This window comes from Musca autumnalis, unplaced genomic scaffold, assembly GCF_047663935.1.
Source record: "Musca autumnalis isolate F117 unplaced genomic scaffold, ASM4766393v1 scaffold_4, whole genome shotgun sequence".
Classification (NCBI taxonomy): domain Eukaryota; kingdom Metazoa; phylum Arthropoda; class Insecta; order Diptera; family Muscidae; genus Musca; species Musca autumnalis.
The window spans coordinates 125,967,355-126,039,443 of NW_027411977.1; the positions used below are offsets into that span (position 1 = coordinate 125,967,355).

A 72,089-nucleotide genomic window follows, 5' to 3' on the forward strand; every position below is an offset into this window, starting at 1 on the left:
GTTTTCAAAAAGAGAAATAATGTTGAAAAGAGATTACAAGAGAGAAACATTTTCGATTACACTATCCATCGGTAGTCTATAAAATAGTCAATATATTACACACCGCATTACCTGTAACTAGTAATTTGACATGATAGGCAGGGACGCCATTTTCCAGTGAGAAAAGCAAGCTATAGGTTATTTTATTTGTCATTTTTGGGTGTAAAGTAACCAGAATCAATGAGTAACTAGTTACATGCCTATGTAAAAGTAGACAATTGCTATTTATTGAACAACTGGGAATATATAAAAGGCAATGTGTGTATGTTGGTATGTTTGTTTGTTTGTATGTTTGTATGTTCCGAATAGACTCAAAAACGGCTGAATAGATTTTCTTGAAAATTTCAGATAATGTACTGGGACCACCGGTGGTGAAAATAGGCTATATATTTTTTTGAATGGTCGTCGCGGAAGTGAAATATCGCGTTCATCCCAAATTATTCAAAAATGTATTATTTCAGATAATATACCTAATTTTAGTAAGCGTGACTACAAAACCGCTAAAACACTGGCTTCAATATGTGGGATAACGCGGTCAACGCCATATTTTGGAATACAGTGAAATCCCGATGACTTGAGATGTCACTGTATAGAAATTCCGAAAAATCGATTGGGAAATCTTATGAAATTTTGTATGTGGAGTTTTTAGGTCTGAGAATAGGTCGTAATCTATTTTTTTTTTATCCCGCTAAGTGTAGTGACCGGTGGTCCTCCCCACAATTTTTTTAAGAAAACCGCGAAATTCAAGATACGTTTTAATATATTGTTTACAAATTGTTTGCAATGCTATGGTAATTACAGTCTTGACCCTGAATGGTCGTCGCGGAAGTGAAAATCGCGGTCATCCCAAAATTTTCAAAAATATATTATTTCAATTAATTAGAACTGTCGTAAGCTGTAATGTTTACAGATTGTTTTCCCTGAACGATCGCGGTCATCACAAAGTTTTCAAAAATGTATTAATTCAATTAATATACATAATTTTAGTAAGCGTGACACAAAAATGATATAAACACTAGCTTGAACAAGTGGGATAGCGCGGTCGTGAGCTATTTTAATACGGCTAAGTGTAGTGACCGGAGGTTCTCCTTCAAAATTTTTTTTTTTTAAATCTGAAGTCCATGATATTTTTGAACGTATTGTTTACAGATTGTTTGCAATACTACTGTAATTACTGTCTTGACCCTGAATGGTCTTCGCGGAAGTGAAATATCGCGGTCATCACAAAATTTGCAAACATTTATTATTTCAGATAATATACATAATTTTGTAAGCGTGCCTAAAAAACGCTATAAACGCTGAACACTAAACAATAAGTGGGACAGCGCGATTAACTATACCACAATGTGGAAAAGGGTATTATAAGTTTGTTTTGGTAAAAATTCATGTAACACCGCGAAATATTCGTCGGAGACCCCCAATATGGTATACTAATCTTTATATCTCGACGAGATAAAGCGATTTTGAGATGTGTGTCCGTCCGTCAGTCCGTCCGTCCGTCTGTCCATTATAAATTGTAAACACGCTCCAGGCCGCAATTATGGACCGATCGTCACGAAATTTTGTATGGAGGTCGGCTTTAGATCAGAATAGATCCCTATTCTTATTGGTGATGATCGCGAAATATTTAGCGGGTGAAATGGACCAAAAACATAATATTTATCCAATTTTCTAGCGGCTCTGTAGGTCTCAAAAATAGTCCGATCAACGCGTAATTTTAAATAAGGTAAGAGTATATCACAAAGGAGAAGCTTGCAATTTGAGATTGCGATCGGATAATATTTAGAGGGTTAAATGGACCAAAACTTTTGTGTGAAAATTGTGAAAATTTTTAATATACAGCTTATATCTTAATTCCTGGAAGTGACATTCCGGACAAGTGAGATATATTTGAAAGTGGAACGCTTGACCTTTCAATTGATGCCAATTATGTTGGTGTGCATGATCAGATAACAGAGTTGCATCCTAATATATTCCGTTATTTGTTTGTAGTGTAATAATAAACTCGCTAAAAGTCGCAATTATACATCAATATTCACGAAATTTTGCACCGGGTAAGAGTATAAGTCGAAAAAAATGCCTACAATTTTGAATGATGATCTTATATTCTTTAGCGGGTCAAATGGACCATTACTTTTGTATGAAAAATATAAAATTTTATTTATGGTCGATATTGTAATTCCTTGAGGACATATATATTTCGCAAAGTAGCCTACATATGGGAAAAAACTACTGACCTTTCCTCTGATGTAAATTGCAATAAAGTGTTTGCTAGATAACGGGCCTACTGCCTAATATATAATGGGTTCTGTGTAGAGAACCACATTTTTATCCCATGCTACATATTGTCTCTCCGAAAGTTTATGTAACAAATGCCAAAATTCATATCTCGACGAGATAAAGCGATTTAGCGATGTGTGTCCGTCCATTAAAAATTGTAAACAAGCTTAAGGCCGCAATTATGGACCGATTGTAACGAATTTTTTAAGGAGGTTGGGTTCGGGCCAGAATAGAAATGTTTGGTTTTGCTGATGATCGTGAAATGTTCAGGAATGAAATGGACCAAAACAAAATTATAACCAGTTTTGTAGCGGCTCTATAGGTCAAAATAATAACCCGCAAAATTTTAAACAAAGTTTGAGTTTATGATGATTGAGAAGCGTACAAACCAACGTGAAGATCAGATAACACTTAGCGGGTTAAATGGACTGAAACTTTTTTGTGAAATTGGTAAAAACTTCAATAACGTAGCGGTTAAACAACGGAAGTAGTAGTACTACATAAGTGGGCTTCATTACATTTTAGTTTGTGTGAACTAAATTTTCCTTTCCTGCTACAAAAATTTCTTTGTCATGCTAGGTAACTTTTTGGTTTTGGTCATAAGAATTATACATTACATCTCTGGTATTTGATAATTAAATTTTCACAATCATTGAAAAGAAGTTCCGTGGAGAGCGATTGTCCAGGGATAGTGGTATAGGGAATGCCATGGTCGGCTCCGTCCGACTATAGACTTTTCTTACTTGTTTTTGTTATGAATTATATAAATGTTGCCATACATATCCCGAAGGAACATACATTTCGCTGAGGGGTATTTTACCACTATTGCATATAGAGCGCGAAGAAAAAAGGCGTTACGTTCGATCGGGCTGAATGAGGTTAAATCCACCAAAAATAGCGAAAATCAGGCGCCACCGTTCTATGGGAAATATATCAAAACGAGGACGTATACTGAACAGTGGCTATATCTCTGAACTATCGAAAATCGGGAGGTACTGCTTTATGGGAGCTATATCAAAACGTGAACCTATTACTGTTACATACCGAGCGCAAATAAAAAGGCGTGTCTTTCGGTCGATACGAATATTTATGCTCTCCTCTTTAAAATATATTAAAACCAGATTTCAGCCATTTCGGTGTGATAATGATGTTAAATCCTCAAAAATAGCGAAAATCAGCCGGTACCGTTCTATGGGAGCTATATCAAAACGTGGACCTATACCAACAATTCTTTGCAGTAATAATTACGGCCCTAACCGAGACCAACAATCCAATATATAGTAATGTTAATTGACGTGCACCGAACATTATATGTGGGCCACAAAGTGCTTTAAATTGTCGATTTATGGTGAAGGGTATAATAAAAGAGATTTTATATCTTAAATTTGGGGGATACCATTACATGGAATTTATGTCAAAACATTGATTTATATTATAAAGTTTCTAGAGGGATGCCTAATTATGGGTGTATCAATACTGGATAGATAACTATAGTTTACACGGAGAACCCAAACAACGGGCCAGCAACGCGGACCGGGTCAGCTAGTACATTAATATAATAAAATATCTTATCGTTTTATGATTTCAGAATAAAAGTAAATTCTAAATCACTATAAGAATTACTTTTTTCTGTTTTTCCAAATTATGAATTGCCGTTGATGTACTCAAGGACTGATACCTAGCGATGAATTCAACATCCATTCTATGGGTCTGCTCTATTTTTACAATTTATTGTATAGGTATAGTTTCAAAATCAGAAAATCACCGAAAAGCAGGTAGAAGCAAGGCACATTTATAGAAGGTAGAAGCGACAATCAGCTGTATTTTTACTTTTTTTTTGTAAATTTGGTTTTCAAAATGTAATAGGGTCTACTCATGAAATTTGAAACTTCGAAATTTGCTACCATAAAATACTTCTTTCCGTCCTAACCGTGTAATAAAATGACAACGACAGTTCTGAATGCTTTATATATACTACATTTTGATACAAGTTTGTTCTATCATAAAGGATTTTCAAAATATATTTATGTTTTTCCTGGGAAAAATTTTAGAACGACCCTATTATTCAATATTTTCTTTTACATTTAATTTTCAATAACAACAGTGTTGTTAGTCGTTGTAATTCATGCATCTACCATATATAAATGTGCATTGGGTGGAGGTATTTGAATAAGTAACAATTCCCACTAAAACTATAAAGTACCTGATCGTTTTTATCTGAAATCATAAGAGGAAACCCCATCACCAAGCAGACCACATGCAACCAAATCTGTTTGGAACTCTCGGAAAACCATAATCAGCGAGATTGCTAATATTGTACAGGCAAGACCGTGAAGTAAGCGTGGAACGTTTATTTTCTGCTATGAAGTACATTTTATCTGATCAGCGCAACCGCATGTCAGCAATAAATCTTGAACATATATTAATGGTAAAAGTCAATAGGGATTTCAATTATGAACGTTGAGCTTTCTCCTGTCAAATTCTAAATTCTTTAGTATTTTATATAATCTGTTACATATGTTTTCACATGTGAAACTTTTATATATTCGTTAAGTTTTTATAAAATAAATACATGTTTTCATATTTACTAGTTAAATATAAATGTAGATACTTTTGTATTTTATTTATACGATATTCACTCTTATTTTTATGGTTGTATTTTTCCTCATACCATTCATATTTAATATTTCTTTATAAACACCACTCAGGTGTACACAACCTCTACTTGTTTTTTAGGGTACATAATGATGTACGCTACGTGGTTTTTTAATGTACACGCAACCTTTACTTGTTACTTTACAATGGTGGTTGCGTACCAAACATGTACGCTACGATTTTCGTTGGGTACATGTACATAAACACTAAAATATTTTTTAAAGTTTGTGTACATGTACGGTACCTTATTGAGTGTAACTTGTCATGCTAGGTACGGTACAAAACGTTATTGTACCGTACCTTAATATATGTTTTCGAATACTGGTACGAACATTGCTAAATCAACTCCAAATTGTCTGAAACTAATTTCGTCCAAACATACTTCGGGTCTAAACCCATTATTTCGATGAGGCACATTTTTGGTCGTATCAAAGTGTATATCAAATTTTTTTTCAAAATTTAACATAGCTGAAGTCAATGTTTACCCTTTTAGAACACGCGTCTTGTGATTGTATATTATACAAATCAAATATGTTTGGATAAAATTAAATGTTTTTGACGTGGTAAAAAATATTTGCCTTAAAAGATAATTTGCTTGGAAGCTGATTCTATATTCATGTTAAAATGAAGCCAACTTGAATTTTTTTGTTTTCTCTCGATTTGTGAGTAAACCACACTTCTCACGACTTACCTGTCAAAGCAAAAGTAGAAGCAGTCTAAATAAGGATAATCTCACTAATATATTACTTTCCAAAATTTGATCTGCTTCTACCATTAAATGATGCTGACATTTTGAAGCGAGATTTACAGTGTTTTTTTTTTAATTTTTTTTTTTGCGGAATGAAATTCCGCATTCCGCGATTTTTTTTAAATCATATTTTTCGGATATAATATTTACAATTGTCATTAGAATACATCGTACTCCGTTGTACATTTTAGTTTTTTACGTTCCGGATCCAAATCATTCCCCGTGAAAAACCATCTACTAAAACGCGAGTTACAAGAAATTCTAAAGAAGAAAATATTGTTTTTGGAAATATCGCGCATTTTATCGCGTTTTCTGCGGGTCGTTTCCACGCAATGGAAATACTAGTGCAGCATCTCAGTTTTGGCGGGAACAGAGATTTAAAAATTTCGCTGATAAGGGAGCTACATTCATTTTGTCCCAAAAAATAGTGTGTGATGCTACACCCACGGTTCTTGATTGATCACCATGAATAGATATATATCGATGTAGATTTTCATGGTGACACTAAAGCCGGATGCGGACAAAAATTGTATGAACTTTTCTCAAATTAGAGATATTTTTTAGATTAAACTTCGAAAAATATATACACCTAAAAGATATAATCTAGCTGTACATGAAAATCACATGCGGACAAAATGATTTTGATAATTACTCTATTTACACGTATTTTAAAATGCATATAAATTAAAATGGGTTATTTGACCTACACTAAAAGAAAAAGCTACGTAATATGAATGAAATCCTACGTTGTATCAATGAAATTTGTCATTGATTTTGAACCAACGTAGAGCTTCATTGAATAAATGAAAAAAATTTCATTGAGTTTCATTGAAGTAAAATGAACGAAATTGTTCATTAATGCAATGAAACTTTTTCGTTAATGCAATGAAACTTTTTCATTAATGCAATGAAACTCCTTCATTGATGCAACGAAACTTTTTCATTAAGGCAATGAAATACTTTCATTTTTGTAATGACACTTCTTCATTTATACAATGAAGCCTTACGTTGGTTCAAAATCAATGACAAATTTCATTGATACAACGTAGGATTTCATTCATGTTATGAAGTCATTTCATACTAACGTAATGAACAAAAATGAAGTCAATGCTAGATATGTTTATTTAATTTTATTGCAATTAGTTTTGACCATAAATACAACAAGTCATATTTAATACCTCAGGTATTAAGCACATTAATGATAGTATTGGGCGTTGTCATCTGTAAGTAAAATTGAAACAATAAACAAATTGCTAACAAATTGACTGGTTTTCTACTTGTCATCTGTAAGCAAAATTGAAAACCATAAAACAATTTTTAGTAATTTATCTGGTTTTCTTTCTAAACATTAACTCACCTTTAACTTTTGCCGTTGAACAGAAAACTATACAACAATACAACATTTTCTTTTTCTAAGTGAGAGATGCTTCGTTGGCCAATGGTAACAGTTTCTCCGCCATTCCACGCATCTTTAGATTTTCTATTGAATGCGTTAATTACAAGAAAAATATAAATGAAAACACCTGAACACCTAAAAAATAATATTTACATTTTCTTTTCATGTTAAACACATCACAGTTTTTAAAGTTGAAAACACCAGACGTAAAATAACTTTTTTTTCATCCACACTTGACTGTGGTTTAGCGCAAACTAAAACAATGTTCTTGAACATCGTTTGATGTAGCTAAGAAAGGGGTGGTTGTTTTGCCAACACGTGTTTTTTCTGCTTGTTTAATACTCACACACAACCACAAATGGAATTCAATGAACGACAATACAAACAATAACAAAGAACTGAGAAGAGAATTTTTTTTAATGTGGATGAATATTTATCTATACCAACGCCAATCGGCGACAGTAGCGAATTTTTGTACAGTTGATGACGTTTCTGCTAGTTTTGGCAAATATTCATGCATACATATTTATGTATGTGATTGTATACATATGTATGTAGCCAATATATAAATGTGTTCTTTTTTGATGATTGTCAAAAATTTAATTTGTTTAATAAAGACAAAATAATTAGAAGACAAATTTTATAACTTAACAGATTTACAAAGAATACAAAACACAAAAAGGAATTTCAAAAATGTTTCATTTATGTTAAGAAACTCTTTCATTTATATAATGAAACTCTTTCATTTATTTAATGAAACTGTTTCATTAATTTATATTTACATATTTCGCCATTTTTAAAAAGATGTTTGCGTACTAGGGGTTTTTGCCCATTCTATTTAATTTGAATTCAAAACATACATATTTTTCTTAAATTTATAGAAATTAAAAGTTTCATTGCATCAATGAAATCAGTTTCGTTAATACAATGAAACCAAAAATCATTGAATTTTAAATAATGTAAAGTTTCATTGCATGAATGAAACATTTCATTATATTAATGGAACGTTTCATAGCATCAATGAAAAATAATCAATGAAACCCGTTCAATGATACAACGAAGCATTTTTCTTTCAGTGTATATTTCCATTTCAGAAGCCTTGATATACATCCTCAGCAACCAAATTATCTTCCTCAATGGGAAAGCTTTAAAATGAATGTCTATAAAGCAAAATTCGTCTATTTTTTTGGGAGATTTAAGAAAAATGAAGGAAGTATTACTATAGACTTTTCCAATCTTTTCTACTACATACTCGTACATGTAAAAAATATTTTTTCAAACAAAAAAAAATATCCTTTTTTCTGAAATGGAATATGAAATAATTGACAATTGATATACCCTAGCCTAAAGGTTGAGGGTATAAAAATTGGGTAGCTCTATTGTAGCAAACAATTAAAACCAAAGATCCTAGAACACATAGTGTTAAATCGTCAGAATAACAAAAATCGTGCTAACAAAACGAATATGGCGTTGGTGTTAGTTAACTCAGGCAGTAATATAAATGAAGGATACATTAAAATGATGATGCTTTCTATGATTGTTGCGACGAAATGGAAAAATCGGAAATACCACGCTAACTTACGAGTAATGCATCAATCAAAATCGTCAACAATAATTGTTTGGTAGTAACAACAGGATTAAGGTTGAGTATGCATGTATCATCGAAAACTCGGCATATATCAAATTTTTGTAATTGTTTGCAGCGCCAAAAAGTACTTGGGAAAAACAAATATATTTGGTGGCAACCGAGTCAGAAATCCCGGACATGGCCTAGAAAAATACTGTAAAAATTAATACTGGCAACCGGTCGTCTATTCTCAACAACACACAAACTGAGAATGATAACAGCTACAATTATCTACTTCAGTCTTGCTCACCTCTTTATGTGTTCGTGACAACAAATCACACACCTTCTTTCTTAATTTTAGTATTCCATTGTTTAGCACGAATTAATGACTCTCCGACATCTAATGAAAAAATGTTTTAGAGAAAAACTGATCCAGTGAGATCAACAGCGGGAGCATTGGCTGGCGAGCACTGAAAGTTTCATTCTGAGAAACACATGTCTGATTTCATGTGTTAGGCACAGCGTGACCGTTGTGCCACGCCATGCAAGTTATGATACATTAAATAAATATTTTAAAATAAATATTGTTATCCCATTACATTCCCTCATATTCTATTTATAGCTATTCTTTATTTGCTTTTACTTAGTTTTAGTGTTCATTCTTATTATAATACTCTAATTACACTGGTCAACACGACTTTTGTTTCAACCGAAGTTGCGGTTGTTTCTAGATGAAATCGGCGAGTTATTTTCAAATCCGGTCTCGGTTTTTCTCCATCAGCTCTTGTTTTTGAGATATAGCTCAAAATCGGTTTTTACGAGTTCAACCCAGACTTTCGTTATTTTCGGATACAAACAAATATTTTTTGTGGGTTTTTCGACATTAATATATTAAGGAGATGTTGTACGCTCGATACAAATCGTTTTTGAAATAGTTATGGTGAGTATATATCAAAAAAAATAGAAAATATACGACGGACCTTGTAAAAATTGCATATTTTGAGTACTTTAAGCTGTAATTACGTCATCGGGGGAAGTCATAGGATCTTCATATGACAATGCGGATATGCTTAGGGTGTCTACTATATAGTCCAGTATTCAAATATATAATATAAAGTTCATAGCGCCCATGATTCGGCCATAACCTAAAAATCGTCATGAAGACTGCTAAAGGAAAATCATTTACCAGTGATATCATTACCACAGAAGCCATTTACTTTTCAATGGCATTCTTCATGATGGTTTTTAGGTTATGGCGGAATCATGGGCGCTATGAACTTTATATTATACATTTGAATATTGGATTATATAGTGAACACCCTAAGCATATCCGGAGTACCATATGAAGATCCTATGACTTCCCCTGATGACGTAATAACAGCTTAAAGTACTCAAAATATGCAATTTTTACAAGGTCCGTCGTATATTTTCTATATTTTTTGATATATACTCACCATAATTATTTCAAAAACGATTTGTGTCGAGCGTACAACATCTCCTTAATATATACACTCCACGTCAGTAGAATAGAACACCTACATTTTTGTTAATGTTCGCTTATTTATCCCAAAACGAATGAATCTTCGTTTTTAATTTTGTGGGGATTTAAAGTCTATGATGTTCCGTATCAAACACAGAAAAAATTATGTTTCTAGCTTTTCGCGAAATGATTTTCTGATCAATTTTCAGATAGTACTATGAAAAATAGACATTTATTTTTGGTCATCAGGATAGAACAGTCACTATATTTTCGCGAATTTTTGAGATATTAACGTCGAAATTTCTTTCAGTCGATAAAACAAGGCTTTCTAATCATTTTCCACCAAAAAAAAACCTAAAAATTATTTCGCGGAACCGAAATAACAGCGTTAAAGGGTTTAATTTGACAGATATTTGAAACATCTCGTAATATCAATAAAAGTCGCGTAGTTATGTCATATTTCTTCACAATAAGATAGAATATGACACAGACAAGCTCGACGGATACAATCGAGTGCTTCGGATGCTGATAAGATGGAACATTTTCAAAATAATTATGAAAAGCGTCAAAATTTCTCATAAAAACCATGACGTTTTGTTCAATAAAACGGTTTTTCCGCGAACAAGTCTGCCGTTCAACGGTTTGGAAATAGGCTCCAGATTTGAAGGAAGATAATCTGATACGAAAACAGCAGTTATTTTCATACATTGAGAGAAATTTTAGTACTTTTTAAAACAACATACGAAACCTAAAACCTCAATTTCTATGACTGTGTATTTCCGCGAAAACGGGTCTTTTACATTTGCGAGTTCAGTTAAAAAAACTACTAATTCGTAAAATCCGGTATGGAGAGCATAACCTGGTCCATTTATATTGGAGCATAACACTGTTGAGAACAGTCGCGGACACCGAAATAAGAACACATATAAAATTCAAAGTCCAAAGGGTGTGTTCAATTTGAAAATGAGCTAAAATTTCCCTCAGTGTATTAAAATAGCGGTTGTTTTTATATCAGATTATTTTCCTCTAAATGTGGAGCATATATCCAAACCTTTAAACGGCAGACTTGTTCGCGGAAACCCCGTTTTATTGATCAAAACATCATGGTTTTTATGAGAAATTTTGACGTTTTCATAATTATTTTGAAAATGTTTCATCTTATCAGCATCCGAAGCACTCGATTGTATCCGTCGAGCTTGTCTGTGTCATATTCTATCTTATTGTGAAGAAATATGACATAACTACGCGACTTTTATTGATATTCCGAGATGTTTCAAATATCTGTCAAATTAAACCCTTTAACGCTGTTATTTCGGTTCCGCGGAATAATTTTTAGGTTTTTTTTGCTGGAAAATGATTAGAAAGCCTTGTTTTATCGACTGAAAAAAATTTCGACGTTAATATCTCAAAAATTCGCGAAAATAAAGTGACTGTTCTATCCTGATGACCAAAAATAAATGTCTATTTTTCATAGTACTATCTGAAAATTGATCAGAAAATCATTTCGCGAAAAGCTAGAAACATAATTTTTTCCGTGTCTGATACGGAACATCTTAGACTTTAAATCCCCACAAGATTAAAAACACAGATTCATTCGTTTTGGGATAAATAAGCTAACATTAACAAAAACTTAGGTGTTCTATTCTACTGACGTGGAGTGTATATATATGTCGAAAAACCCATAAAAAATATTTGTTTGTATCCGAAAATAACGAAAGTCTGGGTAAAACTCGTAAAAACCGATTTTGAGCTATATCTCAAAAACAAGAGCTGATGGAGAAAACCCGGGACCGGATTTGAAAATAACTCGCCGATTTCATCTAGAAACAACTGCAACTTCGACTGAAACATTCAACTTTTTCAATTTTGTTGAGCAGTGTTATCCATTCTTCTTTATTCAAACATCTCATAATATTCAATTACTCTCATTTCCAATTTTTAGTACTAAACATCAGTTATAAATTTATGTATTCTTAGATTTAAGTTCAGTCTAATTGTAACTCTTAAATGATAATGTTGAATTTTGTCTTAAATAAAAATATTAAAATTGAAATAAAAAGTCTTTGACTTTACAATTACATAACTTGCACGCGCCTTTACGAAAAAGTTAACTACAACACTCTCAAAATAGCATTCTCTTCTTGTGCACCATTGCACTAAAGTATCAATTTTGACACTTTTTTCGGCTTTGATACTTTTGTTGTGTAAAATAGCACAAATGTTTGTATTAATTGTTGTTATTATTGTCGACGGACTGTTGTTCTCTTATCTAATACACAAATAACAGCTGGTTTGAAATAAGCGACATGTAGACAAAATACACTAGAGTCACATTTTACTTAAATATTTGTATTTAGTGTTTGTAAAATTCGCCGCCAATGGTGGCGCAAGTCGGGGTACTGGTGTATATGTATTGACTTCAGCAGCGTTAATTATGATAATCATTTTTGTACTTCCATGTACACGATCCTATGCTGAAAAATTGTGGTGGATACATTTTGTGACCACTACCTTTGTATGGGGGGTACACCACCCATGTTGAAAAATTAGGAGGGTTCACTGGGAATATGAAATGCAAAATTACAGCTAGTTTGGTAAAAGTTGTAGTTAAAATCCTCAAAACACCGAAATAGGGAGGTACAGTTATATGGGAGCTATAACTAAACATAAACATATATCGACATTTTTTAATGGAGAAGTTTCGTGACAACAGGGAACCTCAAATGGCAAATTACAGCTACTTCGGTTCAAGATTTTAATTAAAATCCTCAAAATAAAGAAAATCGGAAGGTGTCGTTATAGGCCATCTGTACCAAAATATGAACCTATGTTTGTTGACAATTCTTGGTGTAGAAGTTTTGTGACCACTGGGAATCTCAAATGTCAAAATACAGCTAGTGCGGTTAAAATACCAAAAATCGGGAGTTACCGTTATATGGGGGCAATATCAAAACATGGACTTATGTTGACAATTTTAAGTGGAGAAATTTCGTGACTTCGTGGAAATTAAAATGACAAATTACAGGTAGTTAGGTTAAAAATTGTTATGAACTCCTTACAATCCTTGTATGGGGGCCAAACCATGGACATATGTTGACAATTTTTGTATAAAAGTTTTGCGGTCACTGGGAGTTACAGCTAGTTCGGTTAAAAATTGTAGCAAAATCCTCAAAGTACCGAAATTCGGGAGATACCGTTTTATGGGGCCATACCATCACGTGGAACTTGACAATTTTTGTTGAACAAGTTGGTTGACAACTGGGAGCTTCAAATGTCCAATGACAGGTAGCCCCGTCAACAAATGTAGCCTAAATCCTCAATATAACGATAATCAGGTGATACCGTTATATGGGGGCTAAACCAAAACATAGAACTATGTTGAATATTTTTGTTGGAGAAGTTTTGTGAGCACTAAGAAATTCAAATGTCAAATTACAACTAGTTTAGTTAAAAAGTGCAGGTAAAATCTTAAAAAAAACTGAAAGCCGGGAGGTTCTGTTATATGAAGCCTATACCAAAACATGTTGATTTTTTTTGTTTTGTTATTGTTGAAGATTCAATAATATGATTGCTTAAGTCTGGTGTAGTCCTCCATTGGCCTAACTTCATCATTGCACTCCATTATAAAGAGTAATGTTTACAAAGCGATCAGTATATTTTAGAATTTGGAATCCCCAAGGTGTCAGAAAAAAAGGAAGACCGAAAAATTCGTAGAAAAGAAGTCTTGTGAAGAATTTAGAATCCACCGGAAAATTATGGAGCAAACTAAAAGCAATAGCAAATGACAGAACACCCTGGAGGATGTTTGTAGAGGCCTATGAGAAGGCTATGTTCCTCAAGGAGTTAAACTGAAAAGAAGAAGAATAAGAAGCAGTTTAAAGTCTGTTCGAGGAACCTTTGGCATTTTTACCACAGCTACTCTTTGTGGTCCTGTTTACAGTGATATTATGATTTTCATGGACAAGTCCATGCTTCTTGGACCATGACAAGAATTCTAAATTATACGATGTCCATCTGAAATCAGTGATGGGCACTATCTATCCATAGAAATGCCTCCCAAAATAAGATCCATTTCCAGAATGGACAATGCGGTCCATTCCTTCAGATACCTCCTCTGCAAAAATACATAAATTTCGGGGGAAACGATTTTGGTTGTGTATTCGGTATTCGATATATAAAAATTGCACATCACGCAGGCTGAGGTTGTATCTCTGTCGGCAAAGCCGACTGATAGTTTTAGAGGCTTCGTGTACTTCCGACATAAAATTTGTGCAACAAGTTCTTCTTGCGGGCCTGTTACGAAGACGCAATTTTTTGAGGGCAAGTCAATTCTTCCTGGGATAATGGTCCATTATTTCTTACAGACTCGGATTATGTCCGAATACTGACTACATCGGGCCACTCTTTCGGGTTCCTGCCACACAAAGTTTGAAACGAGTGCAGTTTAAGGACTTGTCTGGGATAGTTTTTTAATTTTTGGCAACATATTGCGTATGCGGCCCTAGTTACGACGGTACAATTTTTTCCGGGGGCATATCTCTACTTCCTGAGAAATTTGTTTACTTCATTTCTTCAGGTCCGAGACTGAGGGTATATCTCTGTCGGTACAGTTGACTGAGACTTTCTTACTTGTTTTATTTGTTCCCAATATGTATTAAATCGATATAGCGATTGTTGTGTGGACTTCGCTAGATATAATTTTTCCAATATAATCTCTTCAGGTAATATAGCTTGATTCTTTAAATTAATTCAAAACTGGTTCTTCTTTGCGACCCCATTAGGCCTAATCTAATCTAGGTTTTGAATTAATAAATATATTATCAAATAACAGAAATCTGTTTATATATTTCAACCCTTTTTATAAAAAGGTCTTATTTATACTTAATAACCACTTAATAATTTACAAACAATAATGTATTACAATACTATTTACAATATATAACATATGTATAAATATTTCTGTTTTTTTTTTATTATTTATAACTTCCTAAGAACATGCAAGCACTTTTCCAACATTCATCTGAACACTGACTGTCACCACTATTTACAGATAAAGGCAACAGTCATAATTTACTTTTTCTCTTTTTTGACTTGACATTCTTTTGTTTTTTCACCTCATTGACATCATCTAGATCATCTCTTAGTGACCAGGTCTCTACCATTGGAGGTCTGTGACGATTGATAAATTGACACAGTACAGCAGCCACCGGTTGGGGATTATTCAAGTGGACGTGGTGGGTACCCTCAATCTCGTGCAACTCAAAATGAGGATTATTACACTTCAAAATTTCAATGACCTCCGCACTTTGTTCATCAATATAATTCGACTGGGCACCTTTGATAACACAATAGGGTACATTATGTATTCGTCGTGCCAATTCCGCAGCAAATGGAGGTGATGTTGTGAATTCAAAATAATATTTAACTCGACCATCACGGGAAAAATAATACTTATCAGGATATTTTGTTGACTTGGTAATATTACGTTCTAAAATATGCGGACAATTCTCCAAGGTCACCGAGCGTTGCGTACCCTCGTACATTATTTGCAACAGTTGTTCCCGTGTATACGATGGCGGTTCCATTTGATTAGCCAACTGTAAGCGATCGTCTTCTACCAGATATTTTTCAATATTGTTGCGTATAATTTCAATTTGAGCACTGGGCCGTCTATATCTGGTTCGTACAATATCGATGCTGATCAACATATCCAATCGATCGGAATAGAGTGAGGCAAAAATAAATGATATCATGGAGCTCATTGAATGTGCCAAAAGTGACACCTTTTGCCATTGATATTCCTCCATAATTCGTAGGATAACACAAACATAATCAACGGCATGGTAGACAATACCTCGTGGCAGTTTGGGAGATAAACCATGACCGGGAAGATCGATGCAAAGTATGCCAATATGATTCGGTAGCAGCGGTATTAAGGTATTCCATGTGCCCATATTATCAAGCCAGCCGTGTAGTGCCAATATCGGTCTTACTTTACGATTACCATACCAACGTCCAACCACATAGCCCCACGGCATGGGAATTCGTAGATCCATAAACTGTAAAAGATATAAATGTAATAAATAAAACAAAATTATAAAGAATCGACATAAACGAAAAAAATTAAATACAGTATTACAATAACTTCAGTATAAGTCTTAGTTTCGAACGATTGCCAGAGAATCCACTCCACAGCCGGTATGTCTGATGAGCTACCTAAACCAGCAGCCAAACAGGTCACATAATTTGAAGGTTGTCTGGGTTCGAGTCTTCGATCATAAAGCTCAACTCCAAAAAAAATTAATTAAATTTTTTTTTAAAATGATCTTCGCTTTAAAGGCAACATTTTCAAAACTAAATAAATCAGCTTCAGCTAGGCTGGAGTTTGAACCCACGTCCTCGAAAACATGTGAGGGGTGTTATCATGACGTGTTGGCATTCAAAGTCAGCTCATAACTTCCGAAGGCTGCACTAAAAAGCGTTTGTCATGGAAGCCATGCAGGTTGAATGGGAAAATGGAACATAGAACGGTACCTTCAGATTTCCGGTATTTTGAAGTTTGTGGAATCAATATTCCACCGAAATTGCTAAAATTTGGTATTTTGTCTTCATTTGGGGTATAAAACTTTCCATATGAAATTTGTCGGTATAGGTCCACGCCATCATATAGCCTCCATATTGTTATACCTCCCGGTTTTCGGTATTTTGAAGATTGTGGTCTCAATATTACTCCGAAATGGCTGAAATTGGGTACTTAGGCTGCGTTGGGAGTATAAAACTTTCTATATTAAATTTGTCTGCGTACGTCTATGCCTTCATATAGCCACTATAGAATGGTACCTCCGAATTTCCGGTATTTTGAAGTGTGTGGCATCAATATTCTAACGAAATTGTTCAAATTTGGTAATTAGTCTTCATGTGGGGTACAAAACTTTCCATATGAAAGTTGCCGGTATAGGTCCACGCCTTCATATAACCGCCGATTATCGGTATTTTGCAGGTTGTGGCCTCAATATTCCTCCGAAATGGCTGAAATTTTGCACTTAGTCTTCGTTGGGGCTATTCAACTTTCCCTTTTTAAATTTGTTTGTATAGGTCCACGCCTTCATATAGCCCCATAGGAGGGTACATCACAATTTTCGATATTTTGAAATTTTGAACCTTTCTGACTGAAATTCGTCTGTATAGGTCCACGTTTCGATATAGTCCCCGTAAAACCGTACCTTCCGATTTTCGTAATTCTGAGTGGTGTGACGTCAATATTCCATCAAAATAGCTGAAATTTGTTATTTAGTCTTCCATGGGGTTATAAAATATTCCCGAAGAGAATTATCAGTATCGGTCCAGTCTTCCTATATCCCCCAAAGAAGCGCACCTCTTGACCTCTGGTATTTAGTCTTCTTGAGTCTAAGAAATTTCCCATAGCCCCCATAGAGCGGTACTTTCCGAATTTCGGTATTTTGAAATTGGTAAAATTTCGCATTTAGTCTTCTTAATAAACGAAAGGAAGCTTACTATTCCATCCCTGCAAACCATTGTTGGACGATTTTTTGATCAGATTATTCTATTGCGGTTCTTTCCGGCGATTTTTTAGTGAATTTTTATATAAAATTCACCCACGCGAGTAATTTGCCATTCGTAGACAATTCTCAAAAATTATTGTTTATAATCAATCGCTATGACGAATCTTCTGCTATGCTTCTGGGCGATCTTTCCGCGAATTTGTATTATGTTCCGCTATTGTTAGAGCAGGCGAATAATATATTATTCTTCCGAACCCCGATCACGCGATTGTTACTAAATTGTTTGATTTGGTTGCTTATAATTCTCATATACACATTCTACATAACTTTGGTATAAATGGCTCGTATAATATTATGAGTATTGACAAACACAACACATGTCTGGGTTTAATTAAGATAGTGCCCGAGAACCAGTATAAACCACTACAACATAAGGAATAATTAAAAATTATATCAAATCAGAAAAGAAAACAAAAAGTATAAAAATCAAAGACAACAAATGAAAGAAACAAAAAACAAAGAAGAATGAAAAATAAATTTCCTTTAATTTTTTCTTTATATTTTCTTCTTCTTAAGATCTTCCAAATGATTCGTCAGCGAATCTTGGTCGCGATTCGCATTCCATAAACACTTACTTAAGGTTGGTGATACGCGGAAGATTTTTAGGCGATACCGTCTGCGACAGATTAATCGCCCAGAAGAATCACGTATTAGTCTTAGGCGATAGAAAAGGTTTGCAGGGATTTTACTTCTATACAATTCGTGGTGGAGGATATAACGCCTGTCTTACTTGTCGAACCTAAACTAATATTACGATATCCAAATTTTGGACTGAATCGATTGCTCCGTTCAAGAGATATCGCTTTTTTAGTGGAAATGTTTGAACTTTTGTGTGGAAGGGGTGGACCGATAAGCACCAACTTCAAACTAAGAAATATTTCGATGTGCAAAGTTTAAGCCAACGTAATATACTGTTCGAAGATCTCGTGCACACCAGCCGCAACACATGGTGGCCGTAGCGGTTTTTACAGCTTTCAGGACATTTTCTCAGGAAATATGGACTTGCCCCTGAAGAAACTTGTACCATCGTAATAGGAGACCCGAGTACAACCTGTTGCAAAAAAAAATCAAAACTATTCCAGAGCAGACCTTAAACCGCACTTTTCCAGAATTTTGTGAGGGAAAGATTGGAACGATATAGTCCATATACGAACCTGTAGTGGAATTCTGTGACTCATTTTTCGAGTTATCGACAAATATCGTTAAAATTGTAATGCATATAATACCGGCAATTAACGAAATTTTTCGGTAAGTTAACAACCAAAATAATGTTGTCGTTAAGTCCTACCGATACACAGTGGTGGCACTTACATGGGAAGGTGTGAAAAATATAGTATATCGATCTAAAATTGTTATCAATGGGTTCAACAGATCTAACATCACTGTAACAAAAATATTGCAGTCCTAGGTTCAAGTTTTCGCGTGGTTCCCATGTAACGAATCATCCTGAATTGAAGTATTTTACTGTTACCAGCACATTGTTTAGCCGAATTTGCTATTATCCGGTAACAGGAGTTTTTAGTGCAGGGTCAAGTTCGAAGATGGGCTATATCAGCCCACGTTTTGGTATAGTCTCCATATGACGGTGCCTCCCGATTTTCGGTATTTTGGGGATTTTACATTTACATTTTTTACCGAACTACATGTAATTTGACGTTTGGGGTTCCCAGTTGTCAAAAAACTACTTCACTAAAAATTCTAAAGATAGGTCCATGTTTTGGTATAGCCCCATATAACAGTACCTCACAATTTTCTGTATTTTGAGGATTTTAGCTACAATTTTTAACCGAACTAGCTGTAATTTGACATTTGAAGTTCTTAGTGGTCATCACTCCTCTCCATCAAAAATTATCAACATAGGTCTATGTTTGGATATATCCTCTTATAACGGTAACTCCCGATTTTCGGTATTTTGAGGATTTTACCTACCATTTTTAACCGAACTAGCTGTAATTTGACATTTGAAGTCCTTAGTGGTCACCACACCTCTCCATCAACATTTATCAACATAGGTCTATGTTTGGATATAGCCCCTTATAACGGTACCTCCCGATTTTCGGCATTTTGAGAATTTTACATAAAATTTTAACCGAACTTGCTGTAATTTGACATTCAAAGTTGTGGTGGCCAACACCTATCCACCAAAAATTGTCAACATAGGTCCATGTTTGGATATAGCCCCTATATAACGGTACCTCCCGATTTTCAGTATTTTTAAGATGTGACATACAAATTTTAACCTAACTAGCTGTAATTTGATATTTGAAGTACTCAGTGGTCACCATACCTCTACGTATACGTGTTTTGGTATAGCCCCCATATAACGGCACCTCCCGAATTTCGGTATTTCGAGGACTTTAGCTACAATTTTTAACCGAACTAGCTAGAATTTGTCCAACATTTTTTTAATATTTTGGTGGGATATATAGGCAACAACCTTCAAAATACCGATGATCGGGAGGTACTGTGGTATTGGGGATACATGAAGGAGTGGATCTATACCGACAAATGTCTGGCAGAAAGTTTTAAAATCCCACACAAGACTAAATACCGAATTTCAGACACTTCGGTGTTATAATGAGGCTAAAACATTCAAAATTCCGAAAATTAGGAGGTACCGTTCTATGGGGCTATATGAAGACGTGGACCTATACCGACAAATTTCAGGGGGGGGGATATTTTATACCCCTAACGAAGACTAAGTATCAAATTTCAGCCATTTCGCTGTGACAATGAGGCTAAAACCTTTAAAATACCGTAAATCGACTGGTACCGTTCTATGGGGGCTATATCAAAACGTGGACCGATATAGCCCATTTGTAATACCAAACATCTTAGGAGTAATAGAAACTTCTATTCTAAATTACAAAGCTCTATCTTAAAAATTGCGAGCTGTATCTTGATTTCAACAGACGGACTGACTGACAGCGGACATGGCTATATCAACTTAGAATTTTACCCTGATCAAGAATATATATACTTTATAGGGTTTCCAATGAATATTTCGATGTGTTACAAACGGAATGACAAATTTAATTATACCTTCCATATTATGGTGGAGGGTATAAAAAGTGTTGTCGTTGTGAACAGAACCATAAAACCTACCTCAAACTATCAAAACGATACATTTCGAACTTTGTGTGGAAGGAAATATGCCGGTCAAAGGCGTTCATCTTTGTACTTGAGTTAAGTTTAATCGAGTTTAAAGCTATACATCGTTTGGAAAAATTAGCTACTCTATTCGAGAGTTATCAGGCTCACGGACATGACTTTATCGACTCGTGCAAAGAAAATAGTGATTTATGTTTCTAGTATAATACAAGAACAGCTCGTCTCGAAAGAGAAAAATAACAAAAAAATCATTACGTTGAGCGTTTTTTGCGATCGCTAAAAATGTGATGCCCTCGTTTGGCTCCCACCCAGGTATGGTAACCATGCACCGCGATGCCATCCACATTATTATGATTTTAAAACCTTTGAAAAGTGATAATTGTTACAACATCCAATGTTAAAATTATAACGTTAAAAATTAAGCAAATTTCGGTTCGACTAGCATGTGAAAAAAATACGAAATACAACAACCATCGCACAGTGTCCAATTTTACGAAAAACCTAGCCAAAACTCTTAAAATGAATAGATTTTGACTTAACCTTGGGTTCTTATGTTTTTCGGGTCGCTTTTTTCATTTTTCATATTAATTAATCCTCAGGTGGTCTTCAAGGGGTCTTGTTGGTCCATTCTCCTATAAAATGTGATCAAAATATTCTACAAATTTGTTCGCAATTAATTTTTTACTATAGGTCGTAGAATACACCTAACCTCTATACCTTAGCAAAACTCTAGAAATATGCAAAATTAAAAACACATTTTAGGGTTAAGGTCTTCATGTGAGTTTTGGCAAAATTGTCATACAAAACATCATTTTAGAAAAATGGCGTCAAAGACAAAAATGTTCTCCACTAAATTTCACTATAAGCTACCAAAGAAATGGTATTACATACCAAGGAAATGTCGGTATAAATTTTTCAAAAAAAAAAAAAACAAGTAAAAAGTCTTTAAGTTCGGCCGGGCCGAACTTTTTATACCCTCCACCATAAAATAGTCTTAATTAAAATGGAATAATTAGGGTCCTTTTACAATTTTAGTGGGAATAACTTTTCGATAATGGATAGAATCCTACTGCCTCCCACTATTGCTTAAATTACACTGTGAACACAAATGTTGGGGCAGAGATAATTCATTTTGTAGATGAAAGCCCTTGGTGTGTGTATATAAAAACCGTGACACACGGCGCATCTGTCCTTCGGGGTTCATAATATACTCACCAAGGCCTTTCTTCCCCAAGAGGAATTTTCCGTGCCCCAGACTTTGACCTCCATTGTTGTTGCACAGTGTTATCTTATCTAATCTAAACAAGTAAAAAAGCATTAAGTTCGGCCGGGCCGAACTTTTCATACCCTCCACCATAAAATATTCATTCCTGTCCCCAACTTTAAGTGAGTACGTTAAAATGTCAGATAATGTACATAAAATGCTTCATTCGGGAGGCCCTTTTTTATGGTGCCTATATCTAACTGTTGACAATTTTTGGTGGGCTAGAAATTGGGAGGTACTGTTATATAGGGGTTATAATAAAACATGGGCCTATGTTGACAGTTTTTGATGGGAGCCTTTAATGTCAAATAACTCCTAATTCGGTTAAAAAATTTAGCTAGAATCCTCAAAATATCGAAAATCGGTACATAACGTGGGACTTCAAATGTCATTAACAGCTAGTTCGGAGGTATCAGGGCTATACGAAAATATGAACTTAAATGAACAATTTTTGTTGCAGAATTTTTGTTGACTTTTAAATTTCAAATTACAGAAAGTTCGTCCACAAAATAAAGCTAAGGTAGGGAAAATCGGGAGGTTTGTTTTGGGGCTATACAAAAATATGAACCTACGTTCGGTTAAACATTTTAAGTAAAATCCTCAAAGTATCGAAAATCGGGAAGTATCGTTATATTGGGGCTATGTTGAAAATTGTTGATGCAGATGTGTGGTGACCACTACAACCTTCAAATGTCAAATTACAGTTAGTTCTGTTAAAAATTGTAGCTAAAATTGCCAAATTACTGAAAATTGGGAGGTACCGTTACATGGGAGCTATATCCGAACATGGACCTATGTTGACAATTTTTGATGGAGAAGTGTTGTGACCACTAAGAACTTCAAATGTCAAATTACTGCTAGTTCGGTTTAATATTGTAGCTAAAATCATCAAATTACTGAAAATCGGGAGGTACCGTTATATGGGGGCTTTCTTGACAATTTTTGGTGGAGAGGTGTGGTGACCACTAAGAATTTCAAATGTCAAATTTTCAAATTACAGATAATTCGGTTAAAACTTGTTGGTAAAATTCTCAAAATACCTGAAATCGGGCGGTAACGTTATATGGGGGCTATTCCAAAACATGGACCTATGTCCACTAGTTATATCAGTTTTTTGTCAATTGATAGCTAAATCGGTCTGAAAATGTAGATAAAAACGTCAAAATGCCGTAAATCGGGGGTACCGTTATATGGGGGCTATACCAAAACGTGGACCTAGGTCCACAACTTTTGTTATATAAGTTTAGTTACACTTAAGAACCCTAAATGTCAAATTATAGCTATATCGGTCTTAAAATGTAGCTAAAAACGTCAAAATACCGTAAATCGGGGGGTACAGTTATATGGGGGCTATACCAAAACGTGGACCTATGTCCACAAGTTTTGTCACATAAGTTTATTGACATTTAAGAACTTCAATTGTCAAATTATAGCTTCATCGGTCTGAAAATGTAGCTAAAAACGTCAAAATACCGTAAATCGGGGGGTACCGTTATATGGGGGCTATACCAAAACGTGGACCTATGTCCACAACTTTTGTTATACAAGTTTATTGCTACTTAAGAACCCTAAATGTCAAATTATAGCTAAATCGGTCTGAAAATGTAGCTAAAACCGTCAAAATACCGTAAATCGGGGAGTACCGTTATATGGGGGCTATACCAAAGCGTGGACCTATGTCCACAACTTTCGTTATATAAGTTGATTGACATTTAAGAACCCTAAATGTCATATTATAGCTACATCGGTCTGAAAATGTAGCTAAAAACGTCAAAATACCGTAAATCGGGGGTACCGTTATATGGGGGCTATACCAAAACGTGGACCTATGTCCACAAATTTTGTTATATAAGTTTATTGACACTTAAGAACCCTAAATGTCAAATTATAGCTAATTCGGTCTGAAAATGTAGCTACAAACGTCAAAATACCGCAAATCGGGGGGTACCGTTATATGGGGGCTATATCAAAACGTGAACCTATGTCCACAAGTTTTGTTAAATAAGTTTAATGACACTTAAGAACCCTAAATGTCAAAATATAGCTAAGTCGGTCTGAAAATGTAGCTAAAACCGTCAAAATACCGTAAATCGGGGGGTACCGTTATATGGGGGCTATACCAAAACGTGGACCTATGTCCACAACTTTTGTCATATAAGTTTATTGACATTTAAGAACCCTAAATGTGAAATTATAGCCAAATCGGTTTGAAAATGTAGCTAAAACCGTCAAAATACCGTAAATCGGGGGGTACCGTTATATGGGGGCTATACCAAAACGTGGACCTATGTCCACAACTTCTAATATATAAGTTTATTAACACTTAAGAACACTAAATGTCAAATTATAGCTACATCGGTCTGATAATGTAGCTAAAAACGTCAAAATACCGTATATCGGGGGTACCGTTATATGGGGGCTATACCAAAACGTGGACCTATGTCCACAACTTTTGTTATATAAGTTTATTGATACTTAAGAACCCTAAGTGTCAAATTATAGCTAAATCGGTCTAAAAATGTAGCTAAAAACGTCAAAATACCGCAAATCGGGGGGTACCGTTATATGGGGCCTATACCAAAACGTGGACCTATGTCCACAAGTTATGTTATATATGTTTATTGACACTTAAGAACCCTAAATGTCAAATTATAGCCAAATCGGTCTGAAAAGGTAGCAAAAAACGTCAAAATACCGTAAATCGGGGGGTACCGTTATATGGGGGCTATACCAAAACGTGGACCGATATAGCCCATCATCGAACTTGACCTGCCTGCAAACAAAAGACGCATTTTCCCAAAATTTCAGCGTCCTATCTCCATTTTTGTGGATGCTAGAGTGATTACCACAGACGGACGGACGGACGGACGGACGTGCTCAGATCGACTTAGAATTTTACCCTGATCAAGAATATATATACTTTATTGGGTCGCAAATGAGTATTTCAATGCGTTACAAACGGAAAAACAAACTTAATATACCCTCCATACTATGGTGGAGGGTATAAAAAATGTGTTCAGCGAGGTGAAAGGTACCACATACGGGGCTATATCAAAGAGTCAACCTATCTTTAAATTTTTTGGCGGAAAAGTTTTATAGCTGGTGAAAACTTCAAGAGTCAAATTGAGGGTAGTTTCATCAAAACAATGTAGACCCTCAAAAATGGACCCACATTGACGAATTTTAGTGAAGAAATTTCGTGACCACTGAAAATTCCCAAAAATCGGGAGGTACAGTTATATGGGGGGATATACCAAAACATGGACCTATATTGACGATTATTTTTGAATAGACAAAATTGTAGCTAAAATTCTCAAAATACCGATCATTGCAGCTAGTTCGGTTAAAAATTGCAGCTAAAATTCTCAAAATACCGAAAATCGGGAGATACTGTTATATGGGGGCTATACCAAAACATGGACCTATGTTGACGATGTTTGGTGGGGATATTTTATGACCACTGAGAACCTCAAATGGCAAATTACAGCTAGTTCGGTTAAAAATTGTAACTAAAATGCTCAAAATACCGAAAATCGGGAGGTACCGTTATATGGGGGCTATACCAAAACATGGACCTATGTTGACGATGTTCGGTGGGGATATTTTATGACCACTGAGAACCTCAAATGGCAAATTACAGCTAGTTCGGTTAAAAATTGTAACTAAAATGCTCAAAATACCGAAAATCGGGAGGTACCGTTAGATGGGGGCTATACCAAAACATGGACCTATGTTGACGATGTTTGGTGGAGATATTTCATGACCACTGAGAACCTCAACTGTCAAATTGCAGATAGTTCGGTTACAAATTGTGGCTAAAATTCTCAAAATACCGAAAATCGGGAGGTACCGTTATATGGGGGCTATACCAAAACATGGACCTATGTTGACGATGTTTCGTGGAGATGTTTTATGACCACTGAGAACCTCAAATGTCAAATTGCAGATAGTTTGGTTAAAAATTGTGGCTAAAATTCAAGAAACTTAAACTTGTTTTCCGATTTTTCGAAAAACCTGGCCAAAACTCTAAAAATGAATAGATTTTGACCTAACCTTTGGTTCTTATGTTTTTCGCGCCGCTGATTACATTTTTGATATTAGTTAACCCTCAGGCGGTCATTTAAGGGATCTTTTTGGTCCCTCCTCCTATAAAATGTGATCTTATCGGATCAAAATATTCTACAAATTTCTTCGCCATAAATTTTTACTATAGGTCCTAGAATACACAAAAACTCTATATCTTACCTTAACTCCAGAAATATGCAAATTAGAAAAACATTTTAGGGTTAATGTCGTACTTCATCAAAGTTTTGGCAAAATTGTCATACAAAGCATCATTTTAGAAGAATGGCGTCAAAGACAAAAATGTTCTTAGCTAAATTTCACTATGTCACCAAAGAAATGAAATCTCTATTTGCATTACATACCAAGGAAATATCGGTATCAATTTTGCCACAAAACCAAGAAACTGAAATAGGGGTGCAAGCTTCTACCATTTCTACAGTTTTAGAAATATTTGAGTCAAGATTACTTGCAATCCTTGCACTTTAGGTGTATGGTGTCTTTGGCAACTTTACTGACAAGAATGTGAGGAAAATTAACCCTCGTATGAGTCATACAAGGGGTCTTTTTGGTCCCTTATTTCACGAATCGTTAAAATCTCCTATAAAATGTGATCGTAGCAGATCAAAATATTCTAGAAATTTGTTCGCCATAAAAAATTTTACTATATGTCCTAGAATACATCAAAACTCTAAATTTTACCTAAACGCCAGGAAGTCACCCTATACAATATTCTGACATTCTGAATCAACGAAACTATGAAAATAACTGCAAGACAAAATATCACAAAGAAACGAAAAGTGCAAATATGTGCATGATGTTTCGATGGAAATTGGTAAAAAAATCTTCCCTTTTTATAAAATGATTTATTTTCATCCTTTATTGTGAAAATTTACCTTGAAAAAAGTACGGACATCAAGTATTAAAAAATCACACTTCATTGGCGACACTAAACATCTAAAATACGTTTTTTAAACCTTTCATTACAATTACAAAAAAAAATATTTAAAACCCCTTGTTTATTTTGGATATTATCATAGCTTTATACACAACTTATTGAGACGAAAAAAATTCCAAAAAGGGTAACTTTGACTTGCTTTTATACCCACTTATTAAACAAGAAACGTATATATTTCTTCATAACTAGACGCAGTGGGATTCTATTAACAATATTTGACCCTATTTAGTGTAAATTGATACAATTTCTATTTCGATTTTTGGCCAGGTTTTTCGGAAAATTGGATACTGTGCATCGTTCTGCCTACAAACATGTTTTTTTGTTTATACATCGAAAGTCCAATTTAAATCACCCGTTGCCATATCAATATTTAAGAAATTCTAATCAGCAAAATTATTTGTTTTCCGTGTATCTGTCGGACTATATTCTAAATTACACACAATTTCAATTCAACAAAGTGCTTTCTGGACATTGTGTTGATAAAGCGATCATTATCTAAATTAATATTAAGTTTTATGAATTCAATGTTTGGTGATCGCCACATAGTTTTTACAAACGTGAGCATTTCTATGGCACCAATGACTGTAAATTTTATTACAGTCGAACTTCTTGATAACAAAGCTGCGTGGGACCAAGAATTAAATTAATACGTACAGAAAATTCGTTGAAAAGTAATTGAGAACATATAGTTATGTTTTACAAAACGAATCGTTTTAGATAATTATCAGTTATATAGGTGTTCATTGTAGAGAAGTTCGACAGTACCGTTTTAATTGGTAATTTATTGATCATAACATACACGCATACATATCTACATATGTAGTCAAATAAAAATGCCATTTCAACCAATAGCAAGCAATTCGCCCACTTAAAACGACAATAATTTTTGAAGTGGATACCACAAAAAGATTTCAAAATTATGTAGTGAATAACACTAATTGTGCGAAAGTCCATAGTTCAAATTTGTTGTTTTCTTTGTTTTTAATTTGAATTGAAAACACTTATAATTTACCTCTTTGTGAGTTCCTTCGAATTGATTCGCGGACATTGTTCTGTTTGTTGCATTCGTTTTTTGTGGCTTATATCTTTACGAATAAATTATTAATATTATTTAATAAAATAAAAATAAATTGATTTTAAGAAATGCACAAATGTGTTTTGCTCTTGCGACGATCTTCGTCTACTAATTGACAATAATTTACTGAGTGTTTATTTATATTTACTCTGTTTACTAAATCACGAGCAAGATCAACGTCCATTGTGTATTCGGAGAGTTCCGATAAATGTATGACAAATAGCGACGAATTTCACTCTCAGCCTTTCTCACAATATTCACAAAAATAATAAACAATTTAATTTAAAAGAGAATTAAATTCAATGGGAGATTGATTGCAAAAAATGAACGTCATTATTATGGACTTCGGCCATATTCAACGTCGGTGGTATGCTTAAGTGTAACATTCGTTTAGTGCGGTGGTGCTCAAAATATTTTATGCATTAGTCTCTCTGAACGAGTGTTCCCTTTGTTAAACCACGACAACTGAGAATAAAGAGATCATATGTTTTTGTTGCAGTCACGTTAATTTATATCAGAGTTCACCAGCGAGCTGCTACTGAGAGCAAATTATCGTAACTTTCAATCCAAAACACACGGTAATGTATGCTCAGTTGCTCTCAGTACGGGCTCGCTGGTGAACACTGATTTATATGGGCGATCTTGGCTGGTTTAGTGCAATGGTGGGCAAATTGCGAGAGACTCATGTATTTTTTACACTTTTGTGTATGTGGCCAAGCATTTCTGCCCAACAGTGGTTTAGTGCAGGTATCGGCACCAATACAAATGCATTGTTTGCGGCCTCACGCATACGACTCTCTCTCGCTCTCTCCACAAACAGCGTGTGCGTTAATGCATTGCTAAAATTAAAAATCATTGAAACAACCGACAACAGAACCTTCTTCTTTGACTTCTGAACGAAGACTGAGAGATGGTTGTTCTGTTGTTATTCTCATCAAGGGCACGTGTGCCCCTTTTTGCCGAACATTGGTTTAGTGCATGCTTGTAAATTGTGTGGAGCTGAATGGAAATTGTATTTTTATTTGGGACTGAGTGTTACTAACATTCTACAGTAGAACTTCGATAATTCGTAATCTTCGATAATTCGTAACAAACTGCCGGTCCCTTGAAAAAATCGCGATATTTCGTAAAAATTACACGCATTTTGGTCCCCTCGATAACTCGTAACTTTTTCACCTCAAAACATTTTCTAATTTCATAAAAATTTTATAATTTTGTTGTTAACATCTTTTTATTACAAATGTTTACGTACTAAATGCACAGCATCAATAATTCTGGCGAAATTACACAATCACTAAGCGCTGTCAATGGCTTTTACCGTTAGTTTTTTTTTTTTTTTGATGATTTGTCATGGGTATCCCGATGTAGAAAAGGCTTTAGTTGTATGGTTTGGACAATGTCGAGAGTCTAATATTCCAGTTTCAGGTCCATTATTATTTTATAAATGTTACCAGATCCTTAAAGAACATAAGAAATTTCCTAGTAGAATAGCGGTACAATAAAAAAGCTTGGATGACAACTGAAATATTTAACGAATGGCTTCAAATGTTGGTTGTTATTACAACCTCATATCACAGGCTTTTTCATTTATTCACTCATTTATTTTAGTTTTTAAATCAAGTGTACTTATTTAAGCTATATGAATAACAGTTTTTGTTTTGTTTCTGAATTTTTATATAAGTTTTTCAATAAATGAAAAAACCTCGATTATTCGTATTATTTTATTTTAACCTCGTCAATTTGTAATCTCGATAAATCGTAATCCTCGATAATTCGTAAAAATTGGCTGGTCCCTTGAATTACGAATTATCGAAGTTCTACTGTATATTAATAAAAGATCCTCTGTTCCAGAACCTGCAAGAAGCTACTATTTTTTACTACGATAACAATTTTTCCTTTATGTTATCGAAAAAAATAGTAAAAATTAGTAGATGTTTGCAGTTCTGGAACAGACCAAGAGTTGAATGATTGACAGACTAGTTGATTCATCAACGCTCAGATACAAAGGCCACTCTTAGTGGCCAATATTTTTGAAAATTTAACATAGTTGAAGCCAATGATTGATTACCCTTTTATAAATCGCGAATTGTGATTGTATATTATAGAAATTAAATGCTTTGGGATAAAATGAAATGACTTTGGACATTTGTGATTAAACCAAACTTTGATCTACTTCTTTTTATGATGTTGACATTTTGAAGCCAGATTTTAAGTGTCTTTTGACATTTTCTTCTAGTCGCGTTTTTCAAAAAATCATTTATAGGATTGTAGTACTCGCTATTCTGATTTATTTGATATGTATAGCGTCAACGTAGAAATATACACCCAAATGCAGAAAATTTTCCGCGCCTAATTTTGCCTACTGTCATACGATTTCCTCGTTATCTATTGCAAATTTTAGATTTTTGCGTTCCGAAGATAATAAATCATTACCTGTGAAAATCCATCTACTAAAACGCGAGATACGAGAAATTCGAGCATTGAAAAATCACCGAAATTTGTTTTTGAAAATATTGCGTATTAAATTGCGATTTCTGCGGGCAATTTGCACGGAAATTAAAAAAACTGGTACTACATTTTCTTTTTAGCGAAAACAGAGATTAAACAACTTTACTGATAAGGGAGCAATATTCATTTTATCCCAAAAATAGTGTGTGATGCTACATGCATGGTTCCTTATTGACCGCCTCGGAAGAGATATACATATGTATATATGTGTAGATTTTCACGGTGGACACCGAAATCGGATGCGGACAAAAATTGTATGTACTCTGCTCAAATTAGCGACGTTTTATAGGTTTTTGCCTACAGAGATGCAGTCGATGCTTCATCTTAGGATCCAAATTATATTTCGAAAAATATATACAAATTTAAAGGTACGGTTTTACTGTACATGAAAATCGTATGCGGACAAAGTGATTTTAACAATTCATATAAATTAAAATGCCCGATATGTCTGATGAGCCTCTACCAAAGGCGAAACTTGTCCCATAGTGGTGGTTGTTTGAGTTCGAAATTTCGGCTTTCCTTTTTCACTTGCAAAAATCATTGGTTATTAAGCTCTAATTAATTAAAATGGTTTATTTGAACTCTATTTCCGTTAAGAAGCCTACGGATTTATCTCAATAAACCGGTAATATACCTCAATAGGGAACATTTTATACGAATGTATTTAAAGCAAAATCCGACATTAACTCAAGAAAATTCAAGAAAAATAAAAGAAGTACACCCCTACATATTTGTCAATATTTCTTAAGGTAAGGTCACATTAGTCAAATATTTGCTCCAGCGACCGGCATTGTGCGCTTATTGAGATCAAGTGAGTGTTAATAATACATTGAATTTATGCTAACTTGCTCTCAGTAAGCGCACACTGCCGGTCGCTGAAGCAAATATTTGCCTAATGTAACTCTACCTTAACTCTATTTTTATAAACAAAAATTATTTTTTTTATTTTTGTCCCAAATATAAGCTTAGTTGGGATGTAACATAACTATGCACTATGGTCTCAAATCCAAATTTGCTTGTCATTTTCCATTCCATTTTGTATTGAAATTGATTTTTATTCATAATAAATGTGTAAAAAACAGCAATTTTTACGTTTTATCGACCAAATTTACCAAAAACTTCCAAAATTTATTTAACACGGCTGTACCGTTGACAAAAAGTAGACCTATTAAAAAAAAAAAATACCTACTCCTACGCTATGAAACCCTTAAATATGAATTTTAAGGAAAAGCGGTTGATAAATGTGGGTATTCCGTTCTATTTCAATTGGATACTACATACAGTCACAACATGTATTTTTAAAATACAAATACCATTTTATTTTAACTGTGGCAAATTTGAGTAAGATTTGACTTCTGAATTCATTAGTAGAGACTAGGGTTATGACTTCCCTACAACCTCGTATCCCTATATGATATTTTGATGAGTTTTTACCTAAGATTGCATAACATCTTAATTATAAAGTGATTCGTAAAAAAGCTTCCACACAAAAAGCTTTTAAAGTTTTTATTTTTCAGAACTTTTGAACATTTTTACATGTCACTGTAAGCAGTTATTTAACTGAATAAAATATATAGGTGTCCACGGTATAACCAAAATGACATAACAGTTTATTTCTCACTAATTTTATCATCGCATTATAATATATAAAACCAAACCTAATATAATACCAAAAACCACCACCTAAAAATCTATGGTACGATCAGGAGTGCCGTAAGGCTACTGAAGAAAAGAACGCGGCATACAGAGCAACCCTGCATTCAGTAGCAACACGAAGTGTGAAAGAAAAATATCGGGAGAAGAGGAGAGAGGAGAAGCGTATTTTCAGAAGAAAAAAGAAAGAGCAAGAAAAACGTGAGCGTGAGAAACTCGAGATGTTCAGGAGTCAGAATGAAGTCCGCAAATTTTACCAGAGTGTAAAACACCAGACCGAAGGGTATGGTACAGGCACATTCTCCTGCAAAGATCATGAAAGGAATCTGGTAACTAATACAGATAGCGTACTGAGGATCTGGAAGGAGCATTTCATGAAGCTCTTAGTATCGAATATGGGCGGCGATGAAGATACACCAGAACCAATCGCAAACGACGACGTTGAATGTCTTCCACCTAGCCAAAGCGAGGTCATGACAGCAATTAATCGGCTGAAAAACAATAAAGCAGCAGGAGCTGATGGGCTGCCCGCCGAACTGTTCAAGACCGGTGGCGAAATGTTGATAAGGAGTATGCATCAGTTAATTACCGAAATTTGGCAGGAAGAGAGCATACCGAACGATTGGAACCTCAGCCTCCTATGTCCCGTACACAAGAATGGAGACAAGACGGTGTGTACAAACTACAGAGGCATAAGTCTGCTCCCAATCGCATACAAAGTGCTGTCGAGTGTGCTGTGTGAACGTTTAAAACCCATGGTCAATAACATAATCGGGTCATAGCAATGCGGTTTTAGACCTGGTAAATCGACAATTGACCAAATCTGCACACTGCGCCAAATACTGGAGAAGACCCACGAAAGATAGATCGACACATACCACCTGTTCCTCGACTATAAGGCCGCCTTCGACAGCCCAATTAGATCAAAGGTGTTTCAAGCCATGTCTGAGTTTGGTATTTCTGCAAAACTTATACGATTATGCAGGATGACATTGGCTAATACAAGATCAGCTGTTAAAGTAGGAAAGAAACTTTCGGAACCTTTTGAAACGAAACGAGGTTTCAGGCAAGGTGACAGCCTATCGTGTGACCTATTTAACATTCTATTGGAAAAGGTCATACGACAATCGAATGTACATACCGATAGAGATAAAAATAGCACTATATACAATAAGGATATAATGTTACTGGCCTACGCAGACGATATTGATATAATAGGTCGATCATCTCGATCCGTAACAGCCACCTTTGCGAAAATTGAAAAAGAGTCTGCCAAAGTGGGTCTGGCAGTCAATGGCGATAAGACAAAGTTTATGGTATCAACACGCAAGACGTCCAGTAGACTCGGACCAACTGTTGATGTTGAGAACTACAATTTTGAGGTAGTAAATGACTTTATTTATCTCGGCACCGCCTTAAATAAAACGAACAACATCAGTTTTGAAATCAAAAGAAGAATAATATTGGCCAACAGATGCTACTTTGGTCTAAGTAAACAGTTTAAAAGTAAAACCACCTCTCGTCAAACAAAAATTACGCTCTACCAGACACTGATACTACCCGTACTTATGTATGGATCTGAAGCATGGGTACTTGCGAAAGCAGATGAGGCAGAACTTGGTGTGTTTGAGAGAAAAATTCTTCGAAAGATTTATGGACCAATTGACGGTGAATACCGACGTCGTATGAACCACGAGCCATACCAGCCGACCGACATCGATATAGTAAAACGTATCAAACTACAACGATTGCGTTGGCTTGGCCATGTCAGCAGGATGGATAAAGATGTCCCCGCCAAAAAGGCATTTGAATACGAGACACTCGACGGTATACGCCCCAAGGGAAGGCCAAAACTCTGATGGAAGGACTAAGTTGAAGAAGATATCACAGAACATGGCATCCAAAATTGGAGAAGTAAAGTAAAACATCGGTGCGTTTGGAAATCTATTCTTAGTTCGGCTTATGGAACAAGACGTTCTGTTTAATACAAAAGCCATCTAAGTAAGTATTATAATATATAATATATATCATTTTATATTTTATATATATATGGAATAAAAGTTATTTTAATAATTAATATGCAAAAGGTCATTCATTCGTGCAACACGAAATAATATTTTGAAAAAAAAAAATATTTCATAAAATTTTTTCAATAAAAAAATTTTTCAAAGTAGTTTGTGCGGAACCGTTTTTTACAATAAAATGGAATGTATGTTATATTAGGCATTAATTGCAAAAGTTCATTCATTCTCACTACAGGAAATCATTTTTGAGAAAAAAATGTCAAACAGTCATAACCCTAGTACAGCTAGCTAGCTTCTGAATTCGATTTTGAGGTTGACATATTTGCTGATTTTTCTATAGTTTAAATCTATATAAAAATATTTGTTAAAAATAATTTCCAATATATATACAAACATTGAATTTGCTACGCTAATTTTACAAATGTAAATAAATAACAAGAAAAATACAAAAAAATGTACAACCTTGTTTTCTTAAAAAAAATTACTGAAAGGGTGCTTTATTATGGCCGACACTGTATAACTATTTCCCAAGATATTGGACGAATGTCAACTAATAGGGCCAAACCTATAGCTCTGCGTGTTGCGTGTTGCGTGTGCGTTCAAAAATACAAAAACAAAATACATGTACATATTTCAATTTGAAATACATGTAGAAAATAAAAATTTAAAGTATGCTATTAAAATGAAACGTAGTGTATATTTGGGTTATGACTTTTTGTCATTTTTTCTCAAAAATTATTTCCTGTAGTGTATTTTAGGGTTATGACTTTTTGACATTTTTTCTCAAAAATGATGCAGTGAGAATTAATGAACTTTTACCTATGAATACCTAAAATAACATTCATTCCACCGTATTATAAAAAAGTTCCGCACAAACCACATTGATTTTTTTTTGTAAAAATTCTATGAAATAATTTTTTTTCCTATTGCCTATTAACCCACTTAGCGCCAGAAAAAATTTTTTTGGAAAATTTTAAATTTTCTTATTGAATTCAGTTTTATTTTTATTTTTAAGCATTTTTTAAAAAGTAACTTTTTTTCTTAAAACTTATAGTTTTTCCGGAATCGTGTGTCCGTTAAAACGGACAGTGGCAAAATCCACTACCGTAAACTTGTATGGGAAATTGGTGTTTTTTACAAATATGTATAAAGTAAACTTCATTTTTAGTCGTACGCACAAAGCCAACTGTTTTATATTTTTAAAGGTATTCTCTATCTTCTTCATTTTATAAATATATTCCATCGTACGCCCTAAAGAACGGCATGTTTACTTTATCCGTAATTGTAAAAAACATCAATTTCCCATACAAATTTACGGTAGTGGATTTTGCCACTGTCCGTTTAAACGGACAGCTAACTTTGCAGTGTAATACAGAAGAATTCTTGCATTGTATTCACAATTTATGTTTTTAGAATAATACTTTCACATCTTTTCTAAATAATCTCTGCGTTGTATAAGTGTAACTTATCTAATTATGTGTTTTTTACCATTGTAAGAAAATCAAAAAATCACTTGACGAAAAGGGTTATTTTTGTGACCGAACCGCGAAAAACTACGCAGGTCAAATGTCAATTTATGAACGGGGAAAGACAGACATATGAGTAAACAATTAGAAAATACAAAAAACCCCGCGATAAAACACGTATCTAACTGTTTTTTACCTGCATTTTTGTGCACATTTTTTGCTGGCGTTTAAACGACCAGTGGCTTTAAGTGGGTTAATGACTAAAATAACTTTTATTCCATTTAAATTTTTTTATGACATATGAAATATAGTTATATCTATATATATGAAGTAGAAAAATGTTTGTTTGAAATTTATGGACTCAAAAACCGCTGAACCGATCTTGCTGAAATGTTCAGGTTATATTACTACATCGCCTGAAAGAAATCCGATCCGGAGAAAAAATTTACACTTTGTATGCAAATATCTATAGAACGGTTAGAGATACTGTCTCCAAATTAGGAATGTGTGACGGAATTCGGCCTACAAATAAATTTGCCAAAATATATCGAAATCGGTTCAGATTTGGATATAGTTCTCATATATATTTTCGTCCGATTTCAAGTATTTGATGTACCAAACACGCTATATATGTCCGATTTCAATGAATGTGTAATGTGTGACGGAATTTGGCCTATAACAAAATGTGCCAAAATATATCGAAATAGGTTCAAATTTGGATATAGCTCCGTTATATATTTTCGTCCGATTTCAAATATTTGATGCACCAAACACGGTATATATGCCCAATTTCAATGAAATTCGGAATGTGTGACGGAATTTTGCCTACGAGTAAATGTGCAGCAGGGTAGCGAAGCGCACCGGGTGCAGCTAGTATAATATAAAATGATATATTTGTTATAATAAGATGATATATTGTTTTCAGTTAAATAACTGACTTGAAAAAATTTTCAAACGTTTTAAAAAATAAAAACTTTAAAAGATTTTTGTGCGGAAGCTTTTTTACGAATCACTTTATAATTAAGATTTTATGCAATCTTAGGTAAAAACTCATCAAAATATCATACAGGAATACAAGGTTGTAAAAGTTTTAAAAAAATATATGTGGGAGCTATATCCAAATGTTAACCGATTTCGATATAGTTTTGGCAAAGATTTTTATGGACCTAATTCCAACGCACATTTTAAATTGCGTCAAAATTGGACATACATTAGACTCAGAAAGTGACATAAGGAAACGAGATAGACCCATTGATCCTTTTGCGGATATGCATGGAATCACTTTCTGAGTCGATTTATGCATGTCCGTCCGTCTGTTAATGCATTTTTGTGATCAAAACACAGGTGGCATTCATTGTCCGATTTAGCTGAAACTTGGGGAAGATAATTTTTTAGCCATAGGAAGAATGCTGTTGCTTTTGATGAAAATCCGTTCAGATTGGTCACGTAAATGGCATACCCCCTTGGAGCAAAATCCTTTCAGCCAGCTAAGACTTTTGTTGGGGTACATTGAAACATTTTCGAATTCAAAATCAATAATATACGTAAATGATATCATTTGCAGTTGTTTGAAAATGAAAGTTTTTATACAAAGATCCTCAAATTTTAAGGGGAAATATAATTTGCACACTCTAAGATTTTTCATTTAAATCAATTGACATATAAAAATGAATTCAGAAAGGTTTATTCATATTGATGACATATTGAAAAAATCATTATTAGAACGAAAAAAATAATTTATCACCCTAAAATCTCAAAATATTTTCCCATAATAAGCAATTATTAGTATTGTACACTTAAAATTCAGAAAGTTGGCAAAACATTAAAAGTAAAGGTATGAGTACAATTGGATTTGAAATTATTGGAATTATTAACCGATTACCGAAATGCTAATATAAAGTGCAAAAACTTTTCAAAAATTGTTTAGGGCCGTGTATTTATTTAAGGATATCCACGACCTGGATGGTATTCATAGATAGAAGATCACTAATATGAATTCTATGTGAAGCAGGATCAATTTATAACACCATTTTTAATTCAATATTGGACGTCTGCTCAAGATCAAGACCTAGTATTACATAACAGTCATTAAATCACTAAATGAACACGTAATATATGGGCACATTTAACAGTAGATCTTCATTATATCCATAGAGGATGTTGAGGTTTTCTAAATATGGTTAGAATGTGTGAAAATAGGCATATAGTGTTCTAGATAAACAATTTTTGGAGTAATGATTTTAAATTGAATCGTTTGGTACTTCGGGTAAAGAGTTTTCTTGCGTTCTCACTAATACTTCCATTTGCTTTATATTGAGAAAATTATTGAAATCTGAGTAGGTCCCACAAAGATGAACGTAGACGTATCGTGGCATACACCACGACATATCGGTAAAACTCAGTCCAGATGGGTCAGAATGTATAAAATCAATAGTTTATTTTTTTTTTACTTATGACAATTTTTGGGTCAAATGTACTTTACAGATGCACACTGCCGGCGGGCACACTATTCGTATATCTACTACGATGAAGAAGATTTTGAAGCTTAACATCATGTTTCTATGAACTGCTTGCTTTAATTAATTTGTTTACATGTGGAAAGATCGATAAAAAACAATAACAAATCAAAAATTTCCATCAGTCCTTGGGACCCAATGTGTATTCCATATAATTCCCTTTTAATACTGAAATTTTGGGGACTTGTAGAGTGTAACAAGCAGACTGGAGCTCATTCCCAAACGAATCTAAAGAAAATATTGAAATTATAATTATGTGTCCAGTGAATCTAGGACATTGTTTACATTTTTGGGCGTTATTCAAATTTACACTTATGTTTCAGCTTCTATATCGCGTTATGTTTTTTAGGCATAGTACTGAGAATATTTTAATAAAACTGATTTGAGGTATTTGATGCGATTTGGAAAATGTCACTGAATTCAAACTAGATATAAGTGTGCCAAATTATAATGAAATCGGTCCAGACTTGGATATAGCTTTCATATATATCAGGAAAAATGTCTAAAATTGTCTTTTCCATTTCAAAAAAATCAAAAAAAAATTTTGATACTACATCAATGATTTTTGGTACATAGATTAAGAAAAAAATCAGCATTCCAAATATGTTTTCGTTACTAACTTTGATCATTGCGCGCAAAAGATATGACCGTTTTAATTATGATAATTAGAAAAAATTCTAAAAAAATCGCGGCTTAATATAGTTAGCTGTTATATCGTATTATCGTTAACTGAATTCGTAACCTTTGCGATGATGCAAAAAATAATCGCAAAGTCTCAATGGATTCGCGAAAAATTAAATTTGTTAAATAATTTCACGTATTTACAAACATATTTTTGAAACAATAGCGCTTATACTTACAAAAAAAATATATATAAAAAAATTATAGCAGCATCCAGACATTGTGAGGAATAAAATGAAACCTAAGTCGTGAAGTTTGGAGCTATAGTATTCATGTTATTTGCAAAAATACAAAGAAAATATGACGAAAAAAATAAAAATCATGTTATTCTAATTTTATTTTTTTATGGTTTTATAGGAAAGGTTGAAGGAAAAATGTTTGAGTTCTTCGTCATTTTCGTCCAAATTTCACGCAATAATGAAGATATTCCGTTGCAACACATTTTTCGCTTATAGTTTTCCTATTGTCGAATATTTTTAGAACATTATATTATATGACAAGGAATTTCAATTGTGGCATAATATTAAAATAATGTTATATTGAATATTACAACATTTGAAACGCATATAAACCGCGTAATAGTGAAAATGACATGATGCGCATCCGATTTTCCAACACAGCGAATCAATCCCTTTTATTTGATGTACAGTTTGTCAAATTCTATTTGGCGGCCACGATGTAGCATCTGCTGCATATTAGGGTGCAAAATACTGTAAAATGGTCATAATTTCCGCGAAGTTCATTTTCATTTTATGCGCATCCGATTTCAATAATCACTATTAAAAAATACATCATTCTATGCCGTTTCAATGCGATCCATCAAGAACCGTGGATGTAGCATCGCACTCAATTTTTAGAAAAAATCTATTATATCTCTGGATTTACGAGAGTTTTTAAATATCTGTTTTCGGACAGTTTAAACACGCGTATCGATCTATTTATTTAAGTAGAACTGACACATCCAAAACGCGTTTTAATATGCGATATTTTCAAAATAATTTTTTGCAAATTTTCGAAATTTGAGGGGTATCATATCCGCCGATCTAGTGGGTGGATTTTTACGCGTCGTGGCTTGTTAGATTCAGAACGTAAAAAAACTAAATTTACGCGGGTTTCCACGGAAATCGAATGACGTTTGTAAATTTTAAACCAAAAAAATAGGTTTTTCAGAAAAATTTACGCACAAAAATTTTGTGTTTGGGCGAAGATTACTGTGATCCTGTGAGGGCTACACCCTCATGTTATACATTAAAAAATGCGAAATCGCGAGTACTACAATCAAATAATAAGCTTTTAGGGAAATCCAGCTGTGCGTCCCGATTGAGCAAAAATTCAAAAAACCCCATTTTTCAGGTTTCAAAATGTCAGCATCCGTTTGAGGTAGATACAGTGGATATATTAAAAAATCATACATTAGTAACTTCAACTCTGAAGTGTATTCTTTAACTTCTCCTTTGAGCATTAAGCTCTACATTGTGTTGTAAAACCACTATTTGGAAAATAACATAATGAAACTCGTTAAATTCAACGATTTTTTCCGATTTTTTTACATTAGTACGACCACAGCTTCCGCTCAAATTATTATTATAAGAAACCCCTCGGTGAATCGGGCTAAAACAGTTTATTTTACCGAAATGCGGTCAAAAGTTATGGTATAGTAAAACTGATCGCGAGTTACAGTACCCCATACCTCAGTTTCAACATAAGTTAATTTTCTACAAAAAGCTTGATATGTACATATGTTCACCCAATTTGTGGTATTTGGTGCACACCCACATTCTGTTCAATTTTATTGAAATTTTGAAAAAATTACCGAACTCAAACTAGAAATATGTGTGCCAAATTATACTGAAATCGCTTCGGATTTGGATATAGCTCCCATATATATGTTCGCCCGATTTGAGGAATTTGGTGCACCAAACACAAATTCTGTTAATTTTTCACTTATATTTTCCCCCGATTTCATGTATTTGACGCACCAAACACTAATTTATACAGATATTATGATGAAATTTGGAAAATGAAACGCAATTTGGTCTAGAAAAAATTTCGCAAAATTATATTAAAATCGTGGTGGTGTAGGATATTATATAATCGGCTCCGGAATTCTCACACAATATAAACTCTCTATAACGAATTTTTGTCAAACTTTACTTTTTCTCAGTGATATTTGCACAATAAATGATCAACAAAACAGATTCATAACACTCTTTTAATTAAAGTGCACAATAATACTATGTCCCACGTTCGTGCTAAATTTTTGGGCTCCCTTTAGAAGTCGTGCAAGAGACCATACTAAACACAAAAATCGAACAAGAATATAAAACCGACCACAAAATTCACTGTAGTTTTCCTAAAACTATTTGCCTCGTTTTTGTAGTCTGCTACTTTTTGACGTTTTGTTATGGAAAGGCCAGAACAAAAAGTTGATGTTTGTTTGCCATTTGTTTTGTTCATCAGAGAGAAGCAAATACAAAAACAACTCAGCGGGTTAACGCAATTTAATGTATTTGAAAATCAGTTGTTTATATTGCTAAATTTGATATTGAAGACAAGTTGCAAAATTCTGAATTCGTAACCGACAATGGTTCCAACGTTGTTTCGGGAAAACTGATTGACTGCCCAAAAAAGCTTGTAAGATATTTTAAACATTCGGAGCTAAACAACAAACAAAAAAATATATAAGAACACGTTGGAATTATATATATATTATGCTTGAGAGCATATACCAAGACCAGAATATGATTAAGAGTATTTTGCTAAAAAATAATGAGTTGGATCGTATATCTGACTTAAAGCTAGAACCTCTATTGTATTTTCTCAAAATATGCAAAGAGTGTTCCGAAAAATTAAACTCGGAAAAATACACACACATTTTTGCCGTTAGCTCTGAAAAACTTTTGAAAGTTTGCTCAACTGATACCATTGACTCTCAATTCATGAAAGATTTGAAAGCTAAAATGAAAGATTTGAAAGCAATGATTGTTTACATTGCTTAAACGCTTTGTACCAGCAATGGCACATCTTATAGGGATGATTTTATTTCCGCCATTTAAGGAGAGCAGTATGTTCTAAGTATGAGCAGTACAATGCCACATTTACACGAATTTTCAGAGTTTTTGGATCCAAATTTGGAAAAAGGCGAAAAATTTACAAGTCTGTAATTGATACATATTTAGCGAGGGCCGTATCTAGCCAGACTAATGTTTTAAAGTTTTGGAAAGAGTCTAATCTAAATTTTTTAAAACAATTAGCCAGGAAAAATTTGGCTATACCCGTCAGCTCAGCAACGAGAATAAGAATATGTAAATATTAGTTTATAAGTAACTTTGCAATATGTATATTTTAGAAGTATATATGAATATTTTTTGAACAAGTAATTGTACAACTATATGAATATCTTTTTATACCCTACGCCACTATGAGGAAAGGGTATTATAAGTTCGTTTTGGTAAAAATTCATTTAACACCGCGAAATATTCGTCGGAGATCCCCAATGTGGTATAACAATCTTCATATTTCGACGAGATAAATCGATTTTGAGATGTGTGTCCGTCCGTCCGTCTGTCTATTATAAATTGTAATCAAACCAGGCTGCAATTATGGACCGATCGTCACGAAATTTTGTATGGAGGTCGGGTTCAGACCAGAATAAATCCCTATTTTTATTGGTGATGATCGTGAAATATTTAGCGGGTGAAATGGACCAAAAACATAATATTTATCCAATTTTGTAACGGCTCTGTAGGTCGCAATAATAGTCCGATCAACGAAATTTTAATTAAGGTAAGAGTATATGACAAAGAAGAAGCTTGCAATTTGAGATTGCGATAAGATAATATTTAGAGGGTTAAATGGACCACAACTTTTGTGTGAAAATTGTGCAAATTTTTAATATACAGCTTATATCTTTATTCCTGGAAGAGACATACCTGGCAAGTAAGATATACTTGGAAGAAGAACACTTGACCTTTCCATTGTTGCCAATTACGTTGGTTTACGTGCTCAGATAACAAAGTTACATCCTAATATATCCAGTTATTTGTTTATAGTGTAATCAGAAGCACGCTAGAGGTCGCAATTATAGATCAATAGTAACGAGATTTTGCACGATGAAAGAGTTTAAGTCGAAGAACATGCCTACAATTTTAGATGATGTCCTCATATTATCTAGTGGGTTAAATGGACCATTACATTTGTATGAAAAATATAAAAATTTAAAATTTGGATATGGAAAAAGGACTACTGACCTTTCCCCTGATGCAAATTGCAATAATGTGTCTCCTGGGTAACTAAAGGGCATACTGCCTAATATACACTCCACGTCAGTAGAATAGAACATCTAACTTCCTGTTAATGTTAGCTTATTTATCCCAAAACGAATGAATCTACGATTTTCATCTTGTAGGAATTTAAAGCCTATGATGTTCCGTAGCAATCACAGAAAGAATTATGTTTCTAGCTTTTCGCGAAATGATTTTCTGATCATTTTTCCGATAGAACTATGAAAAATAGGCATTTTTTTCGGTCATCAGGATAGAACAGTCATTTTATTTTCGAGAATTGTGGAGATATTAGCGCCGAATTTTCTTTCAGTCTATAAAGCAGGGCTTTCTAATAATTTTTCACCAATAAAACCATATAAATAATTCCTCGGACGCCGAAATAACAGCGTAAACGGGTTTAAATTGACAGATAATAGAAACATCTCGGAATATCAATAAGAGTCGCGCAGCTATGTCATATTTCTTCACAATAAGATAGAATATGACACTGACAACCTCGACGGATACAATCGAGTGCTTCTGATGCTGAAAAGATGGAACATTTTCAAAATAAGTATGAAAAAACTCAAAATTTCTTATAAAAACCTTGATTTTTTCTTCAATAAAATAATTTTTCCGCGAACAAGTCTGCCGTTTAAAGGTTTGGACATGTGCTCCACATTTAGAGGAAGATAATCTGATATGAAAACATCCGCTATTTTAATACACTGAGGGAAATTTTAGCTTCCCACTCGTATTCGTCGGAGACCCCCAATGTGGTATACCAATCTTCATATCTCGACGAGATAAAGCGATTTTGAGATGTGTGTCCGTCCGTCTGTCCATTATAAATTGTAATCAAATTCCAGGGCGCAAATATGGACCGATCGTCAAGAAATTTTGTATGGAGGTCGGTATCATACCAGAATAGATCCCTATTTTAATTGGTGATGATCGTGAAATATTTAGCGGGTGACATAGACCATTACTTTTGTATGAAAAATGTCCAGATTTTATTTTTGGTCCATATTTTAATTCCTGGAGGGCATATACGGCCAAAGTAGCCTACATGTGCAAACATAACTACTGACCTTTCCCCTGATGCAAATTGTAATAATGTGTCTGCTAGATAACGGGCCTACTGCCTTTTATATAATGGGTTTTGTTTAGAGAACCACAATTTCCTCCCATGCTTCATGGGATTGTCTCTATCGTGAAAGAGAAATTTTCAGTTCAGTTGTCCAATTGGATTTTTTATACAAACATTGCAGCATGGGGTCACCTCGCCACCTATTCTATTCTAGGATTTAGGTTAAAGGGGATACATACAAAATACGACTAAAGATATGTGTCATCGAAATAATGGTTTTGGACCCCAAATATGTTTGGACGAAATTCTTTGGAGTCGATTTAGCCCTGTCTCTCTAAAGCGTGGTACACACGATCAGTTTTGACTGTTGATTTTACGGAATTATCGATAACTGTCCAACCGTCAAGCAACAACAAAATATTTTGTGGTTGCCTGATTGTCTAGCTGGTTGGTGCTCACGATAACTTTCAAACAGATCTGACCAAACTTAGTTTAAGTTCGAATATAGGCTATATAGGTCCACTCCCCCCCACAAAAGTTCAAATTTTTTTCGACAAATTGTGTGTACGATTTTGTCCAAAATTTCCATATATTATTCCTTCCAGATATAGATCGGGTACCTCCCACACAAAATTCGAAAAGAAACATTTAACAGCCCTCTCGAATCGTTTGGAATATTTTTCAGCAGATCGTTCTTGCGGCCCCTTTACGATGGTACAATTGCAATGGCAAGTTCACACTTCCTAAGATTATAGCCGAAAAGCACCAAGTAACCCTGAAAAACAAACAAGAAACCTAAATAAAATGGCAAATCCGCAAGATAACTGTCCAGGGGATTTTCTGATTGGTTTAAACTTTGCACATCGTATTATTTCATCCAGTCACACAAAATTTGGGAAAAGTGCAGTTTGAGGAATCGTATCGTATCTGTTTAAATTTTTGTTAAGAAGGTTATTTTCACGGTCCCTATTGCAACGGCACAATTTTTTGGGTTAAGTCCATACTTCTTGAGATAATGGTCCAAAAGTTCAAAAAAACCCCTGCCGGCTCCAACTAAAATTACAAATCCGAAAAATAATTCTCAAAATTTTTCAAAAATCAGAATTTAGCTTACTAAAATTGATTTGGTATAGCCCCACGTTACGATACCTACAGATTCAACGTATTTTGAAGAAAATCCGTGATGCAAAATCAATATATTTTCATACCGCATAATTATTGTGTTTATTTCTGTTTTTGGTCAGAGGCTGAGAGTATATCACAGTTAGTGCAGCTGACTTATACTATCTTCTTTGGTGTGTAATTGAATATGAATAATTTTGGGATATAAAAATTTGTTTGCATGCTAATTATTTGAATTTCTATTCCTTATTAGTTATTTCTACCGGTATATTTGTGATATCACAATATACATATACCCACAATGCTTTATTTTCGAATTAGCCTGAAAAGCGCAAAATTACGTGCACTACACTGTGCAACATTTTTAAGGTGGTCTTGTGCAAACAATTCGAACTGAGGATTTTTTGAAAGTACAGACCCAAACGACAAGAAACCTTAGTTGGGTTTTGTTGTGTCAGATCCAGCTCGGATTTTATGGTCCCATCTAAACTTGGTTAAATATTGAGTTTTTCAAGAAATTCGGGGCTATATCTCTGAAACCAATGCGAATCTTCTTCTGACCTCTGAAGCAAATTTGTAGATAAGGACAATAATAAAATATTTGGAGAAATAATGAACTCGAAAAACAACACTTATTGCCTCAAATTTCAAAATATATGCAAAACTTTCACAATGTTTATACATTTGGCAAAACCATTAATTTTTTCTGAATATCTTCTTTTGAATAAATATTCCCTGGAATGTAATACACAACTCTTCAGAACATGTCATTGTTGTTAAATGCCTCTATGCCGTTGTTTTCAGTACATTTTTCAACGACGATTTAATAAAAATGTCAATAATGTAGTGAAATGCGAAATGCGAGAATAAACTGTTGGTGTTAACTGTGTTTAAAATACGTGTTGTAAAAGATATGATGCAAAATATCGCTGAAACAACATGAAGTAAGCATTTGAGAGTTTCAGAATGTTCTAAAGGGGTGCCACCGTAGTGCAATGGTATGCACACCCGCCTTGCATGCAGAAGGTCGTGGGTTCGATTCCCCGGCCAGACAACATCAACATTTTCAACGGTGGCAAAATACCCCTCAGTAATGTTGGCGACATTTCCTGAGTATTTCAGCCATGTAAAACTTCTCTATAAAGTGGTGTCGAAAGACACGCCGTTCGGACTCGGCGATAAGCAGTAGGTCCCATATCAGTGAGCTAACATGAATCGGGGTGCACTCATTGATATGAGAGAAGTCTCCCCTTGTCCCATCTGGGATGTTTGTGGAACAATTATTATAGAATGTTCTAAAGAATTGTTGAGAACTTTATTTGGAAGACTTTCGCAAAAGTTTACTTGAATCAACTCCCAATAATTTAGCCGATACTGACCAGAATTTCAGCTACATATTATGTAAAATTTTATTTATTTATTTATTTATTTATTTATTTATTTATTTATTTATTTATTTATTTATTTATTTATTTATTTATTTAAGTTAAGAGTATTTATTCGTAATTTCGAAATAAAAAAAGCACTCCGTCAACAGACGGAAAATTAATTACACTGTTTTTAAATTTCACAAGTTTATTTAAAATTACAAAAAGGATTTTTAATTTCACAATCAGTATATGAATCACAATTATTTCACAATCAGTATATTTAGTATAAAATTAGAACTAAACACGCACGACTCCCGAACAACACTGACGTTTCCAAATTCTCCTTCTTAGCTTTAAGTCTCCATATCTTGGCAGCGACGCCGTTATTACTCTACCAAATATGTTTCCCACAGGTGAATTATGTTGACAATGCAACTCGTGTTAAAGTTGAGTGCCTGTGGGAACATATCATGTTGCATTTTCGCAATACTCCGTAATTGCTTACTCGGCAACACGTGTAGCAGAAAAGTATCGCAAGACAGTGGCTCGTGAAGACTGCAGTGTGTTAACTCCTCCCCCTTTAAAGATCTGCGTCCCGCAGATTCGGATTTGAGGACGAAGTTTGTTGTAGTATTCGCAGGTTGAGTTTAGGGAGGTCGGTCTTTGTTGTCAATTTCCTCCAGATTATGAAAATTAGGCCCATTAATAGGAACAGGGCCAATGATCCAGATGTCATAAACCATGAAGTTTTTTCCTTTAGGTACCCCAATAACTGTATATTTGTTGAAGCCATTTCATGGATGAGATTAAGGTTTACTGACAGGCTCTTCTTTGTGATGGTGGTAAGTACAGGTGGGAGAACTTGCACTCCTGAACTGGCTATACTCCAATATAATTTATTGTCGATCGTCAAGGATTCATTTTCCATTTGTAAAATGAAGGAGCCATCTAGGTGATGGGACGTTCCGTTAGACCAAATGCTACCATTAAAGTTGTCCAGGAATAATGTGTCTTCTTTGAGTAGTTCTATCCTTGATTCCCCACCAGTTACATAGTGGCAAGCTGTTTGACCACCCTTCAAAAGTCGTGGTAAGCAATCGTCCTCTGGCAACAGATCAAGCATTTCCTTGTTGCAAACCATGGCTGTACTTAAACGTAGACAATTGCCCTTGATACCATAGGTTTCGTCCTTGTTCATCAGTATGGTTTTATAATTTAGATCCACTTTCTGACCCTTTTTTAAGACTGCTCGTACGATCAGGTGGTTGAATTTGGTTTCCTCTACCTTTGGCATCGACAGTATGTAGAGCAGGGTAGTACCATTGGTGTAAATAGAGGGTTCGCTATATTGAATGGCTTCAATAAAATTACTATAAGGAAGAACTTCTATTTCACCTATTAATTGATTTATCTCTTCTTTGTTCAATAGGTTGCTATTTACAACTTTAGCCTTGGCCATTTGGCAAGCTAAGACTAATTCGCCCACTTCATCCTTCAGAATCATAACCTTGTGTTGTAACTCTTGTGAAAACTTGGCCTGAATGCTGTGTCCCAGAATATCATTTGTTGTAGTAACAGCTCCATTAAGGGTTCGCAAGATCTCTTGAGTTTTCATGGAAATTTCGGAGTTGATTTTGTATTGCTGGTTGTTATTAGAAATAATTGTGTCTTGACTTCGCAGAATCTCATCCCAATCTGATGCATCAGGCGAGCCAGCTATCCATTTCCACGCGGAACCGATCCAGTTAATTGAGCGTTTAAATCTCTCGACTTTAGGTCCCTTTAGTTCATCAAGTTGAATTTGAATTCTTTCCAGGTGAAAGTTGATAACATCCTTGATGCCGGTAGTCTCATTCATCTTATCGTTTTCGTCCTTTAATCGATTTAATATATTCTCATAACGTTTTAAGTCGATGTTATGAATTAATTTGAAGTGTCCATTGATCATCCAGCCATAGTCATCACGAATAGTTAGAAGAGGAGAGTCCAGATTAAATACGACATATGCTTGTGCGGTTGCACAGAGGCATAACCTAAGAAATAATTATAGTCTAATGGCTTAAGTCTATCGTATCAATTAAAACATAAAAGTGTTCAAAATAGGAAAATGTTACGTTACGTATATAAATCTTATTTCATAGAAAAATTTAAACACATTAAAGTATGAAAATTATAGCAAATTATTCGAATAATAATGTATTCTAATCCTTCTAATTCTAATCCCTCAATAACAATATTAAATTTTACTGTTGGAACTCCAATATATTCGTAAGGCTACAAATTTAAGAATATAAATTTATGTAAATTTTTGAAAATGAATCAGAAATTACATTTAGTAATTGTTTGGTATTTGATGTTTCAAATCTAATTATTCAATAGTGTATTTTAATATTGAAATGTAATAAAGAAAAATTAGCCTTTCACAATTTATATTGTAAGAGAAATTATCAAATGTTTCTATTTTAATGTGTTAGTAGTTAGTTAATTGGAGTGAGAGGATTTCGGGAAGGCGGAAAAGTTTCTATATGAGCGGGATATTTGTTAGTAAGGGTTAGTAGGCTTTTTCCTTTTTTTTATTTTGACCCTTTGGGTTCCTTTTTGTTTTGTTTTTATCTGTGACCCAATGGGTTCCTTTTGTTCGTAATATTTTGTATTTTTGACCCAATGGGTTCCTTTTATTTTTAATATTTTATATTTGTGACCCAATGGGTTCCTTTTATTTGTAATATTTTGTATTTTTGACCCAATGGGTTCCTTTTATATTTTGTATTGTGACCCAATGGGTTCCTTTTATTTGTAATATTGTGTATTTTTGACCCAATGGGTTCCTTTTATTTTTAATATTTTATATTTGTGACCCAATGGGTTCCTTTTATTTTTAATATTTTATATTTGTTGACCCAATGGGTTCCTTTTATTTTTAATATTTTATATTTGTTGACCCAATGGGTTCCTTTTATTTGTTTTTTTGTTTTTGAGGTATGTCACCGTACTTCCAACAAAGCATGACTAAATGTACAATGTCACTACCTATGCCTCTCAACCTTATGCCATTGCTGAGCTGCCAGGGCATTGACATTGTCATTACTTGCAGAGGCTTTTAGTTCACTTTCGGGTGCAGTTCCAATTGTTTGTATAAGAATTTCTTTATCTTTCGATTTTTACATTTTATGTAAAATAATGTGAATTCATAAAATTTTAACATGGAAAGGATTCTAAGGATTTAACTTTCAAGAATTTGATATCGTTTGATATGAGCGTTGCTTAGCATGTTTCTCGAGCTTGCCATGGGGAGATCGTAGTATTCCGTTTTAGTCGAGGACAGGTATGCCTTCCCCAACCTACTAAGGTACGATTTATCTCGCTTACAGGCATGCTCTTGTTAAGCTAAGCAACCTCGATCGAAATTTCTGTTAGTTTTTTTTTTTTTTTTTTTTTTTTTTTTTTTTTTTTTTTTTTAGCCAGAAGAGCTTGGCAGAATTTCGTTTCTAATGTGATTTTTATGAATTCTTCGACCACTTTCGGTTGACACAGTAACCTTATTATCTTTTAAAATCCTTTCTTTTACGTAAAGAGGTTTCTGTTTACCCTTCCTCTGTCTGTAAGCTACATAGACTGTTTGCCCTTTTTTGAATTTTTTTGGGCTTTTGCGGTTAGCATTATGCCGCTCTAGCTGAAGTTTTTGTACTCTTTTCAATTCCGTGGAGAGGTCGTTATTGATTTTTTGCTTGAAGTTTAAGAGCTTCTGAAAGTTGATCCTTTCGGATCTATTAAAAAATACGTCATTCGGTTTTCTCTTAGTGGTTGTATGTACTGTGTCATTGTATCGATCCACTGCAATATTTAACAGCTCTCTTAGCTTGAGGTCTTTATACTCAGCTTTTAGACAACGATAAATTTCCAAGACTGTTGAATGGAATCTTTCTACCTGACCGTTCACCTCACTGCGTTGCGTTGGTGTGCGGTACAGCTGGATTCCCAAAATTTTAATGAAATTTTGAATTATAGGACTCAGAAAAGCACTTTCATTATCTGTAACTAAAACTTTTGGAGCCGTGAAATAATGCAGTAGTTTTATAATTTTTTCACGCAAATGCAACGTCGATCGATTTTTAATGTGGAAGAGTTTGGCAAATTTGGAAAATTTGTCTAAACATGAAATGAATTTTTCGACCTGAATTTCAAAAATGTCTATATGAAGGATTTCGCAGGGGTATGACGGTATCGGGGTGGCTTGTAACAAAGGCACGGATGGATGCCTGTCGTATTTATTTAGCTTGCAAATTTCACACGTTGCCACGAATTTCCGGATCAGGCTGCTCATTCTGGGGAAATAATATTTTTCCAAAATTTGCTGCCTGTTTTCAGCAATATTTCGGTGAGCTCTTTTATGTTCTTTGGCAATTATCTCAAGAATATTGTCAATGTTCCTTAGATCCTCAACAGTTCTTTGTGTAATTCTTACTTTGTATTTTGAAAAATGATCACGAAACACTTCTTGAAGAATTGATAGTTTTTCCTCTGGCATTTTAATTCCATTAAGTATGTTTGGTCTGAGTTTTTCTTTCAGTATTTTTGTCAGCTCTTCCCTGCAAAGACTATTGACGGGGATATAGTGGCGTGTGTATCCAGGATGCGGTTCTTCATAGGCGTATGTACTTCCGCTAAAGATCAGTTGGTTTCGAAAGACGTTAATGGGGGCTTCCACGTGTGGTATAAATTCTGAACTATCTTCTTCAGCGCTATGCATTGTTGCTACAGTATCACTGTCCCTTGGTTCGTTGTCAATTGCCTGATTCTCGTCGCGACCCTCGAATGCCGATTCTGTTGCTGAATCGCTCGGAACTCCTTCCGAAGCGGTTTCGGTTCTTGAGTCGGCACCCTCGCTAGCAGTATCTGTTCCTGAAGTTAGATGGTTGATTTGGGTTTTCAGACGTGATAATGCATCAGCCACGTGATTTGATTTACCTGGCTTGTAAATCAATTCGTGGCTATATTCCTCAATGCGAGCCTTCCATCTTTTCAATTTCGCGTTGAAATTCCGGGTACCCAAAGCATAGGTAAGCGGTTGATGGTCTGTATAAATTTTAATCTTTTTTGCGCCGTAAAGATAGTTTCGGAGGTTGTCAAGTGCCCAAACGATAGCCAACATTTCTTTTTCGTTCGTTGCGTAGTTCTCCTCGGTTTTGTTCAACGATCTAGAGATGAAGGCAATGGGCCTGTCTTTCCCAATCTCCCCTTGCGATAGCACGGCACCAATGGCGTAATTCGAGGCATCAGTAGTCAGATTGAAGGGTTTTTCGAAGTCAGGGAAACATAAAATTTCAGCAGTGGTCAGCATCATTTTTAATTCTTCAAATGCTTTTAAGGCTTCCTCATCAAGTGTTATTGCCACCTTCCTGGATTGACTAGCCTTGATTTGCGCATTTTCCCCTCGAGTGAGATTGGTCAGAGGTTTTGCTACCTTAGCATAATCTCTGATGAATCTGCGATAGTATGAGGTCATACCCAAGAAGCTCTTCAGTTCCTTGAGATTAGTGGGCGGCATAAGTCCTTTAATCGCGTCAACCTTTTTCGGATCAGGTTTTATTCCCTCCGTTCCTACAATATACCCTAGGAATTCTACTTCGGTCCTCATAAAATGCGTTTTTTCTAGATTTACTCTGACATTTGCATCCATGAGTGTTTGGAAAATTATTTCAATGTTCCTTAAATGGTCGGTTTCATCTTTCCCGAAAACAATGATATCGTCGATATACACGTAGCACCTTTTACCTATGTGTTCTCTTAAGACGTCGTTAATCATTCGCTGGAATATAGCTGGTGCGTTTTTAAGACCGAATGGGAGTCTCAAAAATTCGAACTTACCATTCATCGTAGAAAAGGCTGTTTTCGGAATGTCACTTTGTTTCATGGCAATTTGGTGGAATCCCGAAGTAAGGTCTAATGTTGTAAAAAAAGCGGCGTTTCCGAGGCTGGCTAAGGTTGAAGAAATATCAGGTATGGGATAAGTGTCTGATATGGTGACAGCATTCAGCCTCTTGTAATCGATAACCACTCGATACTGTTTTTCCCCATTTGCTTTTGCCTTCTTGGGGACGACCCATATGGGTGAGTTATAAGGGCTCTTCGATGGCCTAATTATGCCGTTGTCTAGAAGCTCCTGTATCTGTTTGTTCACCTCATCACGCATATTGTATGGGTAAGGATAGCTCTTGGTATAAATTGGCTCATCCGTAGTCGTTTTAATTTCCCCTCTAATGCTGCTCTTTGCCATTTCGTTTCCGACGACATCTCCAAACAAAGGCTTATATTTCTTCAGGATTATCTCTAGGGCTTTCTTTGTGTGATCCGAAATTGTTTCACCAACTGTATGACTGACTACTTCCATTGGCCAAGTGTAAAGGGGTATGCGCGTGTTGTTGCCCAAAATTAAAATATTATCACGTCTGTCTACCACCGCTTCAATCTGTCGAAGGGTATCGTCTCCTATGATGCCGTCGAAGTCGAAGAGTTTTGGCAGTACATAAAAGGTAATGTTGCTATCAATTTTGTATTTTTTAAAGAATTTTCCTGAAATTTGTCTATTTATTGAAAGGCTGCCACCAGGAGATTGGACAATAAGAGTGTTTTTAAGTTTGGATGCTTGATCCAAAAATTTTGGAGAAATGAAATTTTTGTTGGCCCCCGTGTCCACGAGGAACCGTAGGCATTCGCCCTCCTTCGTTATGTATTTTATATAAGGAACGCCGGAGAGGCATCTGCCATAAAATTTGGAGACAGGTGCGTTTCCTCCAGTTCCGTTACTTCACTAGACAAGTTTGATTGGATTTCGGCTTGTTCGTCTACACCTGTGACTTCGGGAAGCTGCATGTGATATAAACGTTGTTGTTTCCTTGGCAGATTATCCGAAGTCGCACGTCTCTTGAAGTTATTGTTCTGCTGAGGTTGTCTGTTCATGTAATTTACTTGCCTTGATTGGATAGATGGATCAACTTCCATTCTTTCCTGAGGTTTTGGAGCAGTCGGACGCGGTGGTGGCATATTTTGGCGGAATTGATGGCTTCCGCCCCTAACAAGATGTTGTTCCCCCCTAGGTACGAATGTTTCCCTACTGGGATGTGGATAATTTATATACTTATTTGTCGAGAGTGTGGGTCTCGCTGTTGTGTATACTTTCGGCATATGATTTATTGGAACAGGAATCGTATTTGGTGCGGATACCGTATGGATAGATTGTGACCTGACAGTCATATTCTGAAGAGTCAAGCAAGCTTTATATGCTTCCGGTAAGGTGCTAGGTTTTTGGACCAGCAACAGAGTAGAAAGTCCACCATCTAGTCCCCGGATGAACACATCCAGCGCTTTGTTCCTATAGGTTTCTATAAGGGCCTCCACAGTTTCGGTTGAGTAAGTTTCTGTTTGTAATTTATTTACGATCAGGGCAAATTGGTGATTAACCGCTGCGTAAAATGCGTCTACGGTACGACCCTTCTGTGTTAGTTGCCCTAGCTGGTGATCGAGAGTCCTTACATCACGCTTATCGGCGTAGGGCAATGATAGACACCTCTTTATCCCTGGCCAGTCATAGGTAGATACGTTATAAGAGACTAGTGCCGCGTTTGCACCCCCTCGCACCTTGTTACGAATGGTTTTTAGGATTGCACGATGTAATGGTTTACCCTCTATGATTTGGTAATCCGCTAGTATATCCTGGACGTTTTGGATCCAGGATACATATTCGGTAGGGTCGCCTTCAAAAACTTGGAGCTCCTTCACAGTGTCTGGCAATCGGGTGATTGCCGTTAATTCCTCTTCCGACGATGGAGCCCTTGTCTGCACCGGAGGGGGTGTTCCCATGGTATCCCCATGTGGTAACTCCAGTGCGACAATCCTACCTTCGATTCCCTCTACTCTCTGAGACATGCCTGCGACCCCACTATTGAGCGTATTCAGGGCTTGAGTGTTTTGCCCATTCATTTGCTCAATAGTACCCAGGCGTACCTCCACGCTCCGGATATTACTTATTAGGGCGTTTACAGCACCCGACAATTCAGTAACTGACTTCTTTAAATCTTCCATTGTAATAGTACTTACGTGAGAATTAAGAGTTTCATATTTTTATTTTTAAAAATGTTCACCCTCTTTTAATTTTGAATATTTTCACCTTTTCAATATTTTATTTTTTAAATATATTTAATTTTTTCAATATTTTTTAAATATTTTTTAAATATTTTCAATATTTTTATTTTGATTATTTTCACTTTTTCAATATTTTATTTTTTAAATATATTTAATTTTTTCAATATTTTTTAAATATTTTCAATATTTTTATTTTGATTATTTTCACTTTCTAAATATTTTTTTTTTTAAATATTTTAAACTTTTCCAATATTTTTATATTTTAGATATTTTCAAAAAAAAATTTTTTATTTTAAGTATTCTCACTTTTTCAATATATTGTTTCTTCAATGTTTTTTTTTTAATATTTTTAAGTTTTCTTCAATTTTTCTTTTTATTTTTAAAGGACCTTTTGCAGGGTCCCTGCTCGGGCGCCAGTTAAGAGTTTTTATTCGTAATATCGAAATAAAAAAAGCACTCCGTCAACAGACGGAAAATTAATTACACTGTTTTTAAATTTCACAAGTTTATTTAAAATTACAAAAAGGATTTTTAATTTCACAATCAGTATATGAATCACAATTATTTCACAATCAGTATATCTATATATATAAAAAAGGATGATGTTAGTTACTACGCTTATAACTCAAGAACGGCTGAACAGATTTTGACAATTCGCACCAATTCGGAATGGTCTCATGGCAGAAAAGGATAAAACCTAAAAAAATCGCGAAAATTTGCGAAAATTTTGCAAAAATATTTTTTTAATAAAGTAAATTTTTCCACAAATTTCTATCGAGCTTCGCGTTTGGAGTAAATCTTGGCACTTATTTGAACAGTTTTTGGCGAAAATTGTATTTGCACCTACTGTTTTGTCAATTTTTGAAAGTTGTATAGAATTTTTTATTCACAATCAAATCGATTTTCATTTATTTTCAAGCGCCTTTTTAGGAAATTAACAGCGAAAAATGGTTAAAAGGGCTTAGTTTAGAGTTTGTAAAGATTAGTGGTGGTTTCGGTCAGATACCGATTGAAAAGACTAAGATGATAATGCCAAAAGTGGTTTCCACAGTTTTGAGGAAAAAGCTACAAATCCACAAAATTGGTGGGTTAATTGAAACATCAAGAGCTCCGAGGTAATTTCATTGGAAGTGAAGTTGTGGCATATATGTATACTTTTAAACCGTAGGTAAAAACATCTTCGAAAGATAAACTTCCGATGTATGCGGTATAATATTTAAGTTTTACTAGATATATTTTGATACTGTTTAGATTCTGTCATGATACAAAAAAAATATGCCCCCACTGTAAAAGGAGTATGAATTAAATCAATTTAGTTCCCGCAGAGCTGGAAGGCAATTACAAACGGCCAAATACATACATACAAACATACATATCGTCACCATAAATGCCGGAAGACGTAACCCACAAAAATAATACTTTACAGGAGAAGCAAAAAACGTTATAAAATGAAAACGGTTTAATAAAATATCGAAAATTTTTAGTGTCGTGTTTTAACACAGGGAAGAAATATATTTTTGGAAAAAAATTAATTTTTTTCCAGAATGTTAGAAGCTGTGTGGGTTACGTCTTTTGGAATTGTATTTTTCTGAAATGCCAAACGACGTAACCCACAATTTATTGAGTATACATTTGAAGAAAGTAGTATAAATGAAAAATTATAATTAAATTAGAATTAGTTTATTGGCCATCGCGGCTAAGCGAACTTTAAACTGGCAATCTGACGGTGTTGGGTTGAATTCCCAGTCTTGACGTTAATATTTCAATGGACCACAATTAGTGAACTGTCTATTCCAACCACCACTATAATTACTTATAATTTCAATTGTATTAGACGATATTAAATCTGGAATATTATATTTATTGTTGTATTTAAGTCAAATTATTGACAAAATATAGTTCATATAAATTAAGTGATCTGTAACAGTTTAAATGTAACTTTTAATCAATCAATTGGAATTAATCATTTTAAGTCTTCCAGGTGTTGAAATTTCTTTTTTGAAACTTTTAGCCTGTGTGTGTACATCTGAGGAGGATCCACTGCCTCAAAATTTCCGGAACTTCTCTAGAATCTGGCAGTCGTCTTTGATATCAGTTTTAAAAAGATTATACTGCTAGCTAAAAGCCAATGTTCGCAGTGACTGTAGGATCTGTCTTTCTGTATAAGTAAACCAATACAGAAAATTTGCGTTTTTCTCTGGACCTATTTGATAACTACAATCAGTTGATCTCTATTAAACCATGGGTTGGTTGACAAGACCATCTTTTGCAAACTTACAGCCTAATCGTATCCGTCTTTAAAGTATACATCTTTTTACTAGAACGACGTGAATTTTGAGCATTTACATGTTTTCGTATCAATGCCTCAAATTTTGAATATCTCCGTTCGATCTTTCTCTTGGAAAAATGAACAATATCGAGACGAGCATTGCTTTCCTAATAACCACTTCCTTTTGTCCGGTTAACATACTGTTACCATATGTGCGTTTTAGATGTTTATTTAAATCAGGGCATAGGTCTTCTGTCATCATCTTCAATTATTTCAATCATGGATTTTTTCAGTAAGACCAGTAAAAACCGTCTAAAGTCAAAGTTATTGCTTTAAAAATTAACTAAAAGAATGATCTTTGTGATTGTTGAAAAAAGCTACCATTCTTGAGATATCGTCACTTAAGAGCCAAATTACACATATGGAGAAATAAGCCGAGGTATTTCCATGTGATAGGTATTTCCATAAGCTTTCATACGTTACCCATTTTGTAGTAATCGGTTCAATAGAACCGGGTCTAACCCGGTTTTGAACCTGGACTTTCGGGTCAAATAACCGGTTAACCGAATCCGCCCCCGTGGAAATTATACATTAACTCAATAAGCCCTCCCTCTGGCATTAAAATTGCTGCAAAAATCAATGAATACATTGTTTGTACTGCTGTTTAGTTTTGAAATAATGTGGGTTACGCCTTTTGTGTTCTATGAAAATTACAGTATGATGTTACGTCTATTGGCATTTCTTGAATAGGATCGTTATTTTTAAACGTAGAAGCTTGAAATTTTGCCAGAGCATGTATTTTAGCTTAATATATCAGATTCCATCAAAAAACGAATTTCGATTTCCATGTCGGTTACGTCTTCCGGCATTTATGGTGACGATATGTACATTGGTACTGCTGGTACACTGTACGTATGTCATTCGAAAAAAGGATGATATTCAAAATTGGAAAAAAACAAGAAATCGGACGTGCTGGAGTTTTTTGGTCGAATTATCTGACAAATATTCTTTATCGGCGACATAAGTAGGTAAATACTTATTAATCGTTAATTAGTTGATGATATTAATTTGACTATGTTATTTACGTCGAAATTAAATATAGGTTGACTAAGTAATCGACAACAGTCACGTGTTAGTGTGACAAGACTTCAAGCATCCGAAACACACAAAGAACGGCAACTAATAGAAAAGCTCTGCCCATGTTACCAGAGCCATTGCATCTAATACCGTATTTGCAGTGCAAGTAGAATTCGGGAGATCACATTAAATAGAGAAGTCAGAAAAAATAAATAAAAAAGCGTTAAGTTCGGCCGGGCCGAACTTTTTATACCCTCCACCATAAAATATTCTGAACTAAAACGGAATAATTGTCCACAGTTTTAGACGATATTTTGTGACCTCTGATACCTAAATAAGGTAAAAAAACATAAAAATGTATTCAATCGGTAAGGACCTTATATGGGGCTACATATATCACAGTGAAAATCGGGAGGTACAGTTATATAGGGGGCTATACCTAAACATGGACCTATGTTGACAGTTTTTGGTGGAGATATTTTGTGATTACTAGAAACCTCAACGGTCAAATTACAGGTAGTTCGATCAAAAATTTTAGCTAAAATACTCAAAATACCAAAAATCGGGAGGTACCGCTATATGGGGGCTATACCAAAACATGGACCTTGACTGTTTTTAGTGGATATACTTTGGGAACCATTGGGAACCCCAAACCTGAAATTACAGATAGTTCGGTAAAGGAATGTAATTAAAATCCATAAAATACAGAAAATCGGGAGGTACCGTTATATAGGGGCTCTAACAAAATATGGACCTATGTTGACAGTTTTTGGTGGAGATGTTTTGTGATTACTAAGAACCTCAACTGTCAAATTACAGGTAGTTCGGTTAAAAATTTTAGCTAATATCCTCAAAATACCGATAATCGGGAGGTACCGTTATATGGAGGCTATACCACAACATGGACCTATGTTGACGGTTTTTGGTGGAAATGTTTTGTGACCACTGGGAACCCCAAACGTGAAATTACAGGTAGTTCGGTCAAAATATGTAGTTAAAATCCCCAAAATACCGAAAATCGGGAGGTAGCGTTATATGGGGGCTATACCAAAAAGTGTTTCGATATAACCCATCTTCGAACTTGACCTGCCTATGGAAAAAAGACGCTCGTGTGCAAAAATATAGCGCTCTAGCTCAATTATTGCGAATGCTAGAGTGATTACAACAGACGGACAGACGGTCATGGCTAGATCGTCTTATAATTTTATCCTGATCAAGAATATATGTGCAAATGATTAGTTAGATGTGTTACAAACAGAAAATAAACTAAATATACCCTCCATACTATGGTGGAGGGTATAAAAACAGACGAAGGTGGTTACCTGATAACGATCGGATCAAAATGGGTAAATAGGTTAAAATGGGTTAACTGATTAAAACGCAAATTTAAATAAGCACTATATTCAGCATTAAATTCAAATTCCTATTCAGTTGCTTTAGTGAAACATCGTGTTCGGTGGTTGAAACAAGAATTGCAGAAAACCAAAGATTATGAAACGAATAGGGCGTTATGATATTATTTTGCTTCAACTGCGCTACCAAATATTTTTATTTACATCACAAAACGTGTTATTTGCTTAAAAAATATATCTTAGTCCGGATTTAGAGTTACCTAATTTTTTTCGCGGCTATTGTCAGTTTATAGAAGAGAGAGTCGAGGAAAATAGAAACACGTGTAGCAGAAAAGTATCGCAAGACAGTGGCTCGTGAAGACTGCAGTGTGTTAACTTTTATTTATTTATTTATTTATGTATGTATTTATTTATTTATTTATTTATTTATTTATTTATTTATTTATTTATTTATTTATTTATTTATTTATTTATTTATTTATTTATTTATTTATTTATTTATTTATTTATTTATTTATTTATTTATTTATTTATTTATTTATTTATTTATTTATTTATTTATTTATTTATTTATTTATTTATTTATTTATTTATTTATTTATTTATTTATTTATTTATTTATTTATTTATTTATTTATTTATTTATTTATTTATTTATTTATTTATTTATTTATTTATTTATTTATTTATTTATTTATTTATTTATTTATTTATTTATTTATTTATTTATTTATTTATTTATTTATTTATTTATTTATTTATTTATTTATTTATTTATTTATTTATTTATTTATTTATTTATTTATTTATTTATTTATTTATTTATTTATTTATTTATTTATTTATTTATTTATTTATTTATTTATTTATTTATTTATTTATTTATTTATTTATTTATTTATTTATTTATTTATTTATTTATTTATTTATTTATTTATTTATTTATTTATTTATTTATTTATTTATTTATTTATTTATTTATTTATTTATTTATTTATTTATTTATTTATTTATTTATTTATTTATTTATTTATTTATTTATTTATTTATTTATTTATTTATTTATTTATTTATTTATTTATTTATTTATTTATTTATTTATTTATTTATTTATTTATTTATTTATTTATTTATTTATTTATTTATTTATTTATTTATTTATTTATTTATTTATTTATTTATTTATTTATTTATTTATTTATTTATTTATTTATTTATTTATTTATTTATTTATTTATTTATTTATTTATTTATTTATTTATTTATTTATTTATTTATTTATTTATTTATTTATTTATTTATTTATTTATTTATTTATTTATTTATTTATTTATTTATTTATTTATTTATTTATTTATTTATTTATTTATTTATTTATTTATTTATTTATTTATTTATTTATTTATTTATTTATTTATTTATTTATTTATTTATTTATTTATTTATTTATTTATTTATTTATTTATTTATTTATTTATTTATTTATTTATTTATTTATTTATTTATTTATTTATTTACTTTGCAATTGAAGCCAGTTTACAACTCTATGACCAATTTAAATATAATTACAAAGAATCCACATGAATATCATAGCTACTCGAAAATATAATTAAGTAATTACATATATTTTAATAATTTTAACAAGTAATATACATTAATGATTTTAAAGAATTAATTCAAATTTGTTTAAAATTACTAGCATAACATTATTTAATAGCTACTCGGCTATATAGCCTACTTATAGAAAAGAAGTATTATTTATAATGTCTGAATAATTTTAATAAGCAATATATTTTTTGTTTGAAACGTCTAGCATTACATTATTTCATAGCTACTCGGTTTATTATAGTGAAAAATATTTATAATAATTTTCGCAAAAAAAAGCACATAATATACAGATAATTAGTTTAGTCGACGTGACGGGAGGAAAATAAGCCACAAATGAAACATCAGTTATTCAATTCAATTTCAGCAAAATGTTGAAGAAGCTTTCTTTTATAAGTAGAGTACGTGTAGCAAAAAACTTTAAGACTATTCGGAAGTATATTAAACTTCCTAGCTACTCTGACTGCAAAAGATTCATTCATATAAGGCCCAACTATGGGTATGATTAGTTGATTCACTCGATGCTCTAGATGGAGTTTTTTTATGTGTTTTTTTTTAAGATAAGTTCTACTGGTTTAGGGCTACAATATTGCTAAAAACAGCGAGGCCAAATTCCTATTCGTTTCTGAGATAAAGGCCTGATAAATGCAAAAAAGTGTAGATTTAGCCCGGTTTAGATGAGGCCATAAAATCCGAACTGGATCTGACAGGACAAAACCCTACTAGGGTTTTTGTCTAAATATGTACTTTCAAAAAATGCATACTAGAAGGTGTTTGCATTTTCAGTGTTGCATAGTGTTATCAAACATATGTGAGGTACAAGTGCAAAATTTTTGGGCGATAGATCTTCAACAAACTCACAATTTTCCCAAATATCAAATATCAGTAGTGCGATTCTCTAACACATTTTTTGAGTTACCGACAAAAATCGGTAAAATTAAAATGCTTATAAATTCGGTAATTAACGATATTATTCGGTAAGTTAGCGACCAATAAAAAGTAGTCGTAAAGTTCTACCGATAGTAACAGTGTTGTCAACTTTTATTTGAACTTTTCATTCATATTTTTGCGTTTTAATGTTACCGATTTTTGTCGGTAACTCAAAAAATGAGTTACAGAATCGCACTACAGAGATATAGCAAATTGCATTGTATATATATTTATTTATTTTACGTGTATACCAAAAAGGAACCTGATATTTAAAGACAATTTTAAAATTAAGCAGGAGGGGCTAATCAATGCGAATTTTCCAATTTTCGAATATTTTTAAGAAATGTATAATTTATATAATTGTTCCACAAACATCCTAATAGGAACAAGGAAGGCTTCTCTTATACCAATGGATTCATATTAAGTTATTGATATGTGTCGTTTTTATCGCCGAGTCCGAACGGCGTGTCCTAAATTGCCACTAGTATAGACGTTTTTCATGGCTGAAATACTAAGGAAATATCGCCAACATTACTAAGGGGTATTTTGACATCGTTGAAAATTTGATGTGGCCAGGCCTGGGAATCGAAGCCGGACATTCAGCGTGCAAGGCGGTTGCACATAGCTAATTCCTAGAAGTTAAGGTGTAGGGTATCACATGGTCGGCCCCGTCCGACTATAGTCTTTGCTACTTGTTTTGATATCACAATATATATCCACAATGAACTATTTTCGAAATACCTTAAAAAGCACAAAATCCCGTTCATTTCCAAGCATATGTATGGTACAAGTGCACTTTTTTGGGTGATAGATCTTCAATAAACTCACATTGTTCCCTTTGAAAATTTGTATATTGCAATTACTGCTCCAATTTTATTGAACACTACAAAGTTCAATAAAATTGGAGCACTAATTGGGTATATTAAATTGCAATTGGGTATATTAAATTCCATTGTAGTTCGGTATATTTGCGGCTTATATATATATATATTATATTTATTTATGTTAGGTGTATTCCAAGAAGGAACCTGATATTCAAAGAAACTTTATAGATGTATCAGAAGGGGCTACCAATATCAGTTTTCCAATTTTGGAACTTTTATTAGAATTGCATAATGATATACATAATTGTTTCACAAACATCCCAGTAGGGACAAGGAAGGCTTCTCTCATATGAATGAGTGCACCCCAAATCATATTAGCTCAATGATAAGGGACCTACTGTTTATCGCCGAGTCCGAACTACGTGACCTAAGACACCGCATTTAGAGAAGTCTTTAATGGCTGAAATACTCAGAAAATGTAAAATTTCATGTGGTCTGGAACCGAAACCGGGTATTCATCGTAAACCGGGTATTCATCGTGAAAGGCGGGTGTGCATACCACTGCACCACGGTGGCACCCTATTAGATATGTCAAAACATGGAAATTTTACATTTTTTGATTTTTGAAGAATAGACTTCGGAGACATTTGATACATATCTTATTCCATAGAGTGGAGCTATATTTCAACTTCACATCCGCCTTGTAGGTAGAATGTCGTGGGTTCGATTCCCCGGCGAGGTAACATCAAACTTTCAACGGTGGCAAAATACACCTCAGTAATGTTGGCAACATTTTCTGAGTATTTCAGCCATATAAAACTTCAATAAAAGCGGTGTTTTAGGACAAGCCGTTTGGGCTCGGCGATAAACTGTAGGTCCCAAGCTTAATGTGATAAGGTGGCAGAATCGACAAAGTTATTTCCTACAATAAGCTTATTTGTTCCATAAAGGGATTTCGATTTGCTGAAAGCTAATTCCCAGGGGCAGTGGTGTAGGGTATCACACGGTCGGCCCGTCCGACTATAACCTTTGCTTACTTTTTTTGTAATTTCGTGCCTGAGTGTGCGTGTTCGTGCCTTCTTGAAAAACGACGTGTTTGTTTATGTATTTCCCAAAAAAAACTTATGTAGAGGACGTATGAAACGACAAAAAAGTGGATTAGGATTAAAATTCAAAAGTGTTGCGGAGGAAGTACTTAAAGGAATGTACCGACATATTCCATTATGGAAGTGGATCTTATTTTGGGAGTCAATCTTTTCAATATATATCGCGTCCACTAGTCATTTCAGTGGGTCATCGCATAACTTTAGGACCAGTATGCCAGGAATTATGGGCTTGTCCACGGAAAACATAATATCGCTGTAAACAGGACCACAACGAACACCATCGGTATACATTTCCAAAGGATCTTCGAAAAGACCATAAACTGCACTTAGACACAAATGTTGAATTTTTGTGTGGGAGTACACTAAGGAGAGCACCAGGGACGTACGCAGGATTTCAACTTGACCAAAAATCATGAAAGTTACAAATTATGTGTAGCGTTACGTAAAGCTATTTTAAAGGTTTTTTATTTGATTTTATATGCAATATTATATACGCTACAATACATTCAATAGGGAGAGGTCACAATATTTTAGATACAAGTTTCAAAATTTTGAACAGAGTCCTATTAGTCCTTGTATGTTTAGAATTGAAAATGAATTATATCGGAATAGTCCCGATTCAAAAGTTTTTAACCAAATTCTCCAACAAAATTCAAACAATAACTAAAAAATCTTTCAAATGAATCCATACAGGTTTACGTTTTGGTGTTTCTTAGAATTTTCAACCAAATTAGCTCATATTTTGGCATTTTGTTTTCTAAATCCCGCAGAGTATTGCTAATATAGCTCCAGTTCGATTCCCCGGCCAGGCAATATCAAACATTTCCAACGGTTCAAAATATCCCTCAGTAATGTTGGCGACATTTCCTGAGTATTTCAACCATGTAAAACTTCTCTACAAGTGGTGTCTTGCGACACGCCGTTCGGACTCGGCGATAAACTGTATCATTGAGCTAATATAAATCGGAGTGTACTCATTGATATGATAGGTGCTTCCCTTGTCCCGCCAGGGATGTTTGTGGAACAATTAATATTATATGTATATAATTTGAAATAAATATCTTCAGAAAAGAAGAATAACTTGAATCCGCGGATGCAGATTAGACTTGTATCGAACATTTCCAATCAAAAATTGCCTACGGTTCCTTTTTTCAACACTGGTTGCATAACCAGGTATTGCAATAAAAAAAATAATATTAATAATATGTCATAAAACACCAAAATGTTACTATTTTATCAGAAGTGATAGAGTCCGTGAAAGCAAACTAAAATTTCCGAAAATTACATTAGGAGAAAAAGAAATGAACATTTTTATCGGGAGTCGGGCGATAAAAACTACGACTCATAGTCTTCGAATTCTACTCACAGTACTCTTTGAGACTACGCAAAAACATGACCGAAAAAATATCTCTAAAAAAAGCTCGGACAAAATAGGTTATGTCGAGAAAACTGATACCTCAATGATGGTTTTGCTTATGTCTATCTTAATTGTACAAGTAGATGTTTATGGACTAATCACTTTTGTCGGCATTGCGAAGTCAAACTTGTGAAAATTCATAACTGTGTGAGTTCAGACTTTTTATACCATACACCACTATGTGGGGAGGGTATTATAAGTTGGTTTTGGCCAAAAAGTTTGTAACGCATCGAAATAATGGTCGTAGACCCATACTTATATATACCAAAATTAATGTCTCGACGAGCAGAGTCGATCTGGCTATGTCCGTCCGTCCGTCCGTCTGTCCATGTAAACCTTGTAATCACGCTACAGGTCGCAATTTTCACCAAAATTTTGGGTGTTTATGAGGGTCCCGGAGGGGAAGAAGCCTATTGATTTTGGTGATGTTCGGATAATGTTCAGGGGTCGGAATGGGCAAAAAACTTATTTGGAAACGTTTTATTTCAAAGCGAATATCTCCGCATCTAAAAGGGGTATATCAAAAGCAAAACCTGCTAGTGAACGTAGAAAATATCACCCTCACAACGTCAAACAACGAAGATATCGCAATAGTCGCTAATACAAATAATAATAATGATGACGAATATCACAGCTTTGTTTGGGGAGCTTCCAAAAGCAAAGTCTGACTATGAAAGTAAAATATCTCACCTTTACAATGATGCAAAGTAGGTTGGCGTAGGTGGCCAAATAACGGAGATATAGCATGTGGGGGTCCCACAGAGGAAGAAGCCTATTTATTTTGATGATGGTCGGATAATATTCAGGAGTCGGAATAAGCAAAAAGCTCCGCTTCTGGTAAGAGAATTCCAAAAGAAAAACCCGTCAAGGGAAGAAGAAACTATCTCCTTTATATTGATGTAAATTATGTTGGCGTAAGTGGGCAAACAACCGAGATATCGCAAAATTCAGTAATATTTCCAATTTTTCCATTTTTTTGTAATCACGCTACAGGTTGGAATTTTGATCGGATAGTCACGAAATTTTGGGGCGCCCCCACAGAGGAAGAAGCCTATTGATTTTGGTGATAGTTGGAATGATATTTTGGGGTCGGAATGGGGAAAACCTCATGTGAAGACAAATTCAAAGTTTTACTCTTTGTCAATATATCGGCTTCTAGTAGGGGTATTCCAACGGCAAAGCCGGTCAATAGAAGAAGAAGAAAATATTACCTTTACATTGGTGTAAAGTAGGTTGGCGATGGTGATCAAACAAGGGAGATACCACAATAGTTGGTAATGCATCCAGTTCTTTCATTTTTTGCAATCACGCTACAGATCGCCATTTTGATCGGATGGTCACGAAATTTTGGTTGCTTATGGGGGTCCCAGAGAGAAAGAAGCATGTTACGTTTGATGGTAGTCGGATTATATTCCCTAAAAGAAATGTTTACCCGTGAAAAGCTTATGCACAGGGGTAGTGGTGTAGGGTATCACTTTTTTTTTGGTCGAGGAAAAAGTCGTCGAAATACTCTGGCTACCTGGTTTATGGTTTCGCCAGGTGTGCGAGACTTTAACACGTTAAAATAACACATTATTTTGATGCATCATTCCTGCGGTACCGCCGTACAAGCATTTCTTCTCAGGGGGGAATGTTCTATGGAACACTGTTATTTCTTATTCTTGTTCGAATTTCCTCTTGCCTCCTTAATTCCAATTATATTGCCTTTACGAACTCACATACATACTCCCAATTGCTTAATGATGTGATCATTATTTCGATTATGTTTTCTACACGTATTTCAGTGTTAGCTTGATGCTCTAAGTTTCTTCTCTCTACATTGAATCGCGGACACAAAAAGATAAGATGGTATGGGTATTCCACATGTTCCACGCAGCAAGGACAGTTAGGGGAGCAGTAAAGGCCAAAACGATATACATAAATAAGAACTGAAGCAGCCATGCCCGGATAGGCATTGGGTGAGGTAGAAATTTAGATACCCATGTCGCCTATTTGACCAAGTCTCCACATTTCGTATCAGCGAATGCGTCCATATACCTTTTGTGGATGTTGACCATCTATTTTGCCATTCAATGACGCTACGTCTTCTTGCGACGTCGGATTCATCAACGGTTTCCTGTGAGTTTCGTGAATTGTATATAAATTCTGATTATCTTGCCAGAATATTTATGGGTAGCATATCATAACATAGGCTGCATCGTCCGACACAGTTCTATATGCACAGCATACACGTAGGGCTGCAAGTCTATATACTGAACCAATCTTGGAGTAGTACATGGCGTACTTCATGGATTGTGCCCATATTGGTGCTGCGTAAAGAATAATATTTTTTTATAACTCCTGCTAGTATTTTTCTCCTTAGGTATCCTGGTCCCCTTGTGTTCGGCCTTTTCCGGCCTTTTGCTTTACATAATCTAAATGATCCTTAAAAGACAGGCGATTGTCTATCATAAAGCCGAGGTATTTAAGGCTTTCCGCTGTTGTTATTGTGCAGTCTCCAATCTGAATATTTATCCTTTCTACAGCTCTGCGGCTTGTAATTAAGGCTGCTTCCATTTTTTGATCGGCTAATGCTAGGCCTTGTGAACACAACCAAGATTTAATCAACTGTATGCTAGCTTCTGAGACATTTTTGCTTCTTCGGTTGTTTTTGCAACTATATATATAGGGTATTACATGGTCGGCCCGTCCCGACTATAGGCTTTGCTCACTTGTTATCTGTAGACAGATCGAATGCGAAATACATAACCACAATATTTTTCCTAAAAATTTTGTGTCAGGGAGTTTCAGAATTTCACCATTAAAATATTAAAAAAAAACATTATAATATTAAAATAATATTAAATATTGTTTATTTGTTATATCGTCGGTGTCATGCTTAAGTGTTCCATACGTCATTTTTGACTTTTTGAGATACAGGTGGTTTCCAGGGTTTTCCGGTATGCTCTTTCTGAATTTCTAGTCGGATTTCTCCTATCTGCTCTAGTTTCCGAGATATCCACGCTTCGACGGGAAAGCATCAACTTTTTTCTGTTATGAAATTAATATTTTAAAAACTTACAAGCTTAAAAACACATTTCAAAAATCAGAATTTTAATTTTCGATTTAGAAGTATTTAATTTATTGAGGCAAAGATGGAAAAATTTTTTGTCACTTTGTTCCATGTGATTTACAATATTTCACATTTGTGTCATAAGTGCGGATATGGAACAAATCGACAAAAATTCTTTTTTTGAAAAAATCTCTATAACTTTTATATTCCAATATATATTCCTCTAAATTTTTGCAAATATGTTCTATATACTATTATTAATATTTCAAGCCAAAAATATAGATATTTGCTTTAGCCAGCTCCACACAGTTGTGACGAAAAACATTAAAATGCGATTATCTCAAAACAGGCAAATGGCGATGGAACACTTAAGCATGACACCGACGATATATATCCTTTCCCCATACGAAGTAGCGGGCACTTTGCTAGTACCTTATATCGACCGAAAATATATATGGGAGCTATATCCAAATCTGAACCGATTTTTCACTAAAAGCAAAATCGTTGTTCCTATGCCTAAAAAATGATCCTCTAATGCTCTTCTTATTTGGTCTAACGGATACAGATCGTGTTAAACCTCCACATTAGCAGATTGTCAACATATATGTGTAGGTCATTTACTTGGCATATTATTCATATGAATAGATTAATTATTTAGAATAGCCCTCATTTAACGGTAAGTCATGATTAGACATCGGATTTTGCATATTTGCATATTTTTTATTAATAAAGATACGAAAATTTTGATTGGACCAAAATTCGTTTTGAAGAAAACTGAATGCAATGACAGGCTCATATTTTTTATTTTTTTGCATATTTGCATATTTTGCATATGCACAAAATATGCCAAAAATGTGCAAAATATGCAAGTAATTTTTTTGACAAAAATCATCAAATTAAATTTGGAAAGCCATCAAAAAGTATTTTTAATTAAGTTTATTGCCGTTAAACGTCGATTTCTTAGCAGATTATCATGTTATTAATAGACAGCGGAATTTTATGCAACCCCTATTTTTGGTCCGATTCATGTCAAATTTTGAGACTGGGCATATTTTTGGCTACTGATTACATTGCTATCGAAACATATGACATATGCAAAATTATGTAAAATGCATAAATTTTTGCATATGCAAAATGTATGCATTTTACATATTTTCTTATGCAACAAATTTTTCCATCATAGGTACAAAAATGTTTGTGTGTACAATTTTTCTGTTTAAAATTCTCTTCAGACAAGTCAATAAAATAGAGAAATGTATAACCACAGCCACAACCTTCAAAATACCGAAAATCGGGAGGTATCGCTCTATGGGGGCTATATGAAGGCCTGAACCTAAACCGATAAATTTTAGGTGGAAAGTTTTTTACCCCAAAGGAAGACTTAATACCAAATTTCAGCCATTTCGGAGGGATATTGAGACCACAACCTTTAAAATACCGAAAGTCGGGAGGTACCATTCTATGGGGGCTATATGAAGACGTAAACCTATACCGATGAATTTCAGTTGTAATGTTGCATACCCCCAACGAAGACTTAATACCAAATTTCAGTCATTTCGGTGGGATATTGAGGCCACAACCTTCAAAATACCGAAAATCGGGAGGTACCATTCTGTGGGGGCTATATTAAGACGTGGACCTATACCGATAAATTTCAGGTGGAAAGTTTTATACCCCCGACGAAGACTTAATACCAAATTTCAGTCATTTCGGTGGGATATTGAGGCCACAACCTTCAAAATACCGAAAATCGGGAGGTACCATTCTATGGGGGCTATATTAAGACGTGGACCTATGCTTACAAATTTCAGGTGGAGTGTTTAATACCCCCAACGAAGACTAAATACCAATTTTCAGTCATTTCGGTGGGAAATTGAGGCTACAACTTTCAAAATATCGAATATCGGTAGGTATCGTTCTATGGGGGCTATATGAAGACGTGAACCTATGCCGACAAATTTCAGGTGGAGTGTTTTATACCCACAACGAAGACTAAATACCAATTTTCAGTCATTTCGGTGGGATATTGAGGCTAAAACTTTCAAAATATCGAATATCGGTAGGTATCGTTCTATGGGGGCTATATGAAGACGTGAACCTATGACGACAAATTTCAGGTGGAGTGTTTTATACCCACAACGAAGACTAAATACCAATTTTCAGTCATTTCGGTGGGATATTGAGGCTAAAACTTTCAAAATACCGAATATCGGTAGGTACCGTTCTATGGGGGCTATATCAAGACGTGGACCTATGCGGACAGATTTCAGTTGTTAAGTTGCATACCCCTAACGAAGACTTAATACCAAATTTCAGCCATTTCGGTGGGATATTTAGACCACAAATCCTTGAATATATTTTTGCATATGGTTTTGCATATGCTCATTTTATGCAGATATGTACAAATATGTCAAAATATGCACGATATGCAGAATATGCAAAATATGCAAAAATTTCTGGGCCTAATTCGTTTTATTTTGTAATACAACGAGTTTCTGTCTAATCAGATTTTCTCTACGACCATCCTAACCATATATGCATTTGCATAGGATTCCGCTGTCTAGTTATTAATTATTATTCCGCCACAGCAATCAATCCTTCCTTATGGACTAAAATACTTAGAAAATTGCCTATAACCCAGCCTTCTTATTACAACATAAGTTGCTTTCTAATACAAATTTGTTCAAAAACTCAATCAGAAATGTCAAAATGTATGTATCCAAATATGTTGATAGTTTCTGCTCGGCCAAAATTGTCTGATAGAATAACAAATGAACTAGAAATTAAGACTAATAAAATATTGAATATTACATAAAATCTTTCATATTTTATTAAAAACATATAAAAAATATATACGGAGTAGGGATATAACTTTTTGCACTTTTTTGCAGTTATCGAAAATACCACCACATAGCCGTGTAGAGCATGAAAAACTATTACGAAACAAGGTGTAATTTTTTCTCTATCGCGAAAAAAGTTTCCGCACCAAATGCATTGAAGTTCAGTAATGCATTGTTTAATTTTATCTGTTATAACAACATGTTTGGTTTTCATTAAAATTTTTATTTTTTTGTAATCTAATTTAAAATCATTATCAAAGCGTTCTGGACCAATTTGTTCTCAAATCGCGCCATTTAGGACCATATTAGGATTTTTTGACACTATTGCAATTTTTGGTTTTTCTTTATAAACTCGCGAATTTTATGTTTATATTTTTTGTACCTATCGGACAAAAGAATATGGTGTCATTTGCAACAAATTCGCGAAAGTTACAGACCGTTTTTAATGACTTTGCCTGTGAGAAATTTATTTTTGTCTATAAATATTTATTCAAACAAAGCAAATTTAAAATTATAAGTAGAAAAAACATCAAAAGGGGTTTAGTAATTGCGGTCGGTGCTG

General features: G+C 34.1%; 1 protein-coding gene across 1 annotated transcript; it reads right to left on the minus strand.

Annotated features, from left to right (window-relative positions):
- Nucleotides 1-14,990: 14,990 nt before the first annotated feature.
- LOC141401621 (probable serine hydrolase) lies at nucleotides 14,991-28,401 on the minus strand. Its single transcript, XM_073981952.1, has 2 exons — nucleotides 28,156-28,401; nucleotides 14,991-16,224 (listed from the first exon to the last, which is right to left on the minus strand). The coding sequence occupies exons 1-2, from the start codon at nucleotides 28,189-28,191 to the stop codon at nucleotides 15,229-15,231; spliced, it is 1,032 nt and encodes a 343-aa protein (XP_073838053.1). The 5' UTR covers nucleotides 28,192-28,401; the 3' UTR covers nucleotides 14,991-15,228.
- Nucleotides 28,402-72,089: the final 43,688 nt, after the last annotated feature.

Bases quoted from the DNA above. Each gene is read 5' to 3' on its own strand.
- LOC141401621 (XM_073981952.1), bottom strand. From the start codon at position 28,191: ATGTCCGCGAATCAATTCGAAGGAACTCACAAAGAG. The intron at 16,225-28,155 runs GTAAATTATAAG...TATCTTTTACAG, and splicing joins TCGAAGGAACTCACAAAGAG to TTTATGGATCTACGAATTCC.